General features: G+C 39.2%; 4 protein-coding genes and 2 long non-coding RNA genes across 7 annotated transcripts in view; 2 read left to right on the forward strand and 4 right to left on the reverse strand.

Moving 5' to 3' along the window:
• The window catches only part of LOC5564250 (ankyrin repeat and MYND domain-containing protein 2), a 16,043-nt gene extending 2,150 nt beyond the window's left edge, over nucleotides 1-13,893 (reverse strand). The window contains exon 1 of the mRNA XM_001648546.2: nucleotides 12,901-13,893. Within this exon, the coding sequence (XP_001648596.1) occupies nucleotides 12,901-13,753 (853 nt within the window). The 5' untranslated portion in view covers nucleotides 13,754-13,893. The remainder of the gene's footprint in view (nucleotides 1-12,900) is intronic.
• Nucleotides 4,754-5,590, reverse strand: LOC110676096. Its single transcript, XR_002500068.1, has 2 exons — nucleotides 5,164-5,590; nucleotides 4,754-5,107 (listed from the first exon to the last, which is right to left on the reverse strand). It is a non-coding gene; the product is annotated as an uncharacterized LOC110676096 (long non-coding RNA).
• Nucleotides 6,277-7,601, forward strand: LOC110676095. The gene is made up of 4 exons (XR_002500067.1): nucleotides 6,277-6,829; nucleotides 6,893-6,943; nucleotides 7,007-7,183; nucleotides 7,315-7,601. It is a non-coding gene; the product is annotated as an uncharacterized LOC110676095 (long non-coding RNA).
• Nucleotides 13,894-27,936: 14,043 nt separating the features above from the next.
• On the reverse strand, nucleotides 27,937-28,787 carry LOC5564212 (60S ribosomal protein L29). The gene is made up of 4 exons (XM_001648544.2): nucleotides 28,674-28,787; nucleotides 28,418-28,473; nucleotides 28,290-28,354; nucleotides 27,937-28,226 (listed from the first exon to the last, which is right to left on the reverse strand). The coding sequence occupies exons 2-4, from the start codon at nucleotides 28,452-28,454 to the stop codon at nucleotides 28,098-28,100; spliced, it is 231 nt and encodes a 76-aa protein (XP_001648594.1). The 5' UTR covers nucleotides 28,455-28,473; nucleotides 28,674-28,787; the 3' UTR covers nucleotides 27,937-28,097.
• A 2,750-nt stretch (nucleotides 28,788-31,537) lies between these two features.
• LOC5564254 (selenocysteine-specific elongation factor) lies at nucleotides 31,538-33,254 on the forward strand. The gene has a single exon (XM_001648540.2). The coding sequence runs from the start codon at nucleotides 31,696-31,698 to the stop codon at nucleotides 33,247-33,249; it is 1,554 nt and encodes a 517-aa protein (XP_001648590.1). The 5' UTR covers nucleotides 31,538-31,695; the 3' UTR covers nucleotides 33,250-33,254.
• A 6,324-nt stretch (nucleotides 33,255-39,578) lies between these two features.
• LOC5564246 (syntaxin-6) lies at nucleotides 39,579-53,196 on the reverse strand. Of its 2 annotated transcripts, XM_001648539.2 has the most exons (6): nucleotides 52,939-53,194; nucleotides 51,522-52,116; nucleotides 43,581-43,750; nucleotides 42,902-43,493; nucleotides 42,742-42,836; nucleotides 39,579-40,754 (listed from the first exon to the last, which is right to left on the reverse strand). In XM_001648539.2, the coding sequence occupies exons 2-6, from the start codon at nucleotides 51,554-51,556 to the stop codon at nucleotides 40,678-40,680; spliced, it is 969 nt and encodes a 322-aa protein (XP_001648589.2). In that variant the 5' UTR covers nucleotides 51,557-52,116; nucleotides 52,939-53,194; the 3' UTR covers nucleotides 39,579-40,677. The 2 variants fall into 2 exon arrangements, with proteins under 2 accessions (XP_001648589.2, XP_021698323.1); XM_021842631.1 differs by lacking the exon at nucleotides 51,522-52,116 and having other exon boundaries at nucleotides 52,939-53,196.
• Nucleotides 53,197-67,005: the final 13,809 nt, after the last annotated feature.

The following is a 67,005-nucleotide window of genomic DNA, read 5'->3' on the forward strand; positions in this document are numbered from 1 at the left end:
TTCCCGAGCAGCCTAGATAGCCTCGTAGTGTCGATAGCGATTATTTCAATTGGCAAAGAAACACTACGGATTGCCTGATCCAGTGGTAAAAGTCCACCTCACAGGTGACCCCTAACTCATGCGGCTTTAAGCTTACCGTGCCTAAGAATGAATGGTTAGGGGGGTCTAAATAAAACTTAACCGCAAACGGAGCCTGTGGAGTACCAGGGCGCCCTCTACAGTATTATGCCCTTCCTGTGCTACCCGGAGCAATGGAGCAGGTGACCTTGTGTTTCTCCGAGATAATCGGCTGCCCTTCTTCAGTCTCTAATCTGAGGCTAAATAACGGTGGTATTATGAATATGTGGCTTTTTAATATAAATTATCACCTATATTGTTTCGCATTATGCGTTTTACACTATACCTACATACAGTACTGGACAGAATAAAGTACGCATTGGCCGTTTTTCCATACAAAATGGTCAAGTTTGGAGATCTGAACCTCCGCTTTTAGTGGTCCGATTGATCTGAAATTTTCACCACAGCCTATATATAACATAGATTTCACTCAGTTAAAATATCACTGCATTTGAAACACAATCTTTTATACTGCTTCGCGACTAAAAATGGGTAAACCAACGTGCGAAGTTCGATTTTTGACCAACTTCGCCGCGTCGCGAGTCGCTTCGCTATAGAGCGCATCTATGCCCTCCGCCGTGTGCATTATGCGCACTATTGAGAATCGAGCTGCGACGCGGCGAAGTTGGTCAAAAACCGAACTTCGCACGTTGGTTCACCCATTTTTAGTCGCGAAGCAGTATAAATTATTAAAAATCTCTCAATTTGCAAAAAATTGCAAAATTTAATTTTGAAAATATTTCGAAAACAATCAGTTTTACCGAAAAATGATGTTCTGCAAACTTGTGTGTCTTATCAAATTGTACATTTTTGCAGAAGGACATATTGCTCTAAATATTTTTATTTAAAAATTACTTTTACTTTAAAATTTTGTCATTTTTATCCAAATTTGAGATTTGCGACAACTTAAAAGTTCGTAAATGAAAAACTATGAATTTCTAGCCTAGCAAATTTGAGGTTACTTTCAAGTGGCGGTGAAAATTTCAGGTCAATCGGACAACTAGAAACCGAGATATAAGACTCCAAACTTGATCATTTTGTATGGAAAAACGGCCAATGCGTTCTTTATTCTGTCCAGTACTGTATATTGTGTGCTTTTCGGATTTGGCGACTTTCATAGATATTGTTCAGAGCTGGTTCTCCGGATTCGTGTTTCACTCGCGGCGTAATGTGACCTTTGGAGGATGATTTTAGCACCGAAAACTAAAACGCGACGAATTTCTAGTGATAGGTGATTTTCACTGCACTGAGGGTACTCGGACGATTTTTGCGAGCGATAGAGGATCACATGTGCACTGTTTGAACGGATTTATTCAATTGCATTGAGTTCGAACTGCCGATACTGGTGATCGGTAGTGAGAGTTAAGTGCTAGACAGAATGAGCTTAACATCTACGTTACACTTCTCCGCTTTGTATGAAGTTGAAGTTGAGATTGAGTGTCTGAGTTCCATTAGGGTAATTACAAATATAACGGCCTGTGCCCTAACAGATATCGATCTGTTTTTTTCGCTGCAGGTCTTTTTCGTGCTGAGATTGCAAAAAGCTTAATCCTGCCTGGATTGTGGCAACGGTTAGGACAGCTCAGATCAATCTTCGGCATGAAACAACAGCAACGAACAATCTTTGCAAACTCATGCAAAATAATACATCCCAAGTGGCGCTAGTTCAAGAACCTTACTTTCGTAGGGGGAACTTCTATCTAGGTAACCTTGCGAACCCAGTTTTTGCTACTTTCAGTAAACTTTATGTGGCAAACTCGCGCTCCATGCCCCACGCATGTGTGCTCGTTAATAACGCAATAGTTGCCACATTATTTTCTGAGTTAACTACCATAGATGTATGTGCTGTCACAATCGATGTTTCTGTTGGTGACCTCAATAGTAAATACGTCTATTGTTCGGTATATTTACCACATGATGAACCATCCCCAACGGATGATTTCAAACGAGTTGTAGTATACTGCGCAACAAAAGACCTTCCGCTGATTGTGGGCAGTGATGCCAATTCTCATCACATCATCTGGGGCAGCTCAGATATCAATTTGCGAGGCTCCAGTCTGATGGAATACTTAGGTAGTACAGATCTTGGATTACTTAACATAGGCAATCGCCCAATCTTCATGGTATCTACTAGAGAAGAAGTGTTAAACATAACGCTCTGCTCGAATAGAATCAGTCACGTGTTGACGAATTGGCATGTATCAAATGAGGAATCATTATCTGATCATCGCTACATCTTCTTTGAACATTCAAATGTAACTGCGCAGACTTTGCGTTTCAGGAATCCCCGGTCAACAAACTGGGAACTCTATATTGAATTGGTTGCGACCAAATTTCATGGATATTCTCCGTCCATTGAAAATCCAAATGATCTGGATGATGCCGTTGATACTACAACATTCTACATTATGGAAGCTTTTGAAGAAGCATGTCCTCTGCGGTCTGTAAAGACTACAAGAGAGACCCCATGGTGGAATTCCGATCTGACTAGACTTAGGAAACAATGTAGAAGGAGTTGGAACAGACGCCGTTCAGCTGGATCAGAGTCGTTCAAGTCGGCTCGCAAGGCTTACAAGAAGGCTCTTCGTTCTGCTGAACGATCCGGCTGGAAAACCCTTTGTACAAATGTTTCCAGTTTGAGCGAAGTCAGTCGGCTGAACAAAATAGTCGTTCTAGGTTCCAAACTTTCCTGGACACTTCACATTTATTTCAGAGTCAAAAAAGCTTGTATGGCCTTCGGTCAATGCCGGCGAACAAAGGTTACCAAAGGGTAAAACCTGGGGCCACAAACCCAAGTATATCAAATGGAATTACACAATAGTTGTTCGACCAATATTGGCATGTCTGGTGTGGTGGCAAAAGGACGAAGTGAGCACAATCCAATCCAAATTGGGCCATCTGCGGCGATGTCTGCGTTCTCTACAACTCCCACAGCAGCGCTCGAGGCTCTTTTAGACGTTGCACCACTATAGGGGAATGTGGGGCAAGATGAGCACCCGGGGCAAGATGGGCACCCCTAGTTTGTGTCGTTTCTACCGATTTTTTTCAATACATTATTTGGGGTTCTGATGAATATCATTAAATTGATATGATGGCCATAAATTTCAGCTAAAAAATCAACAGCACAACGTAAATATTGTCCAAAATACATAGAAGTCCAAAAATTTACCTTTTCATATAAGATTTGTTCATTTAAAAGTGATATTTTTGTTGCGTAAACAAATTAATTCATACGTTTTTGGCCGTATAGTTATAGAATAATCTTCTGTAGATAATCAGGAGCAAAACTTTTTATCAAATTTGAAAAATATTTCAATTGTTTTGATTATATTAATAAATTTACACCCTTGGGGCAAGATGAGCACCATGCTCAAAATTAAGTAAAAGTATGAAATTATAGAACCACATTTAGCTGTGAGCTTGACTTACGGTATCTTCTTTGCACAAAACAATTTTTCTAAAAAATATACAAACAAACAACAAATTTAATCGTTTTTTAAGTAAAATCTTATCAATTTATGAAAAGTTATTTATTTTCTGATAAAAGTTTTAAAAACTAAGCTAGTTGAAGATAAATATTATCAGATGTTAAAGATAACATCTTGGGATATTGCAAGCATTGAAAAATAATAGTTTTCTTTAGTAAATTTCATCTTTTTATGGGGGTGTCCATCTTGCCCCGCAGTTATTTTGACCGATGATAAAAAAGCTATTTTTAAAAGTGTTATTTGGAGAACTATTTATCACTTTTTAAAACTTTTAATGGTTGGAGGTCAAAGTAATAATGTAAAAGATAAGGATGGTTACCAATTTTACCAAAATAATAACGTTTAAGTAGGCTTAAATCGCGCTTATCCTTAGGGTGCTCATCTTGCCCCGCCTGACCCTACATACATCTTAAACAAGAAACACTTTCTTGCTCTTACCGTTTATGGGTACTGGATCTACTGGAGAAAAATCCAGTGAATCGTAGATCTACACACACTTCGTTGTTTCCACTTTTGGTGAATTGGTACAAAATTGTCCTTGCTCCAAGTGATCTCACAATTGCTAGTCACTTTCCTTACAGGAATACATTTACCACACAATTCCCTTCACGGGAAGAGTGGACGTCTAGCTATTTGGCAAGAAGTATATCAAACAACATAGTATGTTACACTGATGGCTCCCTTCTTGAAGGTAGAGCTGGTGCAGGTGTATATTATCGTAAGCTAAGGCTGCATCAGTTTAACTCACTTGGTAGAAACAAACTGCACCGTTTTCCAGCATAAATCCAAACCGTATCACAACACCACGGAAAATGGTTTATGGTCCTTATTTTACCATATTCGAAATGGTTCTATCAACCATAATCAAACCATAGTGGGGTAAAGTTTCGACCATTCTATTTGAAGTTTTCACGAATCGAACAGTAACGGGTTGTTAAGAATGTTTACCGTTCCAAAACCGGCAACTTTCCATACGAATATTCAGAGCTAACCACAATAGGAACATATTCAGTACGGTTGAAAATATCGCTACCGAGACATTTATGCAACAGTTGGGGTAATGTTTAACCGCAGAGCAGTACAGTATGGGGTTATGGTTGAAGCCAAAAAAAGTTATTTTGTATGTTCATAATTGAAACAAATACTAGTTTAAGATAACATTTTTAAGTATTTAATTTATTCACATTTTTGTATTTGGAATTTACTGTTGCCTGTAAGCTCATCTTCTCGCACACCACGACCGCATCCATTATCCGTTATACTTGGGTTTCATATTTCCGTATCAGTATGAAATTAAACAAATCAGTCACGGACGAATCGTTTACTTCGATAAGCACATCAAAGCTTTCCTTATTTCTGCTTCCCAATGGAAATCGTGGAGCAGGTGATCTTATATCCATCTGGAACAATGGAAATCAAAACCTCCGGCACGCTGATTCCGAAGCGGTAGCTCTCTTGCATTTCAGCTCCACATGATGCTGCACTCTGGAATAAGCGTAGAGCTGTGAATTACGATTTATTTTATTCGCATCACTTTAATGATATTTAATTAACTTACCGGGGAATATGAACTGAAGCGTCAGCATCAGAAACACGAATATTATTACGGTGTTTCTTAACAAAACCAAAACTGCGTTGTGCGGTCGAAAATTAGCTGCAACAAAATAAACAAACCCATCCCAGGGCAGTGTACTACAGTTTGTATGGTGGAAGAATATTCACATATGGTTGCTCAGTAGGGAAACGGTTATACCGTTCGGAGAAAATAAAAGATATAGGAACCACGAAAACAATGGCCATGATACAGTTTTTTCATTGCTCATAGACATTACTGGGAAAATATCGCGTATGGGTAACAGTAGTGATTATGGTTGCGTTATGTTTATAACTCTTCGCATACGGTAAATATTTATGCGGCTTTTAGGCAGAAATATTTGCTCAGCACTTCAACAGCGCGTAATGGGTAAAATCATATACTTCTGTTCAGATATTCAGGATGCTATAAAAGCTCTTACTTCGGCCAACTCAAGGTCACAGCTTATTATCGCATGTCGAACTCAAATTGAGGAACTGAATTCAGTCAACTCTGTAAACCTTGTATGGGTACCTGGCCATTCTTCCATTGCTGGAGATGAATTGGTTGATGAGGTAGCTCGCGATGGAGCAACGCATGACTTTATTGGCCCTGAGTCAGCTACCGTGAAGGCCCCTAACTCTGCGCAGCTCCTAACTCTGCGCACTTTCACCAAAATCCACCAAAATCTGGTAAAATACTTACATTTTTGTTCAAAATTTATTTTTCACTAGTGGTCCCGGCAAACTTCGTCTTGCCATCAAGAAGGCTGTTCAAAAATGTCATGAAACCTTGCATGCAAAACGGTAGATTAATTTTCTCCCGTTTTCCTGACTATTCCGAAAACTTTCCTAGACTTTTTCCCCGCACGAACACATCGCATCCCCTGTCGAATACAACAGTGGAAGAATTATGCAAATCCTTTGATCCGTTCAAATGCCATTTCGTGACATACAAACATCATTCCATTTTTATTTATATAGATATATTGCTACAATAGTAATAAAAAAGCACACGAAGTATTTTCTTGACAAATTTACGTTTGTTACTTTTATAAAAAAATAAAATAGCTTTAAAAATATTGGAAAACATCCAAATTGCCCGTTAGCAAAAATGCTAAGGGAATACCTCATCACTTAAGTTATTTGAAGCAAATTAAAGAGAATATCCCGCATATCTAAAAACGCTTTCATAGGTTGTCCAAACAATATGTAAAACATTAGTCATACGTTAACTGTTTCCGTTATTGTAGCCTATTTGTTTGACTATAAATATTTTTCAGTTATGTACTGTATACCACCCTACATCTACTATTTCATTACCGGTTAACGTACAGCTTGATGTTATCAATTAGTTCCATATAATCCACATTTGAAAATTATGAACAAATCAATTATATAAAAACATACGCGGGTTGTATCACAGATTGTAACATTTTGGGATAACATTCAAGCATGGTTACATACTGTTCACAAAGTTGGAATAGATGCCACACAAACATTGAAAATTTTATGGTTTCAGATTAAACATACCGTAAGGGGAATGGTTATGCGGCGCTTGTGTGCGTTTGGCTAGTCCGGTGAAAATTTTTCACTGCTGTCCGTTGTTATATTTTTTTTCATTTCTTCGAAAAGAATTTCGGAACTTCTTGGTAACATAATTCATCCAATATTGCGTCTAAATAACGTACTTAATTTATTGTCTGTGCTTTCAGGGCTGCCGGAACATTAATTGATTTGAGCATGCTGTTGCAAAATATCCTCAGGTGAGTTCAATTTTCATTTTTCGCTGGAATAAGAGTTAACAAATTTTCATTTGTTCTTTTCAGAATTCCAGAAACACGATACATCAATGCCACAAAATTTGTGGGAATATTATTACGTCCATCAACGGCCTTAAAGCAGGAAATTAATCGCTGAACTTGATTTTAGACCGTTTCGCAACTTCCAGCAGTTGAGCAGTGATGTTTTTGGTGTGGCTCATTCGACGCAATAAAGTTCCGGAGGTAAGAAACCTTGACGTTGAATAAGATGAGATTGATTGGATTAATTTTGTTTCATTTTTTGCTTGGCTGTTAGAATGTTAACTTTATATCGTATTAATATTTTATTTGTTTTGTTTGTGTCTTAATTTTAGAGGAGAAATCATAAAGCAGTTCAGGATAGTTTTTCCAGACAATGATTCCACCAACTTTCGGAACGGATATTAATTTCAACGTTTCAGGGGCTAAACACCGCCGATGAGGTTCATATTGATTGGTTGCTATAGCCGATTGGTAAGGCGGTGGAAGATAACTTCAACAGAGTGGAATCGACAGACTTGGGAGACATAAAGGAAGAAGGCAGGTTTTGGGGTTTCTGTAGACGTTAAAGGTGGTACATCCCGATGATGAACAGACCAACGTGAGTGAGATCATTGCACTGGAACACGAAGTATAAGTTAAAGGCGCTAAAAATGTGCATAAATAAAAAAAAATATTAAAAATTACAATACAATTAAGACTGAATTTATTATTATATTACGAAAATGAAACAATAAAACAGAAAATATGCATAATTAGCATTACGCATATTTTCTTGTTTCATTGTCCATTGAATTTATTTATCAATCATTATTTATCAAATGGCTTAAGTATAACAGAACAAATCCACATACGGTTAAAATACAATAAAGCAGTATAAACCAACTAAACCACATACATTATTCGTATTCAAGCCAAATTTATGGTAAAACTGTCCTAGTACTGTTTGCCTTACTGTGGGCTAAACAAAAAAGTGGATAGTATATCTACAATTTGGCAAACTGTAAACGAGAAATTTTGTTCGAGAAATTCGTCATTTTTAAATGGTGACATAACTTAACCGCCTATTCCCCATATTGTTATTTTCCCGGTTACTGTTCCCCAAATTGTAAAAACCGTTTGCGGTAGTGTCGACTTATTGTTATTTTGGATGTTGTACGAAATTACTGGTATATTGTTGTAAATAGTTGTGCACACTACGGGATACAGTATGAATATAGTTATTGATCATGCGGGATATTTTCGATGTTTAGTACGTAGGCTCTAGTTTATTTATCGAGCAATCATCACTGATAAAGTGCAACTTATTTTCTCTCCATTTTCTTATTCTTCTTAAGGCTAAGTAGCCCGTCATTCGTTTTTGCACCAATGATGACTTTTCAGCTTGCATTTCATAGTGATAAAACTCAGTCTTGACAGTTTATATTGACTTGAAAAAGTATCACTGTACGCGCTAACATGCATAAAGTATGCTGATACTTTTTCAGCTGAATCAGTGCAAAACCAACTGATTTTCTTTGATTTAAAATCGTGAGATGAATTAGCAACAATCATTAACGACGCGTACAAATTTCAATGACGGCCTACTTCGCCTTAAGTGCGCCTAGTAAGTGTGGTAGTTATGTTTATAGCTAAGTAGGCCATGCTATCAAAAAAAATGATGATTATCATTCAATCTTTCAAGTCCACAAGTACCACATTGGCTACGAGCAAGAATCCAAGAACCACGGATAAACCAGTCAGAAGTTGGATCAGAATAGATCTCAAGGCATCTATAAAGGGTAACTGTAAACGTCTGATTTTCCGAAAGATAGAATCTTATCGGATCAGATTCAAGGGAGAAAGAAAAGTCTCGCCTCAATTGAGGGAGATGCCTTAGCGGTGGATGAAAATCCACCCGGAGAAGGCAAGCAAGTCTCGCCTCAAAGGAGGGAGACGCCTTAACGGTGGATGAAAATCCATCCGGAGAAGGCAAGAATGTTTCGCCTCAATGAAGGGAAACACCTTAACGATCAACGCTCCGTCATCGTAATCATCGTCATCATCGAAACTTGAAAAGCAGTTTTTCTGTTCAAAACTAAACATTATTCGATGAAACTGTGTTCACTGTGTTTCGGTTGGAGAACAGAATACAGTGAACACATTTTCCTGTAAATTTTCTTGATTTTGAACGAAAAAACTGCTTTTGAAAATTTCGAAATCGATGACGGATCCTGCCCCCTTAACGGAGGATGAAAATCCTTCCGGAGAAAGCAAGCATATCTCGCCTCAATGGAGGGAGATGCCTAGAGGGCGAAATAAAATCCATCAGAAGGCAAAAATGGACTCAAGGAACGTACAAGAAAATTTGAAAATTTGACTGCAACATCAAAGAGATAGAAACGAATACGAATGTCAAAACCGGATATAAATTCGAGTTTCTATGGTAAATAAATCTCTTGTAGAAGGAAAAAGATTTCTAACCAAAAAATATAAAAAAGAGAGACCTACATGCTCAATAAATGTTCATTCTCACGTGCATGAAATAGAGCCGCCACAGGATTGATCTGAATCGCTGAAAAAATAATCAATGTCAAACAAGACCATCTCTCGTTATAGAAAAGGAGATGTGGTAGTTATGTTTATAGCTAAGTAGGCCATGCTAACAAAAATATGATGATTATCATTCAATCTGTCAAGTCTACAAGTACCACAGTAAGGAACCATTTTTCAACTATGTTCCTTACTATGCGCAGCAGTTATAAAACGTTATTTTCAACATACAATCAACCCTCCAGAGGTCGATATTGAAGGGAACCATCGACTTGTCGACACCATCGAGATATGGAATAGAAATGCTTTGGAAAATTGTTTGAGGGGACCATCATGGTAAGGGAAGATTAAAAAATGATCTCCATCATATTTAAAGGATTTCTACACTCCGTCCCCTCAATCCCCTGTCGCGATTTTTACAGTACCTAATACATGCATGTCACATTTTCATAGACTACACCTTCCCGTGAACGATGGACGTAATTTTTAAATGCTCCCTAACCATGCAATAAAATAATTTTGATTTTTTGTATAGTTTCATGAGTCAATATCGAGTAATGGGACATCGAGGTTTAATCGCATTTGCAACATAGAAACGCCAATAAAGTGCTTTTATTGATCTGCAATAGGAATCGTTCATTAATTACGTCACGCTTATACAGAGCGGCGATACTTTTCGATTGAGTGATGAACGCTACATTAAGAATGGATATACCCTTACGCTTAAACTATTCTTCGTATTTAGTAGAAATGTTCGGGTTTCACATATAACAAACCAGCACCAGGTTCTTATTTATTTTCTTCAAACCCGGATCCGACCCGAATCGAGACAATAATTTGATACCAAACCCGGACCCGAACCGAACCAAAGAATTTTTTTTGTTTTATATTTGCTAGTGAAAATACATAAACAGTCAAAGCTTATATTCCCTTACACGCCAAGGGTGAACGCAAAAAAGACATAGTTTGAACCCTTTTTGTATGTTGGTTTAGGTTATAGAAAACTAAGTTAATTACATGTTTTGGAAATCATATGATGATTTCGATTGTTTTGAGAGTTGCACTTAATGGCATTCAATTGAATTATAGATAAAATTCACTTCACTTAGTAAACTTGTGTTAGAGACATTCCATGCTCCACTGGGGACGTAAAGCCGTATGAAGCAAGAAAATGAAGAGAAATTCGGAGTTTAAATTCTATTTTGTGGATTCCTACTAGACGCACTCAGTACGCTTTTTTTTTTACCCTTTTGACGATAGTTGTAGATTATTTAATGATGTTTCCGATAAATTTGACCTGAATATCTCTAAAAATGTTTTTGCTAGTAGGATAAGAATCTAGATTAAGTCACAATCTGTGCAACCATAAGTGTTGAAGATGTAGAACCAAATAAATAAAAAATAAATGCTAGTAATGCTATTAGTTAAACACTTCAACTGTTATAAAGAATTTATCGAGTGCGCAGAGTTAGGAACTTAAATGTGCAGAATAAGGAGCATTGCAAAAATCAGTGCGCAGAGTTAGGAACACGGACACCCTTGAGAAAAATTTGCAATAAAAATCATTACTTAGTGAAGCTTTTATATTTTTTCCTTATACATAAGATCAATAAGTATTTGCTTCCAAAATTTCAGAATATTGTTTTTTGTTTTCAATTAAATACAGCTGTTTGAAATTTGAAAAGCCTTAAGTGCGCAGAGTATGGGGCCACGGTATTCCAATTTCGAAGTGCTGCTGGGTTAAGCTTCAGATAAATTCTTGGGCGGCAACTCAGCACAAGCAATATTGGAAAAGCTTGAAATCGTGTCGCCAAACAAAGTTGTACATTACATTACATCAGTGGTGCTCAAGCTGGAGCACGTTGCGGGCCAAATCGTGATTTTTCATCAGCGCAGCGGGCCGCATTGGGATATTTGAATCTGAGAGGTGCGGTCTCCAACATTTTGGTCATTCAATTTGAACACAATTTTTTCTACCAGTGCTAACCGTTGTTTATTTGCTCGTCTCGCAGGAAACCATTTTCAAGATGCACACTTAAAATACTACACACAAAGCTTTTGCAGTTCGACGCAGGCAATAAGCTCAATAAATCAGCTGAATTAGATAGTTTCTGATCGTATGTTAGTTAAAAATATATTTCACAAAAGTTCTGAAAAACTTACGCATCAATAATACCAAGTAAACGTTTTTCCAACAGTTTATATTTTTTGTGTCACATAAAATGTAGCACGATAGATTTCTTTCTATAGATTTTCTCTTCTGTGAATAAAGGAGAGAAGATTCATATTTTTCGGCATGTTTCCATCTCAGGACGTAAGATTACTTCGCTGACTAGCGTGAAAAAGGGCAAAGAAACTTGTCACTTTTATTCGCAGAAGAGAAGATCGATGCAAAGAAATCGATTATGTTACATTTGGCCTCATTCATGCACACACTTGATTTAATGATTCAAAATTCCCAAAACTCAGAATATGCAAATGAGATTTAAATAATGAAAAAAAAAAGAGTGTTTTTCATATAAAACAAAATAAAAGGACTGATTGACTTTCCCAGCTATTTTTAAATGTATTAACAAAACTCTCCTTATCACTGTTAATTTCTCCTGCGCATTAACCTTTTTTTTCTCATGGTAGCATTCATCGATAAATAATAAACAAACAATTGATTTCGATTAAAAAAATATATATATTTTGAACAGTTTAGCTTCTTTGCAACAACTGTTGCTCAAGAACTTAATTTAAAAACGCCATTTTGACAGAAAAAATGTCGACCAAAACTGTGAGAAAGGGTTGACAAATGTTATTGGTTTTGTTTTTTGGAAAGAATCAGAATGATTTGCAGATTAATTGTTTTGATTTTTATGAAAGATTCTGCCTGTGAATACAAACATTGAAAATAATTATTTTTGAACGAAACAAATTCAGAATCAAGATCAAATCCAGATTTTTTAAATTATTATGAAAATATTCATATTTTTCAGCATTAAATCACACAAAAATAATAATGACCAGTACGAGTTTTTCCCCATTTCTTTTGAAGTATTGGAAGTCCTTACTAAATGTTATGCGCTTTTGTAATTGTAGAATAAGAATTTTCTTCTTTTCTCCAAAAGTGTTCCGCGGGCCGCATTCTTGGGCTCAGAGGGCCACATGCGGCCCGCGGGCCGCAGGATGAGCACCGCTGCATTACATACTAATCTGGAACCTGCTCCACGGAGGTCACACGAAGAACTTAAAAAATACCGAAGACCAAAGCTGGTCCCAATTTCGTCTGAAAGGTAATTGGTCCACTAGGTGTAGAACTACTTAAAAAACAAACAAACGATAGAAATCTCGATGGCTTTTTTCATAAAAACAACATATGAAGCACCTTAGGTGATCGATCTTACCTTGCTTCAGAACCCGTTTGGCAAACAGCTCGACAAAATCGCTCTTCTGATCCTTGCCATTGCTACCCTCGGCTTTATCCTTCCGGGCCAGGAAATAGTCCCTGCACTTGGCGATCTCATTGACCATATAGCCCAAATAATGATACTTGAATGCCAGCACTTCGTTGATTTCGTTCCGACGCTTCATTTCCCGTTCCATCATCTCATCCAGAACCTTTCTGATGCGCTTCAAATCCTCGATGAAGAGACCGTATTTCTGCAGATTCAGGGCAATCCGCACCGGATGGATGTTGATTTGCATGATGAACTTGTGGAAGCCATCCAAATGGACAACCGGAAGCAATGGTTCCTTTTGCGATCCCTGAACCTTCGTGTAGCATTCAATGTCCTTGATCGGAACGAAGCTGTTGATTGTGGCCACGACCTGATGGTTTGCCACGAATGCCGCCATCTGTGCCGCAGTTCGGCCAATCGTATTGACCGCATCGGCCTTGGCGCCGGCCAGCAGCAATTTCATACAAACGTCCACACTTCCGGACAGGGCCCCGAAATGCAGCGCCGTGTAATTGTACTCGTGTTTCCCGGAGTTAACATCTGCTCCCTGATCCAGCAGCATCTGGACTGCTTCCTTGTTGCCCTTGTAGGCCGCATGCTGCAGCGGAGTCATGCCATTTTCGTCCACAAAATCTACGCTCTGCTTGAACCGGGCCAAACGCAACTTGAGCTCGCTGTTTTCGTTTTTGGAAATCCGATCAAAGATTTCCTTCTGGTCGGCGGAGAGGATCACTTTCGGCACAGCCGGTGCCGGTTCGTTTTGAGTGGTCGGTTCCACTGTAGGTTCGGTTGAGGACATGGTCACAAAATTCCGGTATCACTAAATAGTAAATTCACCTCGAATCTGAAGAATTTTCCGAAAATTTTAGCCAAATTTACAACCCACCGCGAAGTAAACATGCGCTTTTCTCGTTCCGCGAGAGAAAACTGGCAGAAAAGGCGCAGAGCTGTCAAAATCGAAAGAAGTACTAGAACAGTAGAGCTGTGTGCTATTAACAAACATTTGAAAAGGGCCAATCGGTATGCTATTGTGTATTGCGCATTTTTTCAGCACTGGATTTGTCTTTGACTGGACTATCGCAGAAGTTTTTACAAGTGCGGGAACGCTAATAAAAGTGCGCGATTGCATCAAATCGAGTCAGTGTCTTATAAGACTTATAACAGGTCCGTCACACTCGGGCTCAGATTGGGTACCACTTCTAGTACTGCATTTGGTCCCTCGGCAGTGCAAAAGGTACCCAAGTTTGACAGATCGCAGTACACTTTGAACGGCATTCTAGATTACCTTATGAGCCATAAAATTTTGAGCAACTGCAAGGGACATGGGCAGGTCCGTCACACTCGGGCTCAGATTGGGTACCACTTCTAGTACTGCATTTGGTCCCTCGGCAGTGCAAAAGGTACCCAAGTTTGACAGATCGCAGTACACTTTGAACGGCATTCTAGATTACCTTATGAGCCATAAAATTTTGAGCAACTGCAAGGGACATGGGGGTCTTTAATTTGTCTTTGGACATGGGGGTCTTTAATTTGTCTTTGCTTATAAGCTTATAAGCGGGGTTGTTCTTCGCAGTCCAAAGAATAGGGTAACGTATAAGCCATTTTATGAGACGCTTCGAATCATATGTTTTTTGTTTGTTTAGGGCCCATTCACAAATTTCATAACGCTGAAGGGGGTGGGTGGGTGTCAGGTGGCGCTGAAGGGGGCGGCTCATACAAAATTTGTAAAATGTTCATACAAAAAGCGTTACAAGGGGGTGGGTGGGTGTCGAAAATGGCCAATTTTAGCGTTATGAAATTTGTGAATAAGCCCTTACCAGTTATGATAACTTGCTGGCGGGCCCATTTATTTACGTTTCTTCTAGCGCCACATTTGGGAGGAGCTCATTCAATAATATGGTGCAACGAGCTTTTCTATCTTCCCCTGTAAAATAAAAATCAGCAGGCAGGGAAGAATTTATTATGTATCCGGTAGAAATCAAGACCAACATTTATTTATAATTATTGTTTTCTCGGGCCTCGTGCGTTGCAGCTAATATGTGAATAGTGCGCTGTGTTCATAAAAATCGTAAGAATGCACCCGGATAAAAACGTATCATTTAGTGAATGGAATAAACCATTAATGTACAATATAACGTATTGGATACAATACAGCGTATTGTAATTGAATGTCGAAGCAATATTATTCTTGTTTGGATGTACAATTCAAAAACAATATAATATATTGTAACAAAACATTGTATTGTTTTTAATTGGTTTTATACCTTACAATTTTGGTCAAATTCCTATTTTCGCGTAAAACAACTGTTGCTTTTTTCTATGTAGCTTTGCTGAAAGAAATAAACAAAACAAGTTCAGAAAGCAAGAAATGTTGGGTGAAAAATATTCAAAAAGTTGAAATAAGTAGTTTTTTAGAAGTCACTTGACATTAGCTGTAACGACGAATGCAACCATGATACAGTTCGTTGAATTGTTTTTGTATTGTACAACAATACACGAATTGCTAATCAAGACAATACATGAACATTATATCATATTGTATTTTCAAAATGTTTGTATGAGAAAATATCTATATTTGTATTGTTACGATACTTAACCACCCATACATTATATTGCAAAAATCTCATATACCATACAGTGAACTGTTCAAAACAATATATTGTACTGTAATTGTATTGTCATTTTACATATACCAGGTCCGTCACACTCGGGCTCAGATTGGGTACCACTTCTAGTACTGCATTTGGTCCCTCGGCAGTGCAAAAGGTACCCAAGTTTGACAGATCGCAGTACACTTTGAACGGCATTCTAGATTACCTTATGAGCCATAAAATTTTGAGCAACTGCAAGGGACATGGGGGTCTTTAATTTGTCTTTGCATATACTATATTGTATTTCCAATATATTGAATGGTACTGTTACAATACGTTATATTGTTTTTGTATTGTATTTTTTATTCGGGCAGCGCCACACTAAAAAACTGATTTCAAAATCGCGCGAGTTGAGGCGCGTCGCGAGTCTCACTGGCGCGATCCGGTTTGGTGGCGGTGCGACAATATTTTATTTACTGGCAACATCACACGGAGACGGAATTCAACTCAATTTTGGGTTGTTTCAACGCAATTCCGTAGTTGAGCCCAATAACTCAATTTTGGCTAAATTTCCAAGGTCCCCACTAGGTAGTTTGGCTTTAATTCCATTAGAAAAATATACTCAATTTTGGGTTGATTTAACGCAAAATTGAGTTCTTTCGACCCAAACATAAGAAAAATTGCATTTACCCAAATTTGGCTTATTGGGCCAAAGTACCCCTATTGGGTAGATGCAGCTCTCTCTATTTTTGACAACATTCGTGTGGGAGAAAGAGAAAACCGAGAGATTTTGGGTTGAAACTATAATCGATATACTTAATTTTGGGTAAAGTAAACTCAAAAATTAGGTAAAAATATTTCTCCGTGCAGACATGTAACCGCGTAAAAAAATAGTCAGAAAGAGATGAAATCATGACATCATCACCAACAAAAACGTTACCAGCGCCATTCACATATCATGCTAGTTATTAAAACAATAACAATGAGCGACCCGCCAGAAAACGTCAACCGACTGTCTCGTAAAATGGCTTATATAATTTGGACAGGCTGGTCGTTCTATGCTCATTTACAATGAGATGATGAGGAAAATCATGCATTGCATTATTAACACACTATGCTTCTTATTATTGATGGTCATTTTCATAACAATTACAAATTGGCTTCAAAAAATATCAAAATTTTAAATTGGGTCCTAAAATTTTTAATGAAATCTTGTTTTTATTTAATAACACGAAAGAGCATGTTACTCCAAACTACTTTAGCAATTTTCCCCGCTCAAATAATGGCTATATCATGTTTAAACTTTAATTTAAAAATTTGTTCCATAAATGAACCTTGACACTTGATCATGTTTGACGTTCGCTTAGTCGACAAAAACACCACAGGGGTTTCAGTTCGACCAAAGACAAATTAAAGACCCCCATGTCCCTTGCAGTTGCTCAAAATTTTATGGCTCATAAGGTAATCTAGAATGCCGTTCAAAGTGTACTGCGATCTGTCAAACTTGGGTACCTTTTGCACTGCCGAGGGACCAAATGCAGTACTAGAAGTGGTACCCAATCTGAGCCCGAGTGTGACGGACCTGGTTCGACCACTGGGGTTGTTCCTATCTGACATTTCGTACAGGACACGGAAAACAAAATACACCCAAAATTTGAGTTTAAGCCAAAGGATGTGACAAAATCTAAAAAAATGTTTTTTGGGCTTAAACCAACGGAAAACATTAGAAAATTGAGTAAACATGTGTTTTTGGCCTAAACTTAAGCGTTTGGCACTAAAATTGGGACAGGGCTTTAGGACCCTATTGTATCAACAGAACATCTGTGAAACCTACGAATGCAAGAGGATGTACATTTCAAGAACATACATTGGGGTTCATTCGCAAATTTCATAACGCCAAAAATGGGCATTTTTGATACCCACCCACCCCCTCATAACGCGTTTTGTATGAATATTTTACAAATTTCATAAGAGCTGTAACATTTTAGGGACACCCACCCACCCCCTTCAGCGTTATGAAATTTGTGAACAGGCCCTTGAACGTAATAATAGCGCTCGGAATTGGCATTCATAAAAAGTTTAGAGGCGGCAATATGATAGAATATGTCTAAAATTGAAGCTAAGTTCATCTAAAATCTTAACATGAGTATATAAGGCATCAAGTGATGTCCAAAATTGATTACGGCTTTTGTTCTGTTGATATAATTTGGCCATCTGATGAAACGCACTGGAAAGTCGCATGCATGCATACTTGCAGGCGTATTTCGTGGATTTGATGATATTTGCTCGCATTAAATTACCATTATATACACAGACGATAAGCGAAAAAACGCATAAGTCACATTTAAACTCTTAAAACATTGTGATATGACCGTCTTTTTAAGAAACCATTGAATAGATATTGAGATAACGCCCCTGTCCAAATTATACTCACATGTGGGTGTCCAAAATGTATACCGTGCACCCCCGCTAATTTGAACGGTACCTCGTGCAAACCATCGGGGTTCGTTTTTAATTTGAACATCTAGTCGCCCTAGAAACGTGTTTCTGGTGACCTCTTTCACTGTTTTGTTTTGATTCTGCGCTCCGTTCAACAGCGTTCCATTTCACTGTACTCTGTTCCATGAACTAAATGACTTTTGAACCATTTTTAATCTGAACGTTGTGCAAATTAGCGGGGTACAGATTAAAAAGTGTTCAGATTAAATGTGGTCAAACTAACGGGGGTACCCGGTATTTGATGTCCGAAATGTATAACAGACAGGCCACTTAAAACGCTATTTTGGCAGCTAATGACAAAGTTTGTAAGCTTTTACTCTCCAGAAACTCAAAGTACAATGATATATTAAGCATATAAGTATCATAACGTGATACTCAAAGAAAGCGTGGTGGGAGCCCCTGTCACAGGGAAATTCAATGAAACAGGGGTTAACAACACACATTTTCAGGGTCGTTCCATATGGTGCTCCCGGATAATTTTCTCAACTATATTTGGTGGCAAGGCGGACAATACAAATACAAAATGGCGGAAACAAGATTTTCTTTACACAATAAATTAACGAACACACAGTCAGAGTTTAGCAGACCTTACATAATTATTTATTAATTTAACTAATCAATGCAAAAGACTTTGGTTAACCATTTATTTCACAAACTTTTGAGCGCTCACCGTTGCGGACGATCGTTGGGTTGGTCGACATGCTGGTTCTCTGGATCTCCTTGTGGGCATTCCTCCTGGGCTTCTTCTTTTTCTTCTTCTCAATCTTCTTTTAGTGTTCTTCTTCTCTTCTTCGGGCTTAATAATTCGATTCACATCACGAATCCCACACTTAACAAGGGATTGAACCAGTGTTGTGAAAAACTCAATTTCTCACAACTCATGCTTGAGATTTTTCATGTGTGAGATGCCAATCATGCAACTCAGCAGTCAAAATATCATGGATGAGTTGGCTCACCTTTTTAACTCATTGTCTCGTATTTCCACAGTTAACTCACACACGACAATAATTTCTTGTTAGTCTGCTAAAGTTATGTTAATCCTTTCTAACGTAAACAACAACATTCGTGTTTCACGAGTTTTTGCCGGATTTTGCGACTGAATCATTTTTTACGGGTTGAGTTGATTGAGTTGATTTTGCATCAAAATCTCAAGCGTGAGATTTGCGAAGCAGATCTCTAATGAGTTTGCTCTCATGGGAGAGCGTATTGATTGAGATTTTGAGTGTGAGTCTATCAACACTGGATTGAACGAACCGAGACGACCAGGCCACTGTAACGTAAGGCCACTGTTCCACAGTCCGGGGAGCGGTACCGAAAAGTGCACTAATGTCTTCTAGTGGTCTTCGTCAAGCGAGCATGCACCTTTTTGAACGGACAAATCACTTCTCATTGTTCGTCACTCATATTGTCCGTTCGACCACTATAACGTTCACACTGCAGCGTTCAAAGTCCACCACGGCTCGCTTGACCACAGTGTACGGTTTTGTTAATCAAGGAATAGCGCGACTAGAACTAACTTTCACTTTGGTGCTTTCGTCTAATCGTTCGTGGTGTGTCCTTTCATTAACCCGTACTAACTTTTTAACTTGTTTTAGGTGTTTAGTTTTATAAGTTTTAAATTATCGACTTAACACCGTTTAGTTCAAAGTAATTACGATTTGAACTTCGCGCAATAATACGCACTCGGAACTTTTCACGGTTAGTTTTAAATTAGCGTTCTAACTCGCGGGTCGTCACTAACGTCGCTCCTCCGGACTTCGATAATAAAAAAGAGACTTGACCCTAGTTGGTGAAGTCTATTTATAGCCCATGACGAATTCGCATATGTCACGGTCAAAGTCCAGACGATGATCATGATGATGACGGAGACACGAAGAACGACGAATGATGACCGACGGAGACTTACACTCTAAAGGGGCTTGGTTGATATCTTATACTAAATTACACTCTCACTCCGACAAAACTGGCTGCATGCTTAGCCTTAACAGAATTCAAAATCCCTAACACTTGTTTCCGCATATTTTAATATTTTGTGAATAAATATGTTAATATAAAAAAAATAAATTAACAATCTCAAAAAGTAAGTGTATATGAAAAATAAATATGTTGAATAAATAAATAAATGTGTATATATAGGAATAAATAAAAAATATAACGAAAAGTGAATAAATAAATAAATAGATATATATATATATATATATATATATATATATATATATATATATATATATATATATATATATATATATATATATATATATATATATATATATATATATATATATGAAAATAAATATGTTGAATAAATAAATAAATGTGTATATATAGGAATAAATAAAAAATATAACGAAAAGTGAATAAATAAATAAATAGATAAATAATTAACTGAATAAACAAATAAATAACTAAATGAATAAATAAATAAATAAATAAATAAATTACTATCGGAGTGAGCAAAATAAACAAATTAAAATTATTCTAAGAAGACATCAACCAAGGAACTACTAAATATGAAATAAACGTCACTCAAACATCAATAAATGATGGAGACAGACATTTATTTCAAATTTAGACATTTACTTTTTCAATACGGCACATTACAAAAATAACAAATCTTTGAGCTAAGCTTCTAACTGGCCTTTCCAACATATATTTTATTGTGACCTAAAAGTGAGCGGTCACAAACGTAATAAAATGATAGTATCAAAGGCAGTTAATCGATCGCCGTTTCCAGACATAAGGCCCAAACGCAATGACAGCGGAACGGCAACGGAAAGCGGAACCGGTTCGCCAGCATGGATCACACTATCTCGATTGAGCTGTCTACGAAGGAAAGTGAACCAACACTGAATTGACAAGCATGTCATAGTTGATACTGGCGAACCGGTTCCGCTTTCCGTTGCCGTTCCGCTATCATTGCGTTTGGGCCTATTCCCTTCACACTTACATTATTTCACCGACCTCAGTAAAACTTTTCGCCGAGAACCCAACAACTGAGAATTCGGTAGTTTTCAACGCCGAATCTCGGTACTTATTTTACCGAGATTTCGTCAATCCGAATTTTTTGCCGAGATCTCGGCGAACGTTACCGAGATTCGGTAAACGTTTACCGAGATTTCAGTAAAAATTTTACCGAGATATCAGCTGTTGGGTTCTCGGCGAAACCGTTTAAGTGTGTTAGCTTGTCCAAAATACATAATTTATCCTAAGTGCTCTGAAGACACCAACATGATTCGATGCAATTTCGCACTTTTATTCGCATTTTCGCACTTACGCAGCCACACTTTGCAGTCCAGTAGTGAAAGAAATATTGAGTATTGTGGGATGGGAAAAAAAACGTATGTTTTCACGTAACAATGACGTTTGGATAATTTGGAGTGTATCCATATACTTACACGCAAAAAAAATTGTGCGGTAAAAACTACCATTTTAGGGGGTTAACTTAAGCGCTCGCACCGGCAATTTTCAGCAGACCAGAAATGCGCTTGATTTTACCATGTCTGTAGTTGGAATCAGATTGTTGTAAATTATTTCTGTCAAATGTACCAGTAATGCGGTGGGGTGTACCGTAAACATAGTAAATTGGTCTGAATTTTCATGGTAGTTTTAAGAATGGGCGTAGTCAGCTAAAATAGTTATTTTTACCACAGATTTTTTTCCCGTGTATGAACAGCGTACTGCCAAATATGCAGGCCAGATTCCGCTATCACGAAACCAAAGACGAAACGTCACATGCAGCCCGTCGTTTTTATGGCTGAAAAAGTGAACATTATTGTACTCGAAAACCTTTTTGGGTTCATTCACATATTTCATAACGCTGAAAATGGCCATTTCTGACACCCACCCACCCCCTCGTAACGCTTTTTGTATGAACATATTACAAATTTTGTATGAAACGTAATATCTTGAAGACACCCACCCATACCTCCTTTAGCGTTATGAAATTTGTGAATAAGCCCTTTCAACGAAGTAGTTTTTCCAAAAAGTCTGATGGGGGTGTACCAATTATGGCGGCAATATGTCACCCACTTGCAACAAAATCCTGGCTAAAAGCAAACGTTTAAAATACACATTATTATACGTTTGAAACTAGATTGGAGTGTTTGTAAAAGAACTTACACTACAGTGCATGTGAATTATAACGCAAAATCCAAGAAAAACACATTACAAAATACCCTTGCCATGCACCAACTATGGCAATAGTCTTTCCTTCGTTTCGCCATAAGTGTACCAATTATGGCAATAAAGTGTACATTATTTGTGATTGAATATGATTATTCCAATTTGACTCAAAACTGGCTTTTAATGCATAGACTGACAACAAAAACACAATTGTAAACTAAAAATATGGTTCAATAATCAATATATTGAAGTAAGAAGGAAGCAAAACGCGATGACTTACAGCATAAATAATTCATCACTAGGCACAGATCGATGTACGCTTTTTAAAACTACATTTTCAAAAAAAAATGTTTAAAACTTATTTAAAAGCATTATAAAAGGCTCGCAAATCGTTCTGTGCCGATGGAAGGGAGCGATTTTTGTCGCTAAAGAGTTTAGTTGTAACGATTTCATTCTGCATTGGATTAGTTTAGTTGTAACGATTTCATTCTGCATTGGATTGATGTGCATATTGCTGAAAGGTTTTGCCGACTGCTATAAGTCTAACTAAAGGATAATTTGAAAATATTGCGTTGAATATTATAACAGCGTATCTGAAGTGATTGATTTATTTTTCTTTAATCAACAACTTAGGCAGGCCAATGTTTTCAACTGATATCTTTATATAAGACAAGCAATTGTGGGCTTGGTGGCCGTACGGTTTGTGATAATTTAGGGAAACTGCAAGGAACATGGAGGTTTTTATGTCGTTTTTTGGTTCAACTGTTCTTGGATATTGTATTAATGTATTGCAACTAGGGAGCAGGGTCATATTCTTGGCACTTTTGATTCACTTCGGCAGTGGGGTTTTTTGAAAGCTACTGAACTCATATTTGGTCACAATGTGCGTCGAATCGAAATGCTTCTTCTTGCAAAGTTTCAGACAATTCGGCCGAGCAAAAACCCCCCATGCCAAAGTGAATCATAGAAGTGCCCAAGTAGCTCTGCACCCTATTTGATATAGATTGCATAGATTGTTTTTTTTTATGCTCAAACGCACTGGGATGGTACACAAATTATGTCACGCTAAATTTCGACTTTTTCAGTGTTCGTGTTTGACGTTTACACACTACCGCCACCTGTTGGTCCATCGGCCAACTACAGTGTTTTAAGCATTGGTCGTACATGTTTTCGCGACTATGATTTTGATCGCAATTTGTTCTAAGTGTTACGTCTCTTTCTCTATGTTTGTACCTTTTGCTCATATCTTTTGATTCAATTGATCAATTCTCAAAATTCAAACAGTTTTGTGTAGGGCATTAGTTGCACCTAATCCATTTTTTTGCAGGACTCTCATCAGAATAATCGCAGGATTTACATCATGTTCCTCGCAGTATTCTCATCAAAATTTTCTCTAGATTCTCAACAGAATTCTCCCAAATTATGTATAATTTTTCTTAAAATCCTAATAATAATCACATCACAATCCTGCGAGGAATCTTATGCGAATCCTGCGATGATTCTGATGAGAATCCTGCAAAATTCTAAATGAAATCAAAATTTCAGAAAAAAATCATTGAAACTTTGTTAATGATTAAAACCTGACTTTCAACAGAATGATCGAATATATCCAAAATATTCATATTAAGCTTGCGATAGTTTCACCACAGACAAACAGACGTAACACTTAGAACAAATCTCGATTGAAATCATAGTCACGAGGACATGTGCGCCCAATGCTAAAATCAGTGTGTTTGGCCGACTGGCCAACAGATGGCGGTAGTGTGTAAACGTCAAACGCGAACAAAAACGATGCGAGCGCTGCAGGTGGTGGATTGGCCACCTGCCATATTTTTGAAGCGACCGTTAAGAAGGTGGTCGATGCACAATGATGAGAGTGTGACGTCTGTTTGTCTGTGGTTTCACCTTTACGGAACAGTTGGATTTTTAAATTGCTCGTGTTGCGTTCATTTATGTGCCAATTCATAAATTCTTTAAAATATTTTTTTTTTTGATTTCCGAAACCAAATACCGAGACTATTGCAATATTGTTCACGAACAAATCCCAAAACTTCTCATATAAGGTACAGTGGGGGAAGTGTATCAGTGGGGTAAGTGGATCATTCGTCAATATTAAGCATTAAAACTTGAATATGTTGAATGTTTTCGCACCATTGCTTCATTTTAGGTTATATTCTTACGCCCACACTAATACTATTGCAAAACTAGTACTGCACGTACACTAACACAAGCAAACTTGTGAGCTTCAAAAATTAATTATTTTGAAAATTGTTTTCCATCAATCAAAAATCCACTGTATCTCTGTCTAAAGTCGAATACAATTAGTTTTTTCGACACGTTGTGAGCATTTCAGTTCTAATTGAATGAATCACAATGAAAAATATGTGATTTTTTAAATAAATACAGATACATTCTACACGGTATACTTACCCCTACTTTTTAATGGGGTGGGGTAAGTGGATCAAGTATTATTATTATCTATTGGCAGACTGCTTACGATAATTTTAAAAAGTTTTAGTATTCGCAAATATTGTTTTCCCTTAACTTCATTCATTCCCAGCTTGAATTTGTCAAATTGTCCAAAGAAAATTTGAATTAATCCACCTAAAAGTTTTTTTTAACCTTTCTGGTATATAAAAATAATAATTTTAAAATTTACACGAAACTTTCCGTGGTTTATCTAAGCTAAGTTGTAGAAGAGCGAAATATACTAATTTTCCAATTGAAAGCATATAATCGTACCTTATTTGACCATATAAATTGTTCTAGACAGATGATACAAATTTATTCATAAATAGAATAAAAGGATTTCAGTTTGTTATTCAAAAGTAAATGTAACTAATATTTTTAAACTACGAGTGTTTTCATAAAACATCATAAGGAATAATCCTACAATACTTCTTTATAACTTATGTCTATAAATGGATGAATTTTCTTCAAATTATTCTAGCTACAATATATTTTTGTTCGAATTAGTGGGAATCAATGTATAAAATATGTATATACATATATCTTGATTAAATAAAGATACTTTTTAATTTCAAAATATTAAAATGTGACACTACTAGCACTTATTACAAGATCAATAGTAATATCATTTGTACTATACATAATTACACCACATTTGTTTTGAGAACAAAAGTTTGTTATTGGTGATCCACTTACCCCACCATGGTGGGGCAAGTGGATCATTTGCCGCAAATTTTCAAGTCCCTCGTACTCAATACATAACAATCAAAAAAATCGAAATAAATGGCGATTTGAAGAATATTAGTCCCTCATTTGTTATCCACAGAAAAAAGTTTGAATTGCATTATTCACGTTAGCTGTACATAACAATGAAGTTGACTTTTGATTTTTCTGTATCCACTTACCCCACGGTACCTTACATCCAGAAATTCCCAACTTTAACTCCAAAAGTTTTCAATTGCTAAAACAGTGCTTGATGTTTCGCACAGTAGGTGTTTTCTTATGATAAAAATTAGTCTGTTGGAACCAAAAACGGCGTTCTGAAACTGAACATAAAATGGTCACCTGTATTCAAAACGACCAGAATGACTTTCGATGGCCAGGAGAATTGTGACTATTCTGCGCGGCGTGTGAGGTGACACGAGTCGAATGAGGTGACAATTGTCGACTCGCTCCCATTTGATTAACATTAGTCGTCTCACGTCACTCGCGGTGAGAGCGAGTCGTTTCGACTCACACGCCGCGCAGAATAAGCACGAATGTGTGAAAGACGTCATAATTATGGATTCTAGGCGAAAAACTATCTGAATTTGGTACAAAAACCCCAAAAAAGGCTAGTTTTCCCCTTTCGAAGCTTCCGGCAATTCGAAGCAACACGGAATGTTTAAAACTTTTATCAACTCAATTGGACTTGCGATTTATAGCACAACTGGATATCACCGAAGCTAGAAACTTGCAGGCTAATTGTAAAATTACTCAAGAAGCTGGAGATTCTTGGTGAATTGTTTCCGACAGGAATTCTTTCAGAAAGTCTCCAAAATATACTATATGTTTATGATTGTTTACTAAAATTCACTCAAGAACTTCGAGAGAGTGGTTTCGGGAGTTCTGTAGGGATTGCTGAACAGATCATCAACAGGTTCGTCTAGAAATACTTTGAGAAATCAAGAGCATCATCGTCCATCGCCAGCAGCACTACTACGTTCGTGGTGTGCATAACAAGCGAGCTTTGTTTAAGATGCACATATTTAGTAAACGATGCTACCGGTCTTGGGTTAATCCATGAATTGTTCCAACGAATCTTCAGGAATCTCCATGACAGTTATCCATACATGTTTCAGTTATTTGTCAAGAAATAGTTCCAGGAATGCTCATGACAATTATTCCAAGAATATCTGGCTTTCATTCTGTAGGAATGATGTTACTTCGTGTTTTAAGTCATGAGTAGGACATCCTACTCAGGTATTTTTGTGCGCTGCTGTAGTATGTATTTGCTGCTGTGAATCTTCGAACAAAATTTGAAGAATCCATGGAGAATAATTTTGTAAATGATCAAATGATTGAAATTCCTAGTAAAAAAATCTTGAAGAACTTAATAAGGAATCCCTGGTCGAATTAAGAAATTTCTGGTGGAATAGATAATGAATTTCCTTGGGGAATTTTGAATCAATTCCTGAGACAATCCGTATGAAAATGACTGAAAAAAAAACGAAAAAATAGGCGTAGAGGCTCTTTGAGGAGTTCTTGTAGGGTTTCCTGGAAAAATCCTTTGAAAATCTCTAGAGGAAGTCCTGTATCTGGATTCTGTTAAGAGTAATTCCTGTGGAAATTTCGTTGGATTACATGGAGCAAAATCTGAATATTTTTTTTTAACCATTTCTTTCCGTTGGTGGCTCCAGAGCTCCAATAGTATCAACTATTGATGGAAAAATGAATTGCTATCAAAACACACCTTTTTTAACTGACATCGAAAAACTTAGCCCATTTGCAACATTATTTCATCGAGCACTTTTTAGAAAAACATTTTTTCATAAAGAAAATTTCGACCAATGTTGTGGAATAGTAAGGGTTATTACTTCTTTCAAAAATCTGGAGAAATTTCTTGATGAATTCCTAGAGAAGATGGTGGGGAATTTCCAGAATATTCTACAAGAAATCATGAAGCTTTCCTCCACGAATCTGAAAATTGAAAGGATTCAATGCAAGGAGATAGAGGAAAATAGTAGAGACCATGTTGGTTAAGAAAGACCTTGCATTGTCAATAGCGACTTTTTAGAGACTTGCATTAAGATTGATACCAAATCTCTAAAAAGTGATTTGCTACCAGCCTTGAAATTGGTGTTTAGAACTTGGTACAATTTAGTAATAGTTTAAATATAAGACACAGTTTAACATTATTAAACCAAACACAAAACCTAACTTAGCCGAGTGGTTAGAGTCCGCGGCTACGAAGCAAAGCCATCCTGAAGGTGGCTGGGTTCGATTCCCGGTCGGTCCAGGATCTTTTCGAAGTAGAAATTTCCTTCGCTTCCCTGGGCCCTCGTATTTGCCACACGATTTACGAATGCGAAAATGGCAACTTTGGTAAAAAAAACTTTCTCTGTTAAGAACTGTGGAAGTGCTCTTAGGAACACTAAGCTGAGAAGCAAACTTTGTTCCAGTGAAGACGTAATGCCCAGAAGGAGAAGAACACGACTTTTGTGAAACACTTGATAAACACAAGAAATACCTGCCGTTGATCCGAGCAGCGACGAATCACCAACGAATATTTTCGGATCAGCACAACTCATCTAGCGCCGGGTTTTTCAATTTCCAACTGATTTTTTATTCCGCATTGAACTTATTATGCTCACTTGTACTCATCAACCGCACTGTTTCGGAAATACGATCCAAACGCACTAGTTAATAATAATTGTTGATCACGGATCAAAAAGAAGCTTCCACCCATCAAGAGGAAACAGCTTACAGCTTAACCGGAGCGGGCTGTCCGACAAACTTGGCCTTGCGTTCCTCGGCGCGCTTCAGGGATTCCTCGCGGGACAGATTGCCCTTCTTGGAGAATCGCAGGTTGTGCAGGAACTTCTGGCACATCTGTAAATAGGGCCAAACGTTTGGATACCGGTTTAAAGGACAAGCTACCGATATAATACTTACACCACGGGTCGATTCATTACGCTGGCGTTTTGGCTTGGTGATGCCATTCTTGTGGGCCTTTTGGTCTACGGACAACAGGAAACAAAATTAGTTCACTGACAATGGTTTATTACCACTATATAACTTACTCTGGTTGTGATTGGTGTGATTCTTGGACTTGGCCATTGTGTTGGGAGATTACTGCCTGAGGAAACGAAAGAAAACAAACGATGAAGACGGAAGGTTAGATGGAATTACAAACATTCGATTTTCAGAGCTAAAATTCATGGTGATGCGGATGATTTCACTTTGAAACGCTAGATATACCCAAAAGCTACGGGGTTCTATTTATTTTAAGGTGAAATTCTACCATTTACAATGATTTTTACACGAAATTTCACTCACTTTAGCAGAAACAGAACTTCAGTGCCACAAGTTGAAAACCGGAAAGAGTAAGCAAAGTGTTTGACAGATCAACTGTCAATCAAGCGGAAGTTTGTTGCAGGGATAGGACACGACATCATGGACAGGAGCGATTGATTACGCCGCCAGTGTCACATCCCCGAAAATACCGCATGACATTTTACCGTCGCGCGACTTCTAACATTTTTTATCAATGCAGATATATTGATCATCTTATTGTGCTCTGCAAGATAAATCCACGTAATGCGATTATCTGAAAATGTCGATATAAATACCGTCGTAGTGATAATAAAAATCACTAAATGTTTCAGATTGAGCAAATTTGAAACATTTGTGCCCTTCAAGGACGAAAAAATCCAAGCCTACTTGCATTTTGACGTTGCGTTTGAATTACGCGCATATCTTCTGCGCGTTACCACCACCGCTGGATGTGGATTTAATATAAGCGCCGCAATATGTTTTTTTAAAGTCCGGCGGCGGTCGTACGCCCGCAGCCATTACAGCGAACTGACACCCGCATGGTGAAATGACAATATTGTCTGTTTGAAGATAAATCCAATTATGGCGATTATCTGCCCATGTCTCCAAATATAAGCGTAGCGGTCACTGATCATACAGAACCTCCAACTTCCAAACACAGTACATGCACTAGACAGCAAGCACACTCATCGTGTTCAGTTGCTCCTGATATTTATCACTAATACATAGTTACACTTCTGTCATTCTGCGAAAACCACGTGCTTTCAATTTGAGCGGGAAAGCTTATTCAATTCATTTCACCCTGCGGGTGTCAGTTCGCTGTAATGGCTGCGGGCGTACGACCGCCGCCGGACTCTAAAAAAACATAAGATGATCAATAAATACTGTTACTGCAATGGACAGAGGCGTTCATAGTGCCACATTTATGCACTCAGGCAAATGAACTATCGATAAACATCCCCTTATGAAAATTCGCCACAAGGAATCGGGTTGAAATTCGTAAATTTGCCTTAGGCTTCATTCACAAATTTCATAACGCTAAAAATGGACATTTTCGACACCCACCCACCCCCTCGTAACGCTTTTTGTATGAATATTTTACAAATTTTGTATGAGCCGTAACAGCACAAGGACACCCACCCACCCCCTTCAGCGTTATGAAATTTATGAATGAGCCCTTATGAAACCGAAATTTGAAAACAAAAATAGTTTACGCGGCAACCAGGAATCGAACCAAGGACCTTGCGATCGATAGGCCTTGATGTGGATTGATGCTAAAACGATACATTGATTGATGCTAAAGCGTTCGTATTCGAGCCTATGTCAATTTAAATCAAAGTACGGAATTGATGCAGAATGGCATTTCTTTGCAACGTCACATGGCAAAGGTCCTTGTGATGCTATTGGAGGAACCATAAAGCGCATGGCCACAAGAGCAAGTTTATCCAAAGAACGTGAGCATCCAATTAAAACTGCAAAAGCACTATTTGATTGGGCGAATCGCAGAAAAGAAGAAGATTTAACAAAATTATCATTTTGTTTTACTACTACTGAAGAGTACGAATTAACGGCATCAGAGCTCAGCGAGCAATATAATAACGCGAAAACGATCCAAGGAACCCAAAAATTTCACTGTTTCATTCCATTGTCAGAAAATAAAATTAAAGCAAAACTATACTCGAACTGTACTGATAATGATGCAAAAGTGTTCGATATTGTAAAAAAATTGAATAACAATAAATAAATAAATAAGTATTAATAAAATGTTTTCATGATCTCATAACGCATACCCAAATCCAAAACTTTTAAAATTTATATATAACATTTAGAAACTCATCGATCATACTCTAAAAAAAAATATCCTGGTAAAAAAAAATATTTTCGTGTAATCTGTTAATTTATTTAAATTTGTACGTATATACATATACATATAATATTTATACATATACATAATATTTATACATATAATATACATAATACTAATGAATACATAAAAACGACTTGTTTAATTCACGCAAGGCCCTTAACAATAAAATCAGCAACAAACTGCGGTCCTAAAAAAAATTAACAATGAAAAAAAAAATTTTTTTTCACTAAGTGTCAAATTTGTGAAATATTTGAAATGTCATAACTTTTTTGTTTATTGGCTTACCAAATCACCAAATTTTTATGGTAGATAGCTAATATAATGGACCGTTTTCCCTCAAAAAATTACGTTGGTATTCCGATAGGGTTTGGAGATATTTGAGTTTTTGTGACAAAAATGATGTTTTTTAATGCAAAAAAAAATTTTTTTTTACTGTGTGTATTTTTTTTTTGAAATCTTTATTTAGTTGTCTAACTTTGTATCTTTAGTTGTCTAACAATCGAACGAACCGTTTTTGCTGTGCAGCTTTTTGAATATTTTTGAACCATTTTCACATACACCCTTTTGAAAAGTTAGTCGTGACTCAACTTGAAGATTTGATATCGGAAAATGACGATTTAGATGGAACTGAAAAACTGTGCAAAGTTTCAGATATTTTTGAAATGGTCGATCAGAATCGACTTGCATGCCTCCGTGGAATCCCTCATATGGTGGAATGTTCTATTTGACACATTGAACTACCTCTCTTCTACATACCTTGATAACCACTAACAAAATTTGTTTGCGTGCGTGTTTCTGAGTGAAAATGCCCTGTCATAGGCCTATTCACATGACGTCTCAAATCAGCTGATCGGGAAGCACTTTGACAGTTCTTCTATGAAAATGACAGGTTCGTGTTAGCACCGTTCCTCCACTGATGTAAACAAATGCATAGACGAATCTGTCACATGAAAAGGCCTATACTGCATGACGGTGTAAATGAAGCGGTATTTTCGGGGGTACCCCTTGGTTGAAACGCTGCGAGCTGGATGTAAATAAAAACAAGTTGTTCTTCAAAAACTGCACAAGAATCATAAATTTTGTATTACTTGTGATTTGTAATTCGATAGATAATTTAAAGATAGTGCCTAAAATTTAATAGTTCCTTCCTATACAAAAATGCTCAACCTAAACGTGGGCATCCTAGGCCATGTGGACTCGGGGAAAACGACACTGGCCAAGGCCCTGAGCAGTATCTCCAGCACGGCGGCCTTCGACAAGAATCCACAATCGCAACAACGGGGAATCACGCTGGATCTGGGCTTTAGCGCCGTCCAGGTTCCCTTGCCGGATCATTTGAAGAAGGCGGACAATGAGCTACTGCAGTACACATTGGTGGATTGTCCGGGGCATGCCAGTTTAATCCGCACGATTATCGGAGGAGCGCAAATTATCGACATGATGATTCTGGTGGTGGACATCGGCAAAGGGATTCAAACGCAAACGGCCGAATGTCTGGTGATTGGGGAGCTGACCTGTCGACGGATGATTGTGGCGCTGAATAAAGTGGATACTGTGGAGGGGAGCAAACGGGAAAAGACCATCGAAAAGATGAAGAAAGGACTGGAGATGGCTCTGTCCAAAACGGTTTTTGCTGGATCGCCAATTGTAGAGATATCGGCTGCTAGTAATACAAACCTCGATAGACTCCTTGAAGTACTGGTGGAGTATTCAGTGCTTCCTGAGAGAAACTATGAAACTCCTTTCCTATTCGCTGTCGATCACTGCTTTGCCATAAAAGGTCAAGGAACGGTTTGTACGGGAACCGTTCTTCAGGGAAGCGTCAGGTTGAACGAAGATGTAGAAATTCCAAAGCTGAAACTAGTCAGAAAGATCAAGTCCATGCAAATGTTCAAGCAGAGTCAACAAGTGGCGAAGCAGGGTGATCGTGTTGGAATATGTATTACACAGTTTGATCCCAAATTGCTGGAAAGAGGGCTGCTCTGCAAACCGGGATATGTATCGGATATATACGCGGCTGTTCTCCGAATGAATCCCATCAAGTACTACAAAGGCTCCCTGAAACATAAGGCCAAGTTCCACCTTACCTGTGGCTATGAGACAGTCATGGCAACCGTAACCCTTTTCAGAGGAAGCAACACGAATTTCTCTATTACTGAACAGTATGAGTTTGTGCAAGAGCTAGATCAGGATACAATCAGTGAAAACGCTTCGATCTTCGCTTTGCTAGAATTCGATAAACCAATCCAAGCCGTACCGAACGCCTTAGTCATTGGCTCCAAGCTGGACACCGATATCCATTCGAACACGTGCAGATTGGCATTCTTTGGCCGCTTAAATCATTGTTGCATCGACAAAGATTACCCCACAACATTCCTTCCCCAATTGCAAATATACAAAGAGAAGCATAAAACCGGAACTGTGCAGCGAGTGGTCAACGAAATGGAATTAATCTCCAGCGGACTGTTCAAGAAGGAGGGAAACAATAGAACGGCATTTGTAGGACTGAACGTTCAACTCAGCACCGGTGAAAGCGGTCGAATAGAGGACACCTTTGGGGCCAGCTCTAAGGTGAAGTTACGATTTAGGGAACCACTTTCCGAGGCAACGTTGGAACTGCTGAAGTGTAGGAAACCTTCAGAGCAGGTAACGGTGGTGGTGAAGTACAAGAAGTTTATGTTCCGAAAGGAGGGCAATAAAATCGTTCAATGAGGCTAGAGGGCGTGGAGTCTGATCCGAAATGTTCCTTTGGATGGCTTTGTTACCTACCTATTTAAATTTTAATGTTCTAACTATCGACAAGAATAAGGTTAAATTTTGCTAAATTAATTTTGAAAACTCAAATTGGCGTTTGCCAGACAACTTTAATTGTGATGAAAATGTAGGAAAAATGTATTTTATTATTGTTCGTTTTGTTGAGGAATAGATTCTCATGCACATTTTGAACGTGGAAAAATAAATACTCACACGTCAGTTTCTATGGCACTTTAATAGAAGCACGCAACTTGCATTCAATGTACAATCCAACATAATGCGTTACATGTGCGTTACTTGTTGGTTTTGTTAGCTACGACGCCATCCAATATATGGCAAACATGGTGGGAGAATATTTTGGTGTGACAAAATTGTTTGGGTGTGAGTCTATTAGAGGGCAAAATCCTCAATAGAATCTTGACTAATTTTTCTTCATATAGGCGATAGCAAGTCAGAATTAGCTAATTCAATTTCCATATTTTCAGAAACATAACGCAAGTTTTATTCGTCAATAGAATTAAGCCATAAAAGTTGAGCAATAGAATTTTTAATCCTCTTGCCACTGGCGTAGCTGGGATTGTTTTTTGGAGGAATTCCAGAGGGCCTAGCATGTTGGTGGGGATTGCTTATCAAACCTTCCGGTCCGCCTCATAGTTACGTACTATTTGGTGCTGGGTGTAGTTCTTGTTTTTCCAGCTGTATTGAAAAGCATGAGCCATAGTCTTTGGCATACAATCGGGTCTTTCTTTAGCAGAAAAGAACCGAAATGTCTATCGACGACCGGTGATTGCTAGCAGATATAGTGGAGAGCTTGTCTTGATACGTTCATCGCTTCAAGCTAGTTGAAAAACTGAATACACTGATTGCCTGTCGATCAGAGCCGAACTAGGCATAGATCGTCTACATACATCTGAATCTACATGTCTCCGATGTATTACATCGTTCCAGGTGGGAGTTATCTGATATGTGAATATGGTACCATAACAGAATTTTCCATCTGAACGAAGTGATATATCATAATATTCCGCAAACTGTATCACACATCTACAGAATGTATTGCGTGAAGTTAAGACACAGCAGAGTATTGGGTACATAGGACCAAGTCCCTGCCGGGTGGCGCGAAACTGATGAGCGATAGACAATAGAATCAACAACACTGCCATAAGGGATAGTAAGCATGTGACTATTGTCGAAACTATGATTAGGAGGCAAATCAACATCCCAAGATCAAATTTTTGTTACAACCCAATGTAGGTATTATTAAATTAGGCTGTAGAAAATGATAAATATCTGATCACTTAGGAACCTTGCAACAGGTAATAAATGCCCGTAGTCTGTTTTATTCGAATACACATGTATAAATTGTTAAAATTGCCGAATCATACGCGGAATTTATTAAACGGATCATGAAATTAGGACTGAAATCATAATGATGATAGATTATCAACTTTCCTTTCGTCTTGCTATTTGTTACCGTTAGAATCACCAAACTGATTGGTTTCCCACTACTTACACCAATACAACAGCACGAAAACTGAAGTATTATAATCGCGCGTTGGAACTTTCAATATCCATATATTACATCAATAGTGAATTCTTGTATGTAGCCAGTATAAATAACAGAATCATCAACTTCTTGAACATTCTTCAACTGAAAACAGGATGCTTGTTTTATCAAACATGCTCAATCTGCACCTAAAATCTCGGATCCAAATAGTTTTCTAAATAAAAATTGTATCTAAATAAAACGTGTAGGCCAACAAAACATATTTGAGTAGGAGTTTACAAGTTACTTAGCACATGAAAAGCAGTTTAAATTAATCTATTACTAGATCAACACTAATGCTCACATTTTTATATTCTCATTTCATCATGGTCCTCATTGCTCGAGCGGAGACGAACACCCTGGAGATGGAAAAATCGACAGCGCTACGATAAGGAAACGTAACAGATGAGAAACTATCGATACATTTATCAATTATAAAACCCCGTTTTAATGTTAACACTTTGTTTCTGTTTTTTCTGTTTTTTTCGTTTCAGCAATCAAATAACCGAACCAACTCTACTATCTTTTCGTTTCTTCTTCGTTATACTTATAGTCCTTCTGGCACTGAACCGAGTGGTGCGCCTTCCGCTTTCTTACTGGTGCTGTTTTTCCTGTACATTTGGCATAGTGTCGGAGGTGGTGTACTGTATTTGCTATACAACGCACTACTTTCGATATTGTGCTTGGCGTGTGGGGAAGCAGTACTAGTGGTGAAGCGGAGGGCGCCATTCGGTTTAGTGCCAGAGGGACTAAATCTATTTAATGTATCTGAAGCTTGTGGGACCGCTTTAATTCCGGCGCCTGCTTGTGGAAGATCCCGGTGTGCTAAACGGTATAGGACATGTTAACGGGGGAGGCTTGGTAGGTCCTCACCCAGCCCGTGTCTAGATGGGCGGATAATTGTCTGCCAGGGTGTGGATTGAGCAATTACAATTACAATTACAATTCCAGAGGGCCTAGCATGTTTCGCCATTGGATGTGTAAAATCGGCAACAATTTTCTAAATTGCAGTGCACATTCAGCAGTTGATTTGAATTTAAAGTAAACAGTAAATATATGCGAGTTGCAAAATATCCGTGCTTTCATGAATCTCTCCGTAGATTCCTATTTGAATTCCCTTTTAGGGTTACCATATTTGCTCTCACCTGAAAGAGTACATTTTTTCAACTCTGTAAAAGAGTACTGAAGAGTACACTTAAGGTGAAACAGTTTGGAATCAAACTTCTAAGATTGCACTGGAACTTCAAAGGCACTAATCTCGCGAAAGAAGCATCCAACCAGGTCCGTCACACTCGGGCTCAGATTGGGTACCACTTCTAGTACTGCATTTGGTCCCTCGGCAGTGCAAAAGGTACCCAAGTTTGACAGATCGCAGTACACTTTGAACGGCATTCTAGATTACCTTATGAGCCATAAAATTTTGAGCAACTGCAAGGGACATGGGGGTCTTTAATTTGTCTTTGATCCAACGACAGTGTACTTTTTGTTTTGGCTTTGTGCACTAGTAGAAAGCTTAAGGCGAAGTAGGCCGTCATTGAAATTTGTACGCGTTGTTGATGATTGTTGCTATTTCATATCACGATTTCGAATCAAAGAAAATCAGTTGGTTTTGCACTGACACAGCTGAAAAAGAATTAGCATACCTTATGCATGTTAGCGCGTACAGTGATACATTTTCAAGTCAATTTAAACTATCAAGTAGAGATGTACCGAATATTCGGCCGGCTGAATATCTCGATTATTTTGATTTTGCCGAATATTCGGTCTGCCGAATAATGAAATCTGTTATTCGGCCGAATAGGCCGAATAGTGGCCGAATAATAACATGGATTCCATGGATGGAGTTTGATGCTAAATGTTAAAAAATGTGATATTTTTTAACGTACTGATTTTACGGTGCTGATTAATACACAAAGCCATTCAATCTTTCACTCGTCTTGCATGGGTTGTATTGTGACATTATTTTTACGTAATCTGAAAGTGCTTTTTATCTTGGTTTTGTAAAAAATATGAACGAAAATTTATATTTTTGCATTTATTATCGCTTGTGCCACTATAAGAACACATGTGACTGTAGTATAAGCTTTAATCGCTGAAATTTTTTTTAATGGTATTTATGTTTTGCGTTTCTGAGTTATGGCCAATTTTGTAAAAAATGTGCAAATGTGCCATTTTGAGCCTTTTCTTTGAAAAATCATAGCTCAAGAAAGAAGCATCGTAGAAACAAAGTTTTTTTTATGAAAATGAAAGCAAATTTTCTAAGGAATAGAAAAAAATGTTAACTGGAAAAAGTTTTCCACAATTTTTTTAAGATTTATGAGATCTAAAAAGGAATCACTTGTAGAAACAAAAAAAATGTGCCAGATGGATTTCGCGGAAAATTATTCGTGCCTGATACAAGATTCCATTCAAAGCCATTACTTCGTACGACCTCAAGTAACAATACATCCATTTGTAGTTTATTACAAAGACAAATCTTCGATCAAAGTCTTAAATTTTGTTGTAATTGCTGACATTAAAAAGCATAACACGACATCAGTTTATGCTTTTCAAACAAAACTAATTTCAAGATTGAAAAACAAATTTCCGGAGCTTGAAAAAATCATTTATTTTTCTGATGGTTGCGGAGAGCAATACAAAAATAAATCAAAAACGAAAAAAAATACCATTTCAAAAATTTCAACGATTAAAGCTTATGAAATTACCTTCTCAAAAATATTTTTTTGAAAATTTTCCACGAGTTGGAGAATAGTTTTTCCGGCTTTTCTTCACGAATTTTCTCAACGGTGGAAAATTTGGTGGAAATCTTTTTCCAGTCAATTTTTTTTTATTCCAGAGAAAATTTGCTTTCATTTTCAGAAAAAAAAACTTTGTTCTTTACGAATTTTCTCAACGGTGGAAAATTTGATGGAAAACTTTTTCCAGTCAATTTTTTTTATTCCAGAGAAAATTTGCTTTCATTTTCAGAAAAAAAAACTTTGTTTCTTCGTTCTTGAGTTATGATTTTTCAAAGTAAGTAGTGTCAGGGGAAAACAAAAAAAAAATTCCAACTAAGTTTTCCGGGAAAATAGGCGACCCTGAATTTTTCTCAATTTATTTTTTATTCATATATTGATGAGCCCTGCCTGTGGAAAAAGTTTCATGAAAATCTGTGACCTTTCGGCCAAAACCTGTACGGAAATAAAAAAAAAAAACCCTGATTCGTTTATAGTCGGTGCGTCCAATATTCGCGACTTGTGGAATTTTATTTCAGTTTACACTCAAAACGGTAATTTCTATTAAAATACAGGACTTCCCAGCGTTTAGCGCTTTTTGGGTAAGGCTGGAGTTCGAGAGTCGACCGGCGCCGACGTAGATTACACTGCGGAACACGTTTTTGTCTCCAGCATCAAAATACCTCTATTTACTTAATTAAGGGTTGCTGAATCTATTGCCGTTTACAGAAATATCACAGCACGTCTAGTTTTTGAGATATTGGTTGTTGAAAATGCAAAAATTGACTATTTCAGCCAACTTGCATGCAAGTTTGCCAGCTTGTAAGGCAATTTATTTGCTTAATTTGCCACAGAATTCAAACTTTATGTGTATAACAATTCTTATCATCAAAGTTTATAACATTTTTGAAGCGGAAAAGTTATTTTTTGATGGTTTAGAAAAGTATTGTATTTTGCCATATAAGGGAAACGAAGAATTTTGTATGGAGACTGCAAGCATGTTGAAAAAGATCGGTTTAATCTAAATTTTATCGTGAGATTTCTACCAAAATATATCTAAAACGAAAGTTTAAGTCTTCATTTGCATGCTTGGTGGATAAGATCACAAAAAAGTTTGATGAAATATATTTCAAATTTCAGGTAAACATCAATAAAACCAATGTTTTATACAACTTTGGCGACCTGTAGCTAAAAATTGTGACGTGCTGGGAAATTTTTGAGAACGGCATCAGATTCAGCAACCCCAAATTTACTAGAGACACATAATTTGATCATTGAGACACGCAAAAATGTCATTTTTGTTGCGCTGTGTTATTTTGTGGAGTCCGTGCAATCGTCAAGGTCCGCCCTTAGGGGTAGCTAAACGGAGTGTGGTGTTTCGCCAGGAAAGTGGAGTGAAGAACGACCGTCGATCGCCAATCAATCGACGAAGATCCCCTTTACGTCAATTCAAACGGACCACAATATTGGAGAGCGCGGATCGTGTGTTGCGTCGCTAATTGCGCTCTACGATTGCGTATCCGTCCAGCCGCCACCCACTTCGCAACTCTAATTTCGGCCATACACGCGCGAACTCATTACGCTGCGAGCTAATCCGGCAGCGATGGCGAATCGTTCCCCTTCGCCGCCATTTCAACGAAGGATCTCGTCGCCATCGCCAAGGTTCCCGCCATTTGCAGTACGTCGACGAAGAAAAATAAAAAAAAATAACTACATAAAATAATTAAATAATAAAATATTATTTTTTCATTGTCAGATCTTCTGATTTGAAAGATTTTTGAAACAGTGATGGTAAACTACACGATAGCGGTGAATTTAACCACACCTTTCATTTTAGTGTAGCTGTTTTGAATAATATCTTTGTAAAACGTGGATATATAGCTTTCTTGGGAATGGTGAATTTTGAGGAGGTTTTCTGGGAAATGTTATAAAATCATCTTAGGATGGCTCATTAAAGATAATAGTTAAAGTAGCCGCTCTACTTTAAACTGTGTGGGATTTTCTCAATCGAGAACAATCAATCAACATTGACTTCTGAATGGTTACTTTATTCATTACAATAAAATTAATAAAAAATAAACATTTAAAACTCCGTTTCTATTGCTGTTTACTGTCGCAATTCTGAATAATGTTTATCATATTCTTACAGTTTTTCATATCATCATCCATATAATTGTTACTTGTATTGGAATCTAATAGTTTTTTTAGTTATACTTCAAATTATGATAAAATTTGGCTTGGAATAGACTCATAAACATACATTTTACTCAAGTTTTCAATCCTTTTCTACATGTAATTGCTCCCCTACCATTATATTCTTGACCTAACCCTTGAAACTGTAATTATTGTTTAGAAAGAGGTGAATAATTATGAAAAATAAATCTACTCTTCTCTGTGGTTATGTCAGTTCCATGCAAATGTAGGCATTTGACTAGATTTGTGTGTTTTTACTTAATTTGCAGACGCATTCACCTTATGGTCTGCTTGAGTTAAATATGCTGTGCTTCTACGATTAAAATGAAAAATGTATACATTACACAGTTCACAAAAGGGGATTCTATCCAAATCTAGGAATGATTATATAGAGGATAAAGAAAAAGATTTCCGTTTGGTCCAGATCGGAGTCCGACAAGAGCCACAGTAGTGAACACACAAATTCATTGTATGTACACACTCATTTTCGCTTATGCTATACTTTTATGTCCGATCGCAGCTGGATCAACTTTCTACAAACTACAGCGTAACTGCTATCTCACTACTCTTACAATTTCTTATTACATGTTTCTGCTGCCGTTAAATGGAACGTAAAATCTTTGTAAAAAAAAAAATGTTTCGTTTGACTTGCCGAAGACTTGGTTGTTCTCCCTTTCGATTTTCGCTCTCGTCACAGCCCCTTGATGTTGGATGATTTTAATTTTCGGGAAATTTGAATTGCTTAGGTAAACGCTCAGTATGTTATAAGCTGGTCAAGCTCGTCTGGGAAAATTTGCTTAAATCGTGTGGTTGAAATTCATAGCTTGACTGATTAAACGGAATTGAAAATGAAAATATAATCGATTTCTCATTCAATCCAATGCAAGTCTTTAAAATAGGTAGCATTGAAATAAACATAAAATCTAAAAAAACTTAAAGTATAATATAAATAATTATCACAACAACCAGCATCACCGAAAGCACCACAATAGCCATCCACTGTCTTCGTTCTGAAAGTAAAATAAATATATATAAGAATTAGTTCGATTGATATTCATATTGATTAATAATGATGGCATGTCTAGTATCATTATTGTTTTCTTGTGAATGTGTAATTTTGTAAAAGCCCTGTTTTTCCCACATCGTATTGCTGTGGAAGACCTTCAACAATTTTAGCAGCAGCGGTAACATTGGCTAATATCGATTCTGACCACTATCTGGTGATTGTTAAACTGTGCCTAAAACTCTCCTTCGTTAACACCGGTACGGTACCGACGGCCGTCCTGGTATATCCTAGAGGGGCTAAAGCAATAAGATGTCGCAACTTCATACGCGCAGCATCTCGAGGGAAGGGATGAAGCCCCTCTTGAGAACTGCTAGAGTACAATAAAATCAGCCATCAACGATGCAGCTGAGAGCGTGGGACGAAGTCGACGAGATATGTAGGCAGATTCTGGAAGAGAAGAATGCAGCGCGAGCGTTCATGTTGCAGCAAGGGATCCCGAATCTGGTCTTAAATAACACGGAAGTTCTACCAGAAGCTCAACGCATCCCGTAATGGCTTCGTGCCGCGAGCCGAGATGTGCAGGAATAAGGATGGGAGCATCTTGACGGACTAACGTGCGGTAATCGAAAGGTGAAAGCAGTACTTCGACGAACACCTGAATGGTGCTGAGAGCGCAAGCAATGAAGATCAAGACTACGGAGGAAATGCCTTGATCAGTACTCCCACATTTTGAGGTAGCTTAAGGATGCAGTTCATCAGCTCAAGAACAATAAAGCTGCTGGTAAGGATGGTATCGGAGCTGAACTCATAAAGATGGGCCCGGAAAGGCTGGCCGTTTGGCTGTATCGGCTGATAGGCACAATCTGGGAAACAGAACAGCAACCGGAGGAGTGAAAGGAAGGCGTAATATGCCTCATCTACAAGAAAGACGATGAGAGAACTTCCGAGCGATCATCATCCTAAACGCAGCCTACGAAGTGTTATCCCCTGTAGTAAACGAGTTCGTGGGAAGTTCTCAAGCCGGCCTCGTTGATGGCCGATCGACATCGGACCAGATCTTTACTGTACGGTAAATCCTCAAAAAAATCTATGAATAGCAGGTCCCAACGCAGCACCCTCTCATCGATTTCAAGGCATCATACGATTTGAAAAGGTGTCAGACCTGTACACTGTTCGTGAGGCACCAGTCTTGAATGCGTCTAAGACAACGTATATGCTAGTAGATGGAGCCTAGCGCGACAGGGCTCATCTAGGAAGCTGTGTTACCGATGGGGATACGTTCGAGGTGATCGACGTGTTCGTCTACCTTGGATCCTTGCTAACGGCTGATAATAACGTTACCAGTGAAATACGGAGGCGCATCATCAGTAGGAGTCGGGCCTAATATGGCCTCCACAAGAAGCAGCGGCCAATAAATACACCATCCCACCAAATGCACCATATACAAGACGCTCATAAGACCGGTAGTCCTCTACGGACATGGAATGTGGACGATGCTCCAGGAGGACCTGCAAGCATTTGTAGTCTTCAAGCGGCGGCGGGATCTTTGGCCAATTCTACAGCGAATTCAGTATCCAGAAGATGGCCAAAGCCGAAAGGGAAACTATGGGCGGGACATGTTACAAGATTGCCGGACAACAAGCCTGCAAAGATGGCGTTCGCCTCGAATCCGATTGGTACAAGAAGGTGTGGAACCGGGTATGGTGGCGTAAAATTGTTGATTCAGTGTTATCTGCTTAGATGTTATGTAAATAACTTCTACGCCAAACTGATAAGCCCCCATACCAATATTTTTTCCTATTTGAATGTAAAGTTGTTCAGAACTCTAAATTTTTGTTTTTTTTTTCATAAACCCAATATTGTTACCGATTTTCTTGCTGTGTTATTTGACGTGACTTTATAAATTTACCATTTTTATACAAATTTGATTGTTATAAGTTTAAAATTGTTTCATAAACCTAACCTTCACTCAAAAAGGTCATACAACTTACCGCTAGTGATGTGCAGTACTTTTGCCACCTTCTTCATGGTGGAGTCCAGTTTCGATTCCGTCTGCTCCAGTTCGTTACCGAACTCGTCCAGCATTCTGAAAGTATAACAGTAGTTAAGTAATCACGCTATTCTAAAGGTCCCTCGCGCTCGTCCACTCACACTGCCTGCTCGTCCAGTTCTACACCGATCTGGCGCGAAACGGTTTTGAGCGTTCCTATCGAATCGCTGATCACGTCCAGCTGCTCGTCCTGGGAGGCCATTATTCGCTGCTGCGTGGCCAACGTGTCCTCGACGAATCTGTTCGATGCGTGGTCCAGCATGGCCGACGACGATGAAGCGTAATGCGTTGGACTGTCATCCAAGTTGTTCTCGAGTTTGGAATACTTTGCCCCGCTGTGCCGTGACGCTGCCATGGCTGCTCCAGCTGAACTGATCAGGTTCTTGCCCGTTCCTGCTAGGTTGAGATTGTTGTTGTTCAAGTTGTTCAGATGTGATCCACCGACGTTTGGTGCTCCGCCGATAATACAGTTGTTATTGATGAAATTCTTGTTCACTTGATTCTGAGGTGACCCGTGATCGCAGTTGTCCAGCAGAGGTTGCCTAGCGGTAATATCTCTGTCCCGATTGCGGTTGATGCTCATACGATCTTTCATAGATTTGACCTCATCGCGGGTTGCATCGATGAAGTGGCGCCGACTGGAGAGCTCTTTGTTGTCGATTTTGAACTTGCTAGGGTTTTTCTCAACGATACGTATGATAAAAGTGGTTAAGGAAAAACGATTTTTCTAAATTTGAATTAGTTTGGTAAGGAAAGAAGCATATCATTTGAAAAGGATATTGATAGTGTCCTCGAGGTCCTCCAGATCCCACTCGATGCTGCGTAGGGAATTTTTCAATTCAGTAGTAGTCCATTCAGCCTCCGCAGTGGTGCCTCCGGATGAAGCATCGTTTAGCTCGCGCCACCGCAAGTACAGTCCTCGAGTCTTGTTAAGTGCCTTGAATACTTCGCTGCGAAGAGAAAAATAAATCCAAAGTTCAAATATCAATACAAGATAACGCAAATGTAAGCAATGGAATGTCAGGGAATTGATTTTTTGTTCCAAAAAGGTCTAGGAAGGTCAAGAAATTTTTGGTCGCGTTTGTTTTCTGTAATTAACAACCAGCCAAAGGACGTCAACGATGATAGTAAATTAATGCATGCAATTTAATTGGACTGTATTGGAGAAACTCCAGAAAAGCATTCTTGAACCTGAGGTAAGTGTGAATGTTCCAGAGCTTTTCAAATCCGTAACTAACATGACCCACATTACAGAAGTTGATCTCGGACCTCGTTACAATGCCTTAGTTTGCGAACCTAACCCAACTGCTACGAAGAAGACGGGGGTCAGCATTATTATGCTAACGACATCTGCTGGCAGCTGCAATCCGTCGAGGAAACATCTGTTAGGTCCAAAAGCGATGTGTACCAATATTGAAACTGGTAAGTAACATTCTTCCTATACATTTTTGTTATCTCAAAATAAATTCAGTCCGGAATTCTTGGAAGGAGCAGTAATCTTTAGGAATACCTTTAGAAGTTCTCTCAAGAATACTTTTAGGGACTATTCTAGAGATTCACAACAATTACTCTAGAGATAAGATATATCTTGATTGAACCAAGAATTTCTGACACATCATCCAAAAATCGACAATTCAAAGTTCATCTAGAATAAATTTTAGAAATTCTAGCAGAAATCGAACTATAAATACGAACTTACACTCAAAATTATCATCTTTATTAAAACAAAATTAGATCACCAACATCATTCTAATAATCAACATTTTTGTAACTTACCATTTTTAAGGCTAAGTAGTCCGTCATTCGTTTTGGCAGCCATATTGCATTGCGTTTCGCAATTTGAAAATAATAAAACTCAGTCATTGTAGTTGATATTGAAATAGAAAATTATCACTATATGTGATTACATGCAGAAAGAATGCTGATACTTTTTCAGCTACACCACTGCAATACCAACTGATTCTCTTCAATTTGGAATTGTGACATGATTCAGCCTACTTCACCTTAATCAAACAAACATCTTCCACTTTCTTTATAAGTATTCACACAATCACTTATTCGAAACATAACCTCACATTGCTTTTCAGTGTAGATCCGAAATCATAAAACCGCAGAATAAAATATAGAATAAGTAAAACTCCACGAAAACTACGAGACCCCGTGAAAACATGATTATTGCCACGATAGCCATGATAGATTAAACTGTGCAATGTGCGACAAATTTTCACTAAGACTATCTTGAAAACTCTTAAAAAAGCTTGCAGATCGTCGGAGGTACTTCGAATCGCGATTAGAGTCTCTTCTACTTAGTGTTTGGCCGCTTCTTATTAATTACTGTGACGCCTCTAGTTTTCATGGCTAGTAACTTATTATAACTTTTTGATCAGGAAGAATTGTTTATGCAGTGATAACAATTTTATAAATATTAAATGAATATATTATTCTACATTTTATAATATTAAAAGTCAATTTGCATTTCATGATATTAAAAGACAATTAATTTGCTGCACAGACTGAACAATCACTAACATTAGGTAACGAACAACACGGAACACCCAGTAGCCCAGTGAAGAATTTATCGTTTGACGAAAAGATTCCTCCGACTGACGCCGCTAACCGCTCGGCCACGAAGCCCAATATTATTAATATTATAATACTATTCATACATATTTGCAAAAGTTATCGAAGTTGGAATGCGAAAGACGTGAGAGAATTTAACATAATTTTGTTCGAAACCCAAAATGATCAGGAGAAATGAACGCGAAAATTCTTAAATTTTCTAATTGCGCAGGGTAAAAGCTGCAATTTACAAACGAAAGAAGCGAAAATTATCCATGAAAATGTTAGTAGTTACAATGCAAACTTCTAGTTCAAAAATGTAATTAGAAAGAACAGTCTATGATCAAAAGAAAGAAAAATCAAATATTAAAATGGTAGCAATTATATGTAATGCCAAAAAACTAGCAGCATTGTCAGATTGGCGATGAAGTGCATAATCCACCAAATTAGGGTAATAGGAAAGGATTATCCTCAAAAACATTTCCTCAGCTCAGTTTTTAATGATTATGCCAAACGAACGTAATGCAAAATTATGTTATGCCAAACGGCTTCATGCCAAATGATTTTATGCTTAATGATGGTCCCTCGTAAAAATCATACTTGTTCAGGTTGAAATCAATGGTCTGAAAACCTTCTTGAAATCGACAGGAAGATCAGAGAAGGCCAAGGAATTCCGTTCTCAATTTTTTTTAATTAATTAATATGTCTGTATTTCATTTTTTCTTGTTGAAACAATCATTTTCCTTACATTCTAAGTGATACAACTAAAGAGTTATTCAGGCTTTGGATATTTACATTTAGTTATTTCTAACTCGTTTTTGTTTGTTGTTATAAAGATATTTGATCATTTTAAACATTTCATTGTTTTGTTTCAGTATACTAAATCTAAATCTAAATTACTACTAACTATGTACACTATTTACACTATTCACAATATCTACAGAGAACCCATGTTAAACATAGATGTTTCTTATAATTGGCCATTCAGATTGAGTGGCTCTGGTTCTATGGTTTAAAGCTATGTTATCTAGCCTTTTCGCAATCGGGTCGAGATTCGCAAGTCGGTGGACCTCGGCCGTCCTTGTGAGCCGTGGGAGCTTCGGAATCATCTTCAGGTACTTGTTCTGAATGGTTTGTAGCTTCCTAATGTGGGTCCGTGCACATCCCATTAAGACCGGGGAGCCGTACAGCAACATTGGAAGGACTACCTGTTTGAAGATGGCCAATTTGTTGGTGCTGGAGATCTTCGATCGGCGATTGATCAACGGGTACAGTAGGGCGATACAAATTTTAAAAATGTTTGAAAATCCAATCTCCCATATGTTCCTTACCATCATTACCATAAAAATAGTGTTTTGTGAAATTTTCAGCTTTATAGGGGGTGATTTAAAGGTGGCCCAAAGACAATGTAGGTTTATATGGAAATAACTATGGAGAAAATTTGAGAAATGTTCCAAACACGCTAGTACTGTAATGTAAGTAGAAACGTATCATCCTATATTGAAAACTTATTCTTCAAGTCTTAATGAAGGATGTTGCTGTAGAAACAAATCTCTTTTACGCAAATTTTGTTTGGGTTTTTTGTACATGTTTGCAGGGCTGTGATTATAGCCAAATAATAGCAAACAAACACAGGAATATTTCTTCAGCTCTCTGTCGGATTGAATTTAATTCTTCAGCAAATTTCTTTATTATGGTTTGAAGAATGAGTTTTTACTATGGGATAATAAGTTTGTACTTATATTACAGTACGAGCGTGTTTGGAACATTTCGCAAAATTTCTCCATAGTTATTTCCATATCAACCTACATTGTCTTTGGGCCACCTTTTTATCACCACGTAGGAAGCTGAAAATTTCACCTAACACTATTTTTATGGTAAGGATGGTAAGGAACATATGGGAGATTGGATTCTCAAACATTTTTAAATTTTGAACCGCCCTAGGGTACAGCTTTTTCAGCATGGATGTGCTCTTGACCACCCTATTGTCGACATGCGGTCGGTAGAGCAGCTTGCTGTCCATCAGAAGACCCAAGTATCTCACCACGTCAACCCAGTCTACTTCGTTGCCAAGCACTTTTATTTTAGCGTTCGGCTTGAGGCGGTCCGTATCCCTATGCGGGAAAACAATGACTTGGGTGGCGTTCACTCGGATCTTCCAATTTTTCAGGTACTCAATGTAAGCATCCAGTCCTGTTTGGAGCTTGTTCACCAGTGCTCTGATGACCCGTCTGGTATAGCTAATCGCTGAGTCATCGGCGAACAACGATAGGGAGCCTCCGGCTGGAAGCGGTGGGATGTCCGAAGTGTACAGATTGTACAATATCGGACCAAGTATACTGTCTTGTGGCACTCCAGCACGAATTGGGTACGGACTCGTCAGTGTACCGGAAACGCTGACCTGGGATGTCCTTCCGGTGAGGTAGTCAGTGATGATCTTCACCAGATAGGCGGGGCAGTTCTGCTGAATTAGCTTGTAAGTGAGTCCGGCGTGCCAGACATTATCGAAAGCTTTTTCAATGTCTAGCAACGCCATGACTGTTGTCTTTGATAACTGCTTCGACCGCCTGATCTGGTTGGTCACCCTTTGCAGTGTATCGTTGAGTGCCCACGCCTGAATCCAAACTGGACATCCAACAGTACGTTGGTCGCTTCAGTATGGTCCAGAAGCCTACGGTACACAACCCTCTCGAACACCTTGCTGATTGACGAGAGTAGGCTGATTGGTCGGTAGCTGGCCGGATCGGTGGGGTCCTTCCCTGGCTTCAGAATGGGAACCACCTTCGATAGTTTCCAGCTGGAGGGGAAGTATCCTATCTCGAGGCATCTGTTGAATACCTTGACCAGAACGTTGATCGCCTTGGGGCCAAGGTTCTTGAGGACTATGTTGAACACTCCGTCGAACCCTGGGGCCTTCATGTTTCTTGTGAACTTGATACTTGTCCTCAGTTCCGCTGATGTTACCCTCTTGTCAGCTGGAAGCGCATTTGGTTGCGAGACTAGAAACTGCTTTGATATGGCATTTGCCTTTTCACTGGCTGTTAGGCAAATTTTGCTGGGTTCTCTGAGAGGTGGTATTGGTTTGGGTTTTGTTTTCAAAACTTTTGCAAGACGCCAGAAGGGCTTGGAGTAGTTTGGTAATTTTTTGAGATCTGTGTTGAACTTTTGGTTTTGGAGTTTGAAAACTCTATTGGCAATAATTCTATTAAGCTTTTTGTAGAGAATTTTACGGGATGGATTGAGGGTTCTTTGGTATTGCCTTCTAATGGAATTTCTATGGGATATTATTCGTTTTGTGGTACTGTCAATGTTGGTGAACTTACTTACTATTGCAGTTGATGGGATGAATCGGGACTCCGCCTCACCAATGGTATCAGTGAGTTCTCGGAGAGCATTGTCGATGTCGTCCGCTGTCACCAGAATCGGGTTCTCATTGGACCGATCCTCGATGAGCTGCTGGAATTGGGGCCAGTTCGCACGATGGTAGTTTTTCCTTCGATACTGTTGTCGTGGATTAATGGCATGTTCCACCTCGAAAACCACCGGTGGTCAGATGGCAGCTCTGTCATGGCGACCAGGTTGGAGCAGTTGTCCGAGATATTCGTGATGATAATGTCCAATGTGGAACCAGCTCCGGCCGGGGAGAAGTGTGTTGGAGAATCCGGATGAAGAACGACATAGTGCCCTGCCTGAAGGTCCTCGGCAAGCACCATACCGTTCCTGTTGTTCCTTGCATTGCCCCACAACGAGTGACGGGCATTGAAATCCCCAGCCAGAATAAACTTACCCATCCGTCGAGTCAGCTTCTGAAGATCATTTTTCAAGCGAATGGAGGAACCATCCGAGAGCTTGCTCTGCAGTGGATTGTAGGCTGCAACGATTTCGATTGGCCCAGTCAGTGTAAGCAGTTCTACTCCAACCGCCTCGATGGTGCTCAATCGATAATCCGGCAGCGCACGGCACCTGAATCCCTTGCGAACGGCAATGGCTACGCCACCACCATGTTGTACACCAGGGCGATCCAGTCTGAAGATGGAGTGCTCCGGCAGGTAAAAACTTACGGACGTCTTCAGATGAGTTTCCGTAATGAATGCGATGTCGATTCGGTTGGCTTCTAGAAACTCGATGAACTCTAGATGTTTGGCCGCCAGGGAGCGGGCGTTCCAATTAACAACCTTGACGTTGAATGTTGAAGCTCAGGAACATCTGCATCATCTGCATCATCATTTTCTGCATCTCAGCAACGAGAGCGGCGAGATGTGCAATCGTGCTGGACACAGATGTTGGAAGGGCCTCCGGTTGCTTGAAGCCTTGGTGGACTGGTTCTGAACCACTATTCGGATTGCCTCACCTGAATCCGGACGGGATGCCACCAATGGGAGCTCTTGGCGGCGAACGTGAACGTTGCCAACCGGAGGATGACATCGGTGGAGGTAGCTCGGGGAACTCGTCGAGGTTGATGAGGTTTGGCTTCTTCTTCTTCTTCTGCTGATTCGGCTGGTTCCTTATTGTTGCTTGCTTCCGAATTCGTTGGTACTCCTCGAGCTTCGGGCACCGCTTGTCGGTCGACATGTGCTGTCCAGAACAGTTGGCACATCTGAACTCACAAGCACCCTCGAGAACGCAGTTTTCGGTCCAATGCTCCTGTGAACAGAAGTTGCACCTTGGCTTCAAGTTGCAGTTGCGGGTGCCATGACCAAAGTTGAGGCACTGCTGGCCAAAGTTGAGGCGTCACGCTGCGATTTGGTCCACGGTACGCTTCCCACTTGACAATGCAGTCGTTGAGAGTGCGCACTGCTTTCAGTGCTCCGAGAGTGGCACTTCCCTTCCCGAAATGTACCAGGTACAGGCAATCGCGATACTTCGTCGACGAGGTTGCCGCCCTGTTGATGTTGAAGACAGCCAGCGGTTGTAGCTTGTACGAATCCTTCAACTCGCACAGGATTTCGTTGGTGTCCATTTGCGAGAGACCGCGAACGACGACCTTGAATGGTTTCTCCGCTGCCACATCGTGGGTGAAGAATTCTGCACCAGACTTGGAGAGGTACGTTTTCGCCTTGCTGAATTCCTGATCCGACTTGACGATGAGCTTAATGCCCATCCCGGTGAGCTGGAACTCGGCTCGGACGTTGATAGCTTGCATCACTTTCTTCAGCTTCTCGAGCGGAAGAGATTTCACCACCAACGGGGGCAGCTTCTTCTTCATCGGGGGAGAATTCGCCTTCACTGTACCGCTGACGATCGCTCTCGCTTAGACATGGGAACGAGGAACTCGCTCGTTCGGGGTGGCCGAAGTGTGGATGGAGTACTGGTCATCGTCGCGGTCGCTGATGTCATCCAACAGCGCGTACATATTCAACTGGCTGGCATTCAGCTCGCGGCCAAAGTCGACTCCGCTGGAGGCACTGGATCGCTTGTCTTTCTTCGACGAGGGGCTGGATTGGGATTTATTGGGTGAGAGGCTCTCCTTCTTCCTCTTGCCACCCATTGCACTCGCGATAACTTTTCGAATTTACACTTTAACTTTTACTGTGATCATTTCGAAGGTCAACACTGGAATGGCTGAATGAATACCGTTCTCAAAAATGTGGAATCAGCCACGCCAATTTTCTTTCAATAAAATATCATCGGTGTAAAAACATGAAGAACGTGTTGGTGGGCTTAGCATATTTTTTTCTGCATAAAAGCACTCTAATGTCGAATTTAGGATAGATGGCCAATATCCGGCCAGGAAAAAACAATCCAAAAGTGTATAAGACTGTCGAGAATACATACAATTTCCCCTTTATACACCTACGTTGCAAGATCAATCCGAAAGGAACATAACACGGTTCATATTTTGGCTCACATTGCCAACTGGTACAATGAACCGCCTAAATATAGGCAACCAGTATCAAATCGGCATTATATTTCACCACCATGCGATTGAATCGCTTTATGCTCATAAGGAAAAAATATCTTTCCTATCTCGCTATCTCACCATACCTCCCATCGCATCGCTTCAATTGATGTATTTATGTTTATGATGTGCTCAAGCTGCACAGATAACCTGCAGATACGCTGGAGCTTGCGTATCTATACACTAATAATGGGGCTATATGTTGGTTTGATAATTACATCAAAATTGAAAAGACGAACATATAGCCGTATGCTCATACTTACTCCTTCACTACGAAAAATGGATCTTCCATCATCATTTGCTCGTAGCCTTAATCCAATTTTTTCTTCAGCAGCTGGCATACACCTACTGCTACCTTACACGTTACGGTATACCACCATTATTTTTTTCATGTTTCCACAATGATTTTCACATCACATCTAACAACCAAAGTTTTCTGACCGTGGGAGGACATGCTCCACAAGATGTTCACACTGTTATTTCAACTAAATTTAATGATTTATCTTCTCAGCATACACGATATGGAAAACTTGGAATGCATTCCTTCGATACTTTTGTGGAGTTTTTCTTCCCGAGCTTAATCCTGAATAATCGAATCGACTTGTCGGCAGTACCAAATCGGAATATTCAACTATTACAATGGAAAACTAATGTAGAACCTATTGCCCGAACGGAAAACCGGAAGAATTAACTCGATTCGCAAACCATACGGAAACGCAGATCTCGAGAATACGTCACGACTATTAATCTGGCTCAAAATAGCCTCACAGGATAATCGAAATTATGTGCGATAATTTTTCGCATCCTGATGATGGTTCTCTCGCAAGGCAACGTTAGACTATCACATTTAGGACAACACTGCCGAAGAAAATATAAGAACAATGGATAAAAATGGGAAACTTAAAAAAATTTCACATCAGAATACGTAACGAGCGTGTAGTGGTGAAAGTATGTGGAACAAATCGTAGAATTTGGTTTTGTTATATTAAATTCATATATGATCTCCAAAACAGTGTTTAAGGTCTATTATTTTTGAATTATTATATATCAATAATAAAAAAATGAAATGGTCATTTTATGTATTTACCGATAAACCCAAATAGCACACATGTTACAATTGAGTTAGATTAACTGTTATATGACCATATGTGGCTTTATTGTAACATGTTTCTTACTCGGGAATGTTTCTGTTGAAGTTCTTCTTCTTTCTTGTTTTTAGAGGAACTTTAATCCGAACTTAAATATAAACAAGTATCGATTTTGACCAAGCCTATTCTAAATTGTTTTGCTGACCTATAATTTTGTCAAGAATTTATAATTATGCCAATAGACTTTGCTGCTAGAAACATATCCATATTTAATTGAATAGCATTTTGTTAATATTGTACCAAACCTTGACAATTTGATTAACCGAGATTTGAATACTTTTTAAAAACTTGCAATTGTTTATATTCTGATGTCGATAAAAAAATATACATAGCGAGATTTGATATATAATAGGTAATAAACTATTGGATTGCTTCCAATTCTTATACCGATTTATCATCAACTCATCAACAAAAACATTATTCAAAACTTAAGTTATTTAAGTAACCTAAACAAAAACATATTAGAGATGTTCTTATACATCTTCCTCGCAGTGTAAAACATGAAAGGGATATCGCACCAACACAAACTCACCGTGACGAAATTACGTTGTGCCGTCATCTACCAACGCCATCGGGGGGAAGTTTGTTCTCGCTTCGTGAAGATATTTCCTCCCAACCGTGGACTGTCTCTGCCGGATAGTCCACCTAGAACCTGCACACAAGAAAGCTTGGGAAATAAACCGATCCTATACGTCGATGTTGGTTTCCCCTGGTCTATTTGTACTGTCTTGCGCACCACTCACTCTATAATAGCTTTTAATGTGTCACGGTAAGTCATAACAAACAACATTACACGTTAAATTAGGTATGGCATGTGATGGGTAATCATATTGTTTTCCTGACATTTGTTTGACAGAAAGATGGTTGCACGGAAATAATACTATTTACTGTATTTTTAATATTTTTAGTAGGCCAGCACCTTAAGGAAGTGCCGAGTGTTGATTAATATTACGGACACTTGAGCCTCAGTTAAGTATAACTCATCAAAGAGCTAAGAAGCTCTGTACTGTTTTAATTTGGTATGGGATTGTGACGTTTACTGGCCTTGTTGTGTACTAATTCCGTGGAAGAGTTAAAAAGATAGCATGATTTTTGTGCTGCCCTACTGGGCAGAGGATAAAAAACACGTCTTGTCTTGTGGAAGTGAAGTTTATTTTATAAAATCTTATTCTTGTGTACAAGTCATAGGTCGCTCCGTTATCCACTTCAATACTGCTCCTCGACCTACTAACTCCGGTGAGATTGCCACAGGATGGCTCTTTGACATTCCGAACCGATCGAATATGCTTTCAACGTATGCTTCTTGATCTTCCCTTGGCTTCTCGTGATACGCATTCAGTTTCTCACGCCATTAACGACAGTTCGTGAAGATGAGTACATCGTCAATGTAGATTGCCACGAACAAAACTTTGTAAGCAAAGATCTTGTAATACACGCAGGGGTCGTAGTCGGTTGATAAAAATTGATGGTTCCAGACGCGGCTCGATTGTTTTCATCCATACAGAGCCTTATTCAGCCTGCAAGCCTTGGTTCTGTTTTGGGTATTTTGGAAATAGGCTGGTTGTTTCATATAAATTTCCTTAGACAGTTCTCCCTGGAGAAAGGCAATGACCGCATCCAGAGGCGCGTCCACATTCAAAACTATGGGTAGGACAAACGTATTGGAGAGAAAACTTTCGTGCCACCCCTATTCTATATAGGGTAACGTATGTAATTTGGACATGCATATAATTTGGACAGGCTGGTCGTTCTATGCTTATTTCCAATTAGATGGTGAGGAATACTTGTACGGAAAATCATGTATTGCATCATTTAAAGACTATGCTACTTATTAATGATGATGATTTTCATAACAATTATAAATTGGCTTCAAAAATGTAAAAATTGTAAATTGTATCTACTAAACATCTGTGAAACCTACGAATGCAAGAGGATATGCATTTCAAGAACATACATTAAATGCAATAATAACGCTCAGAATTGGCATTCATGAAAAGTTTGAAAGTGGAAACATGATTGAATATGTCTAAAATTTAAGCTACACACAAAAAAATTGTACGGTAAAAACTACCATTTTAGGGAGTTAACTTAAGCGTTCGCACCAGCAATTTTCAGCAGACCAGAAATGCGCTTGATTTTACCATGTCGGTAGTTGGAATCAGATTGTTGTAAATTATTTCTGTCAAATGTACCAGTAATGCGGTGGGGTGTACCGTAAACATAGTAAATTGGTCTCAATTTCCATGGTAGTTTTAAGAATGGGCGTAGTTATCTAAAATAGTTATTTTTACCACAGATTTTTTTCCCGTGTAAGTGTAAGTTCGTCTAAAATCTTAACATGAGTATATAAGGTATAAATTAAGTGTTGTCCAAAATAGATTACGGTTTTTGTTCAGTTGATATAATTTGGCCATCTGATGAAACACACTGGAATGTCGCATGCATGCATACTTGCAGGCGTTTTTCGTGGATGTGATGATATTTGCTTGCATTTAATGAAATTATTGATTTTTACTAATATACACATCCAATAAGCGAAAAACTGCATAAGTCACATGTAAACTCTTAAAGTTTTATAATATGATCGTCTTTTCAAGAAATCATTGTATGGATATTGAGATAACGCCTCTGTCCAAATTATATTCACATGAGGGTGTCCAAAATGCATATTAGGTGTCCGAAATGTATGTCAGACAGGCCGCCAAAAAACGCTATTTTGGAAGCTAGTACTACAGTTTGTAAGCTTTTTCTCCTCAGAAACTCAAAATACAATGGGACATTAAGCATATAAGTAACATTACGTAATAAAATATTTGAATCTAATGCAGTTAATCGATCGCCGTTTCCAGACACATCCTACACACTCAATCACGATTTGCTTGTTCGGTAATTTTTTATACTGGGTACGAATTGTAAATTATAAAAAATACCGAACTTTCAGCTTTTTAATTGAAAACTTCTGAGGTTCAGTAATAAATTTTACTTTTTACTGAACTACGGTAGCTGTCAGACCCAATTTTGCAACATTACCGAACAGGCTGAAAAGTCAGTAAAAACAATTACCGACTATTCAGTAGTTGATGTTTTTTACTGACTTGTCGTCAAAATCAAATCAAAACAAACTGATGCGCATGCGGGAAAGTGTCAAATGAGAATCTCCTGCTGTAAAATCGTCCGGCGCCGGGAGTCACGGCTTTGGCAACCAAGCTTTTCCTGCACCTATTTTGCGCTTTCTCGTGGTAAGTAATCGAAATTTAATGAGAAACTCAACCATTTTAAGCAACCAAAAAGGCTCAGGACTGCTTACGTTGGTAAATTCGGATGGTTTCCATACAAGAGGTGAAATCATCTGCATCATTGAGTTTGCCTCTTGTATGCAAACCATCCAAATAATGATTTTGTCACACATTTTTCGATTACTTCCACTGAGATATGAGCATACCGTAGATGTTTATTCGTACGAAAAATGCATGTCGATGTCCATGTTCATGTCGATTGGGTGTTAATTTGTATTGATTTCTGAAAAAAAAACAGTATCCGGAAAAGCAAATCGGAGCATGGGAAACTGGAAAGCCAGTAAAAACGCTTTACAATTTTACTGACTAAGTCAGTAATTTCCATCAATCAAAACATATTTTGATTTACTGGGTTTTTTCGGTAATCGTAAAAATTACCGAAAAAACCGTAGTTCCAAAACCCAGTAAAATTTTACTGGGGTCGGTAATCTGAATTGGCTGTGTAAGCCTGTCCAAAATACATAATTTACCCTACGACTCTCGTGCGCATCTCTACACTCGCAGCAGCGGTGGAAACCCCAAAGCCGCAGCAGCAAAGCGTAACGCAAGAACCGCCATCTTATTTCCTTCAATGTAAAATGTGCTCTCACTGCCCGTTAGCGAAAGTTATGGATGCCAATCCTTCTTGGACACCGTCTTGGAAAAAAAAACATCTTAGGAGGTCACGACTTTTTTCGTTTGTGCACTAAATATAGTTGCAACCACGAATAAAAGGAAGGGTGAATCTCTAAATTCACAACTTCCTTCCAAAAAGCGGGAATTAAAACTGTCACTAAACGTGGCAAAAATGGAAGAAAGGACGATTCTTCGGAATGAATGCTTTCTTCCAAGGGTGAAATGATTAATGATGATAATTGCATCGAAATGAGCAATCATTTCGATGCTTCTGACAAATTTTCCGAACATCAAATCGAAGCAGCCTGTAGCCAAGGCCACGATAAAAAGAACACTCAGAAATATGGGTAGTCACAGAAATAATAAATTTTAGTAATTTATGACTATTTTCTATCTGCCTCTCTTTCATTCTGCAGGGAATTTTATTCCTGTTTGTCAATTCAACTGGGTTGAAGCATCGCTAAGCTTCAACCCAGGCAAAATGACATTTAGTGTAGAAATTCACAGCAGAATAAAAGAGAGGCAGATAAAAAATAGTCAATTATGCATAAACTTTAGTAATTCTGTGACTATTTTTATTTCTGAGTGAAGGCATTATATTCCGAAAAATGACATTTGGTAGTGACGTCATTCCTATCGCAACCTCGAACGAGTACAAGAGAAAGAAAAGCCTGCTCATTTTTAATTCTTCTAGCCCCATGTTTGGCGATAGGAATGACGACACATGGTTTTATTGAAAATCGTTGTTTACACGTGGGAATAGCCTACCTTGTTGTGTATACCGTGGCCAAGGCTCTTTGATTCAAGTGAAACAAAAAGTGCGCCCAGTTGTTCCAAATTTGGTCCATGGTCAGTTGTTCCGAATTTGAAGGCAGGAGATCTTGAACTTCATTAGGAGAATCAAGGTTTCCTTCCAAATCGCAAAGAAAGGAAACTATAAGTCACCCGAAGAAATTAAAAATGGAATATATAATTTACTTAGATTTTTCCCAATCTAAGTAATCATTATGAAAACGAGAACCCAATCTGGCATTCGTCCCCAAGGGCTTTCTCAAGAATATTATTCAATTCACTTCGACAAAAGTGATCTAAATAATAACGTTTTGATTCATATTACGGACACTTAAGGCCTCTGTGAAGTATAATTCACCGGAAAGCATACAAAATTAACCGTTCTGTATGGTTTCTTTGCGTTATCGAGCCTTCAAAACAATTAACTTTCATATGGTGGGTGAAGATTTTGTTTCTGATACATGAATGATTTTAAATAAATAGAAATGTGTGGACTTTTAATGATTCTTATTGAGGACGCTCCGTTACTTTTGCCTCATATTCCGGACACTTCGATTCGAATTCCAGGCAGCTCATGATATCAAAAACGATGAATTTATCATATTTTTGAACTCGGGTTCTATTCGGATTTTTCTAACAAAAAAAAATTCGGATTTCGGGTCGGGTTCGGGCAATGTGCTTTAATTTAGCACATTGTGGCTAGGTAGCTTTAGTTGCTAAAGCACTCGTCTGGCATACAATAGTTCGAATCCCAGCCAAGCACGTGGATTTTTTCATTTCACCCGTAATTTATCCATCTTTACATCTCAATACATGTGTCAACAAATGGAATTAAAGTTTCGAGAGCATTGTCAATATCAAGTTTTGTTTGCAAAGAAATGGTAACATCAAGATTACTATCAATGTATGTTTCAAATGTACTCCAAACGCAATGTGCTTTAATACCACATTGACCTAGCCACTTGGTGACCCACGGTTGGTTACAAGTTTCGAATTCAAATCCCCACAGATCACGTAGACCCTTTTCATAACCCACATCCATCCTATAAGTACTACACACGCGCGCAGAGTGAGTGCGATTTATTGTGCATTCCGATAAAATTCAGAAAAAGAACTTCGCTCAATTTCCTCTTCTTTATCAACGAACTTAAGGTAACACACGATAGACTCATCGTTGAAAAGAAAATATTTCTGTTTTATATACTGCTTCGCGACTAAAAATGGGTGGACCAACGTGCGAATTTTGATTTTTGACTAACTTCGCCGCGTCGTAACTCGATTCTCAATAGTGCGCATAATGCACACGGCGGAGGACATAGATGCGCATTATAGCGAAGTGACTCGCGACGCGGCGAAGTTGGTCAAAAATCGAACTTCGCGCGTTGGTTCACCCATTTTTAGTCGCGAAGCAGTATATCATATCGATCATTCGGTGATCCATCCGGATCATATGCTTGCTAACAACAGGCATGTTGATACACTTTCAGTTCATCTATGTCCGGTAAAACCGATATCACATCCCCAAAACTACAAAATTGATCATCATTTATTACATTATATTTATTATATTATAATATTGTATATCCACTTCAATGTTGGATTATCCCGTCTATTTAGAAGACTGTTCGAAACAGTCGTCGGAAATCGAGGGGAATCTCAATGAATTCCATCAATATGAAACAATGTTGGCAATGTTGTTGAAACTCATAATTAGAATAACTATACATACCTTACGCGCAATAAACTATTGCCACTTATTGCATTGTTTCATTGAACCTGTATTTTGTGCATTGGAAACATTTATCACAAGTTGAATTTTGTTAAGTGAAACATACTTTGATAAACATTCCATCCAACCACCCCTCATTTTCCGAGCCGTGCAGCCGGCAGCCGAGTGTCAACAACAGCTGTTTTGGGAATCTGACTCGACGCCCACTCTGCTGTCCTTGTTACTCTACTTGAAAGAGTAGGGGAGCTATTTTGCGCGCGAAAATCTTCTCGCTCGTTGTTGCTGCCAAATCTGATAGCGACTGTTTCACCGACCGTTTAGAACGACGACTGTTTCAAACGGTCGCGAACAGTTAGGAACTGAACGGTCAATATTTTGATTTGAAACTATTTGCCTATCATAGCCACATCGCTTCCACAAAAACTGTATTGGGGAAGTGTACAGAAGGAGGATGGCCATCAACGTGTCGTTCGCATTCAAGTGACAACATGATTAATACAGAGAGACAGTCACTCTATTATTTAGGGCAGCGGTGCTCATCCTGCGGCCCGCGGGCCGCATGTGGCCCTCTGAGCCCAAGAATGCGGCCCGCGGAACACTTTTGGAGAAAAGAAGAAAATTCTTATTCTACAATTACAAAAGCGCATAACATTTAGTAAGGACTTCCAATACTTCAAAAGAAATGGGGAAAAACTCGTACTGGTCATTATTATTTTTGTGTGATTTAATGCTGAAAAATATGAATATTTTCATAATAATTTAAAAAATCTGGATTTGATCTTGATTCTGAATTTGTTTCGTTCAAAAATAATTATTTTCAATGTTTGTATTCACAGGCAGAATCTTTCATAAAAATCAAAACAATTAATCTGCAAATCATTCTGATTCTTTCCAAAAAACAAAACCAATAACATTTGTCAACCCTTTCTCACAGTTTTGGTCGACATTTTTTCTGTCAAAATGGCGTTTTTAAATTAAGTTCTTGAGCAACAGTTGTTGCAAAGAAGCTAAACTGTTCAAAATATATATATTTTTTTAATCGAAATCAATTGTTTGTTTATTATTTATCGATGAATGCTACCATGAGAAAAAAAGGTTAATGCGCAGGATAAATTAACAGTGATAAGGAGAGTTTTGTTAATACATTTAAAAATAGCTGGGAAAGTCAATCAGTCCTTTTATTTTGTTTTATATGAAAAACACTCTTTTTTTTTTCATTATTTAAATCTCATTTGCATATTCTGAGTTTTGGGAATTTTGAATCATTAAATCAAGTGTGTGCATGAATGAGGCCAAATGTAACATAATCGATTTCTTTGCATCGATCTTCTCTTCTGCGAATAAAAGTGACAAGTTTCTTTGCCCTTTTTCACGCTAGTCAGCGAAGTAATCTTACGTCCTGAGATGGAAACATGCCGAAAAATATGAATCTTCTCTCCTTTATTCACAGAAGAGAAAATCTATAGAAAGAAATCTATCGTGCTACATTTTATGTGACACAAAAAATATAAACTGTTGGAAAAACGTTTACTTGGTATTATTGATGCGTAAGTTTTTCAGAACTTTTGTGAAATATATTTTTAACTAACATACGATCAGAAACTATCTAATTCAGCTGATTTATTGAGCTTATTGCCTGCGTCGAACTGCAAAAGCTTTGTGTGTAGTATTTTAAGTGTGCATCTTGAAAATGGTTTCCTGCGAGACGAGCAAATAAACAACTGTTCGGATAGAACTACAAACAGTCCTCAGAGCAGTCTCGTTGTTGACAGCTTGAAGCTGTAATTAGATTTATTTTAGATAATTTAATCAATCACTTAATTTCTATAAACTTACAACAAGTTTTTCTTCTTGTTTCCTCAGGCAGCCAAGAGTTAACTCCCAACACTGGTTGATAGGTCGTCTAAATTACTTTTATAGATTGAGGAACACGTAAGATCAGTGGATCATTTTGATTATATATGTTGTATTAACTTACTTTGTTTTTAAGGATCTTAGTTTTACGAAATCTCCACCGTTTTACAATTATCAGTGTGAATAGGTTCAATCTAGGTTATCAAATTATAAATGTTTAGGTAGGATAACAAATTCATAATTAAATTCACGAAATTCAGTATATGTTGCATGAAAACTTACATTAAACCATCATAACAATGAAGAAATACAAATGAGCATTGAAATATAGGGAATTATACTTAAATAAAGTTCAATAAAGTAGTAATATTCACAAAAACGTGACTAATCAATTCTAGCTTTCTAAACGTCGTATCAGTTTTTGCCTATCAAGGGTGTATAGGTAGCCTTGCTGACGGATCGTTTGACGCACGTCGATTGTCTCGTCGTCGGTCGCAACTCGTTGTAGATTCAACAGGGGAATCGGTAAGCTCGGCGGTACAGGCTTGTTCCGATATTCCGAACATATCCCCGGCTCGTAATCCTGTTCCGGAATTGCCATCCGGAGCAGCGTTACTTCCCTCGATCTCTAGTACCGCCAGATTAGCAGTCGCTCGCCTCACAAGTCCATAATTGGTTCTAATGACCGCTTGGCGGATCCTTCCATCACCCGAAACTATTGGTTCTTCTACTACTCCTCTAATCCATGCTTTACGTCGATTTCCATCGACCACGTAGACAAGGTCACCTTTTCTCAGCGGCGAAGATTCAGTGAACCATTTTCTGCGATGATTTAAGCTTGGTGTATACTCCTTCAGCCAGCGTTCCCACAGGTTATTCGACAACTCTACTGAACGTTGATATGTATCACGCAGAGCTAGGGCAGGGTTGGTCGGAGGCAGTACTTCATGCGGTTCGTTGGCTGCAATTCCCCGAAGGAAATGGTTAGGTGAGAGTGATTCCTGCGGAGAACCTTGCGGCGCGTAAACTAGAGGGCGACTGTTGACCATATCTTCGGTTTCAGCTAGGGTGGTCAGAAGCAGTTCGTCCGTTAATCTTCGTCCGTCATTCAATACAGCCATCACGTTTTTTACAGTCCTGACCATCCTCTCCCAAATGCCCCCCATGTGTGGGGTTGCAGGTGGATTGAAGTGCCACTTCGTTCGTGCGGTAGTGAATTCCTCTGCACATTCACTTCCTATTTCTTGTAGCTTTTCGACGAATTCTTTACTGGCAGCCTTAAGGTTGGTACCGTTGTCGGAAAAGTATTCCGCTGCGGGACCCCGCCGACAGATGAAGCGCCGAATCGCCATCGTACATGATTGTGCGGTAAGATTATAGGCCACTTCGAGGTGGACAGCCCGAACTACCAGGCAAGTGAATAATACTATCCATCTTTTTTCAGCACGTCGGCCTACTGAAACATCTACTGGCCCAAGGTAGTCAATCCCTACAAAGGTAAAGGGTCGCTTGTAGGGAGTTAGGCGTTGTACTGGAATGGAGGCCATCCTGGGAATTCTTGGCGAGTTCTTGTTCACCTTGCACCAAGTACAGCTTCGCTCGATTTTGGCCACCACTGTGTTCACGTTGATGATGAGAAAGCGCTGTTTGATCTCATTTTTAACAGTTTCCCTGAAAGCGTGACCGTACGTTTCGTGATAGTGGCGTACTAGAAGTTCGGTCACTGGTCCATCGCGTGGAAGAATGACAGGAAACCGCATGTCGAATGGCAGGTTTTCAGCCTTATCACAGCGTCCTTCCATTCTTAATACCTTTTCGCTGTCTAAGAGTGGTGTGAGCTTGTAAAGTGAGCTGCCTTTTTCCAGGTTTATCCACTTGGATGGTTCAAGGTCTTGATTTTTAAGAAGCGTTTTTATTTCATCGCCAAAGGCGTCGTACTGCGCTGATCTGAACAGTAAAGTTTCAGCTCGTTTATATTCGCTCTGTTTGAGTGGTGTTCGAGACGCTCGCATCTCGACTACTATTTTTGATCTTTGGTTCACCGTCGGTTTGAGTGTTTCGATGGGTTCTCCTCGCAATTTTCGCCGACAATTTGAAACAAAACGTACTACGTTGCTAACGTTCTGACGAGAACATTCCATTTGGAAAACTTGGCAGCATCGATCAACTTATCCGGCAATATTACGTCGTGGAATAAGTGCACAGCTCGTAATTCAATCCTTGTATTCGTCGGAGGCAGCTGCTGGCGTGGCCACATTTCTGGAATTTGATACAGGAAGCCAGGTCCACTAAACCACTCCGGATCCAGATCCCATTCACCCTTCCATTTCGTCAGACAATCCGCTATGTTCAGCTTCGAAGGTATCCATCTCCACTCCGACAACTTCGTCAGACTTAAGATTTCTCCAATCCTAAAGCTAACGAATTGTTTATAACGCTTCTGATCCGAAGCTATCCAGGACAGAACTGTTCGGGAATCAGTCCAGAAAAAGGTTTGATGTAGTTGAAGCGACAAATTTTGCTTGATTTGGTGCGACATTCTTGCACCTAATACCGCCGCTTGCAGTTCCAGGCGGGGGATCGTAAGTTGTTTCAGAGGAGCTACTTTCGATCGTGCCATTGCCAAAGAGCACTTAACTTCTCCATCGACAACAATCCGTAGATATCCAGCACACCCGAAGGCATTTTCTCCAGCATCGGTAAATATGTGCAGTTGAATGTGGCCGAAGTCCTTTGACTGCACCATACCAAAGTAACTGCGAGGGATTTCCAAGTCAGCGATTTTAGGTAAAACGCTTACCCATGATCTCCACTTTTTGTACGAATCGTCGTCAATGGCTTGATCCCAGTCACATCCGGACCTCCAAAGATCTTGGATTAGCATTTTTCCCTGCGTGGTAAATGGCGCTAGTAGACCTAACGGGTCGAATAGGGACATAACCGAACTAAGGACGATTCTTTTTGTAGTCTTGCCAGAATGATCCAACGAAATTTCCGCTCCAGATGGAACAGCGAATGACAGAACGTCCAAGCGTGGATTCCAGATAATGCCCAATACTCTTTCGTTCTCGGTTGCTTTATCTTGATGAAAATGCACCAATCCGCTTGATTTTTCTTCGCCCAGTCCGCAAAGTACTAACGACGAATTTGAAGACCAGTTTCTGACTTCAAACCCCGCTTTGGCGTTGATGAATTTCACCTCCTTAGCCCGGCGTAGGGCCTCTTCTTCGGAGTCAAGACTATCAAAATAGTCGTCCACATACGTCCGATCCACAATTGCCAATGCTGCTTCAGGGTACTGTTCCGAGTGTTCAAGAGCGTTTCGGTTTTTAATAAATTGTGCCGAACATGGGGAGCATGTAGCCCCAAAAGTAGCTACGTCCATGATATAAATACCAGGTGGTTCTGTTGAATTGAACCGAAATAAGAAGCGCTGTGCTTGCTTATCTGAGTCCCTGATGCGCAACTGGTGGTACATTTCGCGTATATCGCCACCAATTGCTACCGGTCGTTCGCGAAACTTGCTGATAATCGATGGTAGAGACGTGAGGAGGTCTGGGCCTTTCAATAGATTGGAATTTAGGGAAACACCTCCAACAGTCGCTGCGGCATCCCATACCAGGCGCACTTTATTTGGCTTTTTCGGGTTAAGAACCACATTTAGCGGAAGGTACCAAATATTAGAGCTGCACACACCATCCAATTCATCTTTAGTTGCAAGGTGTGCGTACCCCTTTTGAATGTATGCATTGATCTGTTGATGAACTTCAATTTGGAGTCTAGGTTCCTTGGAGAGTCTTCGCTCGAGTGCCATCATCCGTTTCAACGCCATCGGGTAGCTGTCTGGAAAAGTTACGTTGTCGTGTTTCCATATCAACCCCGTTTCAAATCGGTCTCCAACGCGTTTAGTCGTTTTTTCCAAGATGGTTCTGGCTCGCACGACTTCTTCAGTTTCTGGTATTGCCTCGGTTTGCTCATACGGATCCTCCAGGGTGTAATGCGCTCTAAGCAGATCGTGCAGGTGTTGATTTGTTATTGGCTCTATCGAGTGGTAGTGCACGTACGCTCTCGGTGAACTCCGCTGTTGATTTGGGCCGTAAATGCACCACCCCAGTAGTGAACGAACTGCTATGGGTTCGCCGATGTCTCCAACCTTGGATTCTAGAGGGGCGAAAAGATGCAGATTATCTAAGCCGATCAATATGCGGGGAATTTCCACGCCGTTATCGGTAATTGGTAGTCCGTCTAGATGACGATATCGGTCGACCATCTCCTTGAAGTTTACTTCCTGTGTTGGCAGCACTAATTCATTCACAGTGCGTGCCTCCTTCAGCTCGTACCGTTTCGAAGATTCGCGCCCTGAGATTTGAAGATCGATTCTCCGTGACCCTTCTTCGTACCGCTTCATATTTGCTGTCCAAATGACTTCCAACGGCTCTGGAATACCGTCTGCATTCAGTTTATCGGCGATCGAGTCTTCGACCAGTGTTTTTGACGCGCCTTCGTCGAGGAATGCTGATGTTTGTACAGCACGACCTTTGCAGTATAGCGTAATAGGAACGATACGAAATATCACCGACCGAAACGACTGGAAATGCGTATTGCTTTGAACTACAGAAAGTTGGATGCTTTCTACCGCGCGATGTAGTAGAGAATGGTGCAGTTTGTTACAACTTTCCACATTACAGCGGCCTTTAAATGTGCATTGCGCTTTACCATGGTCATTTAGACACAACTGGCAAAGTTTGAATTTGTCGACGATTTTCAAGCGTTCAACGATGCTTAGCTTGGCAAAGTCATCGCAATATCGCACCTTGTGGTCGTTTCGCTTACAGACGACGCACGGCTTTCTCGGTTTCGGTAGCGTTTCCGAATACGATCCACCAGACCGGCTCGCAGTATTGTGCGTATTAACAAACTCCTTCTTCTTCGGCTTATTCTTCCACGGTTGTCCAGTCACTCCTTGTTCCGCTCCTGTGAAGTCGGCTACCTCCGACACCTCCGACACTATCTCGTTGATGAAATCGGTAAAGTTCCTCAACGGTGTTCCTAGCTTACCGCGTTTGAACCGGACCCAGTCTAATTTATATTCTGGTGGTAACTTATTAACGAGCTCCTGCACGAGCATTGGATTACTCAAGTGATCGTGCAAACCGGCTGCCTCGAGATGGTCACACAGCTGTTTGACTGTGATTCCGAAGTACAGAAACGTCTCAAGTCGATCCATTCGTGGAGCTTGCGCCTGTCGCACTTTCGTTACCAGAGTTTTCAGTAACTTTTCTGGGTTACCAAAGAGTTTTCGCAGATCCTCTATTACTTCTGGAACTGAATCAGGTATCAGGAGGCGACTCTGCACTGCTTCCTTCGCAAGTCCCTGTAGACTGTCTTGTAGCCTTTTTAAATTGTCCGTGTTCGTAAAGCCGCACGCTGCCGTGGTATACTCGTAACAGCTTATGAAAAGCGGCCAAACCTCCGGTTCCCCACGAAATACAGGTAGATGCTTGGATACAGCTTGTCTAGCCGCCAACTGTTCCGGCGTAGGTCCTCGATTTGCAAAGCTGCCTTGAACATTACCTCCTGGTCTTCTGCGGCTCATAATGTTTCTGATGACGTCTTCTTCTTCTGCGGTCAGGTCCGATCGTTGCAGTAGTTCACGCCATTCCCGTGATGCATTATCTGCTGCCAATTGATTTGGCAGTGGATGTTCAATGAAGTTGGGAGCTTGCTTCATCCACGGCTCGTTTAGCATCGTGGGTCCTGGAAATTGTTCCGGCTGCGAACGCTCGCCGAAACTTGCAGCTTGTTTCGACCCCGGCTCATTTGGCATCGTGATGCCTTGAAATTGGTTCGGCAGCGAACGTTCGACGAAGCTGCCAGCATGTTTCAACCCCGGCTCGTTCTGCATCGTGGGTCCTGGGAATTCCAGGTGTTGGCTTTGCTTCCTGGTACCAGCTAACTGGCTCACTTGTGAGCTTTGGAAACCTGTTTCATGCGGTCCGCCTTTCTTCGGATATGCTCCTCGGGGATCTTCTTTGGTTGTTTGCAACCAACTTTTAGCTTTTTCCGCTCCATTCGCTCCGTCTTCATCATCATCTGAGTCGTCGGGTTCCTCGTAACGCTGAGAGAGGTCCAGCTTGAGTTGTTGAAACCGGTTGCGAAGATCCTGGCGGCGTTGAAGAAATTCTTGCTCATCTCGTAGCTGTTGTTCCAGGATTTCTTGTTCCTGTGCCAGCTCTTTCTCCATCATTTGCCTCTTCTGCAAGCGCTTTCGCTCCAGAATTTCCCGCTCCATCTGCAAACGCTTTTCATGCAG

This window comes from Aedes aegypti, chromosome 2 (assembly GCF_002204515.2).
Source record: "Aedes aegypti strain LVP_AGWG chromosome 2, AaegL5.0 Primary Assembly, whole genome shotgun sequence".
Lineage (NCBI taxonomy): Eukaryota > Metazoa > Arthropoda > Insecta > Diptera > Culicidae > Aedes > Aedes aegypti.

Excerpts from the sequence above, each read along its gene's own strand:
- LOC5564254 (XM_001648540.2), top strand. The coding sequence starts at position 31,696 with ATGCTCAACCTAAACGTGGGCATCCTAGGCCATGTGGACTCGGGGAAA.
- LOC5564246 (XM_001648539.2), bottom strand. The coding sequence starts at position 51,556 with ATGATGATGGAAGATCCATTTTTCGTAGTGAAGGA. Across the intron at positions 43,494-43,580 it reads GGACCTCGAGGACACTATCA|GTATCGTTGAGAAAAACCCT; the intron begins ATATCCTTTTCA and ends CTTTTATCATAC. Across the intron at positions 42,837-42,901 it reads GAACTGGACGAGCAGGCAGT|AATGCTGGACGAGTTCGGTA; the intron begins GTGAGTGGACGA and ends TTATACTTTCAG.
- LOC5564212 (XM_001648544.2), bottom strand. The coding sequence starts at position 28,454 with ATGGCCAAGTCCAAGAATCACACCAATCACAACCAGA. Across the intron at positions 28,355-28,417 it reads TCACACCAATCACAACCAGA|ACCAAAAGGCCCACAAGAAT; the intron begins GTAAGTTATATA and ends TGTTGTCCGTAG. Across the intron at positions 28,227-28,289 it reads GTAATGAATCGACCCGTGGT|ATGTGCCAGAAGTTCCTGCA; the intron begins GTAAGTATTATA and ends CCCTATTTACAG.